Source organism: Pristiophorus japonicus, chromosome 16 (assembly GCF_044704955.1).
Source record: "Pristiophorus japonicus isolate sPriJap1 chromosome 16, sPriJap1.hap1, whole genome shotgun sequence".
NCBI lineage: Eukaryota > Metazoa > Chordata > Chondrichthyes > Pristiophoridae > Pristiophorus > Pristiophorus japonicus.
The window spans coordinates 71138200-71210288 of NC_091992.1; positions in this window are offsets into that span (position 1 = coordinate 71138200).

A 72089-nucleotide genomic window follows, 5' to 3' on the forward strand; every position below is an offset into this window, starting at 1 on the left:
GAATATAGAAGACAAAGTCAGCAAGGGTATCATGATCGCGCAGTTGTGTCACACGATATTTCTGTAAATGATCCTGTATATGCTCTGAACTATGGTCAGGGTTCCAAGTGGACCGCTGGTACTGTCATGGCCAAGGAGGGCAACAGAGTATTTATTGTCAAGCTCAAAAGTAGGCAAACATGCAGGAAACATATGGATCAGATAAAGCTGCGGCACACAGACGAACCGGAACAGTCGGAGGAAGAGACAATCGACGACCAACCAGTCATCAGAGGACGCAGTGGTCATCAGTGAATCGGGTCTTTCAATCCCTGACATGACCATTGCCACTCCCACCAGGTCAGCCACCCAGCCACCAGTCACAACAGACTCTGAACACTCACCCAAGACTGAGACAGTCAACCCGGGAGTGTAAAACAGCGGACCGTCTCAATTTGTAAAAGACTGTTAATATCTCAGAGGGGGGTATTGTCATGTATGTACTTTTGGGATCACTAGCCACCAGATGGCGTCACTGTTAGAGGCCATTGGGCTGCACGCACATGTGTACAGCCCAAGTATAAAAGGCGAGCCATTTTGTATATTAGTCACTTTGGGCCTTAATAAAGCAGAGCCAAGGTCATACCTCTTGGAGTTAAACAGTACTCAGTCTAACAGTTATTGCATTCACATCAGAGAGAGAGGAGAGGCTGGAGGAGAGAGAGAGAGAGAGAGACTGGGCAGAGAGAGAGGGAGACTGGGGGAGAGAGGGAGGAAGAGAGACTGGTGGGGAGAAAGGATGGGACTGAGAGTCTGAGGGGGGGGGAGAGGGAGGGAGAAAGACTGGGGGAGAGAGAGGGAGAGAGATTGGGGGTAGAGACATTGGGGAGAGAGAGAGACTTAGGGGGAAAGAGAGACTGGGGAGAGAGGGGTAGAGAGGGAGGGAGAGGGAGAGACTGGTGGAGAGAGAGAGAGAGAGTGAGACTGAGGGGAGAGAGAGAGAAAGGGGGGAGAGAAGGAGGGAGAGGGAGACTAGGGAGAGAGGGAGGGTGACTGATTGGGGGGGAGAGAGAGACTGGGAGAGAGAGAGACTGGGGGAGAGAGGGAAGGAGACTGGTGGGACAGAGGGAGGAAGAGAGACTAGGGGAGAGAGAGAGTGACTTGGGGAGAGAGGGAGGGAGAGAGACTGGGGGGAGAGAGGAAGAGAGACTGGGGGGAAAGAGGGAGAGAGACTGGGGGTAGAGAGAGAGAGAGAGAGGCTGGGAGAAGGGAGGGAGGGAGAGAGACTGGGGGGGGCGGTGAAAGAATGGGAGGGAGTGTCTGGGGGGTGAAGGAGGGAGAAAGACTGGGGGAGAAGAGGGAGAGAGATTGGGGGTAGAGACACTGGGGAGAGAGGGACGGAGAGAGACTGGGGGGAGAGAGGGAGAGAGAAAGACTGGGGAGAGAGAGAGAGACTGGGGAGAGAGAGAGAGATGTGGAGAGAGAGAGTGAGATTGTGGGGAGAGAGAAAGAGAGAGAGAGACTGGGGAGAGAGAGATAGAGAGAGACTGGGGGGAGAGAGGGAGCGAGAGAGAGACTGGGGAGAGGGAGAGAGACTGGGGAGAGAGAGAGACTGGGGGAGAGAGAGAGAGAGAGAGAGAGAGACTGGGGGGAGAGGGAGAGAGAGAGAGAGAGAGAGATTGGGGGAGAGAGAGAGACTGGAGGAGAGAAAAGGAGAGAGAAAGAGAGAGATTGGGGGGGATAGAGAGACTGGGGAGAGAGAGAGAGAGAGAGAGACTGGGGGAGAGAGGGCGGGAGACTGGTGGGAGAGAGAGACTGGAGAGAGAGAGAGAAAGGTGTTATGTCCTTACACTCTACTGCAAATCAACACGAGGCACATACTGGAGACAAGGTCACTCTGTGACCTGTACTTTTATTCACAGGACCAAGGAGTGCTGACCCTGCGTGGGACCTCCCTTTATATACCTGGATGACCAGGTGAGGAGTGTCTCCCACAAGTTCACCCCGTGGTCAAGGTGTGCATTTCTTAGGTGTATACAGTGTACAGTGTTGTTACATGAAGGTTACAGTTACATGAAGGTTACATACATGACATCACCTCCCCCCCCCAACGTCTTTGGGTCAAAGATTGAGTCTTTCAGGCGGTCGACGCTTTCTCGTGGAGCGCCGCAGTTGGGGCTCTGGTTGTTGACCTTTGCCATGTGTCTCTGTCACCTGAGGTGATTCCGGCCAGTCCGGGCTGGCCGCAGGGACTGTGCATGCTGTTGAATGTTCTTGTTGCTCATTCACTGGTGGTGGTGTGGGCAACATCTCATGATCTTCCTCAGGTTCCTCAGTGTCCATGCTGAACCTTTTTTTTACTTGGTCCAGATGCTTGTGGCATATCTGTCCATTGTTAAGTCTGACCACTATGACCCTATTCCCCTCTTTACTAATTACAGTACCCTCAAGCCACTTGGGCCCCAAAGAGTGATTAAGAAGAAATACAGGGTCATCGATTTCTATACATCTCCCCTTTGAGTTACGATCATGGCACTCATTTTGGGACTGGCGCTTGCCCTCAACAATATCTGACAGGACTGGATGAATGGGAGACAGCGTTTCATGTGTACGTTTCATGAGTAGTTCCGCTGGCGGGACTCCCGTGAGTGAATGCGGTTGGGACCTATAGGCCAGCAGGAGGCGCGATAGGCGGCATTGAAGGGAGGGTCCTTGAATCCGGAGCATGCCTTGTTTTACGATTTGGACCGCATGTTCCACCTGGCCATTGGAAGCCGGCTTGAACGGTGCTGTCCTAAGATGTTTGATGCCATTACCCGACATTAACTCCGGGAATTCATAGCTAGTGAAGCAAGGGCCGTTGTCGCTAACCAGGATGTCTGGCAAGCTGTGGGTCGCAAAGACCGCACGCAGACTCTCCACTGTGGTGGATCTCGTGCAATATGATGTACTCGATCCATTTCGAGTACGCATCAACAACAATGAGGAACATTTTCTCCATGAACGGGCCCGTGTAGTCTACGTGAATATGTGACCATGGCTTGGTGGGCCAGGGCCACGGACTGAGTGGGGCCTCCCTGGGGGCATTGCCCAGCTGGGCACACGTCGTGCACCTGCGAACACAGTGTTCCAGGTCTGCATCAATTCTCGGCCACCATACATGTGACCGGGCAATGGCCTTCATTAGCACAATGCCTGGGTGCTCGCTGTGGAGTTCCCTGATGAATGCTTCCCTTCCCTTCTGGGGCATGACTACCCGGCTACCCCATAGTAGGCAGTCAGCTTGGATGGAGAGCTCATCCATCCGTCTGTGAAATGGTTTGACCTCTTCAGGGCATGCTCCGCGTGCGGGCGCCCAATCCCCAGTCAGGCCACATTTCTTAATCAAGGATTGGAGGGCATCTCTGTTGGTCCAGATTTTGATCTGGCGGGCTGTGTTGGGGGGGGAGCCTGCGCTGTCAAAGGCATCAACAGCAATGAACATCTCAGCGCTTTGCTCCGCTGCCCCCTCAGTGGTGGCCAGTGGAAGCCTGCTGAGCGCGTCAGCGCTATTTTTGGTGCCAGGCTGGTGCCGTATGGTGTAGTCATACACAGCCAGCGTGAGAGCCTATCGCTGTATGTGGGCTGACGCATTGGCATTGACAGTTTTGCTGTCTGACAACAGGGATGTTAACGGCTTGTGGTCCGTTTCTAACTCGAACCTTCTGCCAAAAAGGTAAGGGTGCATCTTTTTCACCCCGTAAACACTTGCAAGTGCTTCCTTTTCAACCATCCCATCTCCCCTTTCTGCTTGGGAGAGCAACCTGGAGGCATAAGCCACAGGTTGGAGCTGACCCTCATCATTACTCTGCTGCAACACGCACCCAACCCCATAGGATGATGCATCACATGTCAAAACCAATTTCTTACAGGGGTTGTACAGGGTCAACAGCTTGTTAGAACAAAGCAGGTTCCGCGCCCGATTGAAAGCCCGTTCCTGACAGTCCCCCCAAAACCAATCGCAACCCTTACGCAGGAGCACGTGTAGCGGCTCCAACAATGTGCTTAAGTTCGGCAGAAAGTTCCCGAAATAGTTCAAGAGTCCCAGAAATGAACGCAACTCCGATGTGTTGCCGGGCCTGGATGCACGACGAATCGCCTCCGTTTTCGATTCGGTAGGCCGGATCCCGTCTGCAGCAACCCTCCTGCCCAAAAACTCGACCTCTGGGGCCAAGAACACACACTTGGACTTCTTTAGTCGCAGGCCTACCCGGTCCAGTCGGCGTAGCATCTCCTCCAGGTTATGGAGGTGTTCCTCGGTGTCTCGACCCGTGATAAGGATGTCGTCCTGAAATACAATTGTTCCAGGGGTGGATTTGAGCAGGCTTTCCATGTTCCTTTGAAAGATAGCGGCCGCTGATCGAATGCCAAACGGACACCTGTTGTAGACAAACAGCCCCTTGTGCGTGGTGATGGTGGTCAGTAGTTTGGATTCTTCGGCCAGTTCTTGGATCATGTAGGCCGAAGTGAGGTCCAACTTGGTGAACAGCTTGCCGCCTGCCAGCGTGGCAAAAAGATCCTCCGCTCTCGGAAGCGGGTATTGGTCCTGTAGTGACACTCGGTTGATGGTGACCTTGTAGTCGCCACAGATCCTGACCAAGCCATCCGTTTTTAGGACAGGGACGATGGGGCTTGCCCAGTCGCTGAATTCAATGGGCGAAATTATGCCCTCTCTTCGCAACCTGTCCAACTCACTCTCAATTTTCTCCCGCATCACATACGGCACAGCTCTGGCTTTGTGGTGCACTGGTCTGGCGTCCGGGGTGATGCGTATAACTACTTTGGTACCTTTGAAAGTCCCGACACCAGGTTGAAATAGTGACTCAAACTTTTGTCGGACCTGTGAGCATGAACTTCGCTCCACAGATGAAATGGCGTGCACATCCCCCCATTTCCAGTTCATCTCTTCTAGCCAGCTCCTCCCCAAAAGTGCGAGACCATTTTCCGGGACAATCCAGAGTGGCAGCCGGTTCTCTGATCCATTATGTGTGACCACCAACATTGCACTGCCTAGCACTGGGATGATCTCTTCGGTGTATGTCCGTAATTGCGTGTCAATGCGTTTTAGTTTGGGTCTGCTAGCTGTGAGTGGTCATAGTTTCTCGAATTGTTGGACACTCATGAGTGACTGGCTGGCTCCTGTGTCCAGTTCCATGCGTACCAGGATGCCGTTTAACAGTACTCTCATCATCATAGGTGGCGTTTTTGTATATGAGCTGTGGATGTTTGCCACATGAACCCGCTGAACTTCAGCATCCATTGCTGTGTCCCAAGCATAACCCTGCCTTGCAGACCCCTCTTGTGGTTCATCCGCTTCATAAACCAGCCTCGCTGCAGGCTTCCTGCACATTCTGGCCAAATGTCCACTGAAGTTACAATTTCTGCTGATAAATTGTTGAAACCTGCAAATTTTCACAGCACGTCTGCCCCTGCACCTCCAGCATGAGCTGAGAATGCTGTCAACAAAAGGGCTGTTACCAGGCATTCCTCTCTGATTGTCTCTTTGATTACTCTTGAGCACTCTGTTCGTGGGTGTCAATGGCCCCATCCCGGGACGTATTGTCCCTTGTGATGGTGTAAATGTCCGTTCAACCTGCCATTGTCTCTGTTGAGGACCCACCCTAGAGTCTGTTACTGCCTGGTTGGTGTCGAATTGCCCTTGCCTGCCTGCGGGGTTCTGAGTCGCGTTTACCGAGTTAACTCCCTGCTCCATCGCCACGTTGGAAGCAGAGTTGCACGCGTATATGATCTTGGTTTCCTCCTCCCCCGCCATGAAGGTTTGAGCCATCAACGCCGCTGCTTCCAAGGTCAAGTCCTTGGTCTCAATTAGCTTCCTAAAAATCCCGGCATGACCAATGCCCTCGATGAAGAAATCCCACAACATCTCCCCCCTGCAGGCGTCTGTGAACTTACAGAGGCTGGCTAAGCGCCGAAGGTCCGCAATGAGGTCCGGTATGCTCTGCCCTTCCCGACGTCGGTGTGTATAGAAACGGTGTCGGGCCATGTGTATACTGCCCGCCGGTTTGAGGTGCTCACCGATCAGTTTGCTGAGCTCCTCAAAGGTATTGTCCGCTGGCTTCTCGGGTGTGAGCAGGTCTTTCATCAGCGCGTTCATCTTAAGTCCACAGCTGGTCAGTAGATGCGCCCTTCGCTTGTCAGCCGCTGCCGCTCCAAGCCAGTCCTTCGTGACAAAACTCTGCTGGAGCATCTCAACGAAATCGTCCCAGTCCTCACCAACACAGTACCGTTCCTCTGTGCTACCGGTGGCAATTCTCGTGAGTCGTTGATTCCCGTTTCTCGTCGCCAAATGTTATGTCCTTACACTCTACAGCAAATCAACACGAGGCACATACTGGAGACAAGGTCACTCTGTGATCTGTACCTTTATTCACAGGACCAAGGAGTGCTGACCCTGCGTGGGACCTCCCTTTATATACCTGGATGACCAGGTGAGGAGTGTCTCCCACAAATTCACCCCCTGTGGTCAAAGTCTGCATTTCTTAGGTGTATACAGTGTACAGTGTTGTTACATGAAGGTTACAGTTACGTGAAGATTACATACATGACAAAAGGGGGGGGGGAGAGTGAGACTGGGGGGAGAGAGAGAGGGAGGGATACTTGGGGGGGGAGAAAGAATGGGAGAGAGAGTCTGGGGTGAGAGAGGGAGGGAGAGAGACTGGGGAGAGAGAGGGGGAGACTGAGGGAGAGGGAGGGAGAATGAGAGGAGAGACAGGGAGAAAGAAAGAGAGAGATTTGGGGGAGAGAGAGAGACTGGGGAGAGATAGAGACTTGGGGGGAAGAGAGAGTGAGACTGTGGGGAGAGAGAGAGAAAGGCTGGGGGGGGGTGAGAGAGAGGGCAAGAGAGAGAGAGAGAGAGAGACTGGGGAGAGAGACTGAGGGGAGAGAGACTGGAGAGAGAGAAACTTTGGGGGGAGAGAGAGAGAGAGAGACTGAGGGCAGAGAGGGAGAGACTGGGGAGGAGAGAGAAAGAGATTGGAGGGGGCGAAAGAGAGACTTGGGGGGAGACAGAGACTGGGGGGGAGAGAGAGACTGGGGGAGAGGGAGGGAGAGAGAGACTGGGGGAGAGGGAGAGAGACTGGGAGAGACTGGGGAGAGAGAGAGTCTCGGGGGAGAGAGACTGGGGGAGAGAGAGAGGGAGAGAGACTGGGGGAGAGAGGGAGAGAGAGAAAGGGGGGGAGAAAGAGTGAGACTGGGGAGGGAGAGGAAGAGAAAGACTGGGGGCTGGGGGAGAGAGAGAGAAATTGGGGCAGAGAGAGAGGGAGGGAGACATAGGGGAGGGAGAGACTGAGGGGAGAGGGAGAGAGAAAGGGGGGGAGAGAGAGAGAGAGAGGCTGGGGGAGAGAGAGTGAGGGACTGGAGAGAGAGAGAGTGAGACTGGGAGGAGAGAGGGAGGGAGGCAGACTGTGGGGGGTGGTGTGGAGAAAGAATGGGAGAGAGAGTCTGGGGGGAGAGAGGGAGGGCGAGAGACTCGGTGGGGGAGAGAGGGAGAGAGACAGGCGAGAGAGACTGGGGGAGAGAGAGAGACAGACTGGGGAGAAAGAGAGAGGGAGACCAGGAGAGAGAGACTGGGGAAGAGAAAGGATGGGAGAGAGCGTCTTGGGGGGAGAGAGACTGGGGGAGAGAGAGGGAGGGAGAGGGAGAGACTGGGGGGGAGGGGGAGAGAGAGAGAGACTGTGGGGAGAGAGAGGGAGACTGGGGGGAGAGAGTGAGAGACTGGGGGAGAGACAGAGAGAGAGATTGGGGGTAGCGAGAGAGACTGGGGGAGAGAGAGGGAGAGAGAAAGACTGGGGAGAGAGACTGGGGAGAGAGAGAGAGGCTGAGGGAGAGAGAGAGACAGACTGGGAGAGACTGGGGAGAGAGAGAGACTCGGGGTGTCATGTATCTTACATGGCCACTGTTGGTACCATATCAAGGTGTGCCACCAGAGGGCACAGCAGTGGGAGACTTGTAGGTTACCTGTACAGGTGTGCCTGGCCTAGTATAAAAGACAGGCCACCAGGTGTGATCCTCACTCTGGAGTTAACTAATAAAGGACTAAGGTCACTACAGTTCAAGTACAACACACTGCCTCGTGGAGTCATTATTAGAGCATCTAAGGACATAACAACTGGCGACAAGAATACAAACTTTCACGTGGAAATGGCTACCCTTGGTACGTTGCAGCAGTTCACCAATGGTGATGATTGGGACGCCTTTGTGGAGAGACTAAAACACTTTTTCACAGCAAATGACCTGGCAGGAGACGACCCGGCTGCACTGGCTGATAAGTGCCACACTATCCTGCTAACCAGTTGTGGGCCCACTGTCTATGGCCTCATCAGGGACTTGCTGGCACCAGCGAAGACAACGACCAAGTCATACAAGGAGCTTGTAACCCTGATCCAGGAGCAACTCAAGCCCAAGGAGAGCATCCTCACAGCCAGACACCGGTTCTATACCCACCGACGGCCCGAAGGCCAGGAAATTACGAACCTCAGGAGGCTGGCGACACCGTGCGAGTTCGGCACCCACCTCACTGAAGCGCTGCGGGACATTTTTGTAATTGGAATCGGCCATGAGGGCCTTCTTCATAAGCTACTGTCGGTGATACCACAGTCACACTGCAGAAGGCCATCTCTGTGAGCCAGTCATTCATGATCTCGACCTGCGGCTTTAAGCAGATGTCTCACCCTCAGGACTCAAATCCGGCAGGTACTGCGCACAGAGTGGCGCCGTTTAGAGGCTGGACTATAGAACGCGAACAGGCCCCCGAGTGCCTTAACTCAGAGTCCGCCGAGAGGGGCTAATCGAATAGCACCATACTGGCGTTGCGGAGGGAATCACAGGGCTCACCAATGCCATTTTAAAGACTATGTTTGGAAAGGCTGCGGCTCAAAGGGCCACCTCCAGCGAATGTGTAAGAGAAATAGGACTCACTGTGTCGATGAGGAGTAGGCAGATGGCCACGAATCCAGCGTGGATTATGAATTGTTAGACAGAGAGGCAGCCCAGTCCCACGGGGAGGTACACAGCATGTTTACCTGAACCAACGAGTGCTCCCTGCTGAAGCTGAAAGTCGAGATAGAGGGAAGTCCAGTCTCCATGGAAGTGGACACGGGGGCGAGCCAGTCAGTGATGAATCAAGGAGCCTTTGAGAAGCTATGGGACAATCCGGCTGAACGACCCGAGGTGGCCCCGGTTCAGGCAAAACTACGCACCTACACCAATGAAACCATCCTAGTCGTTGGTAGTGTGAATGTAAAGGTACTCCATGATGGCGCGGTGCACAAGTTACCTCTGTGGATTGTTGCAGGTGATGAACCAACGCTGTTCGGCAGAAGGTGGATGGAGAAGATCCAGTGGAAGTGGGAAGATTTCACCCCTCCAGCGATCGAAGCCCCCTACTCTCGGAGGCAAAGCAAGCCCTCACCTAAGGGTGGACCCGGCACCAATGAGCTGACCAGCACGGCACTCGAGACACAAACCACCCAGCATGACTGCATGGAGATGATCCAGCTGAGATGACCCGAAAGCACCTTCCAGGCTCCAGTGGCAGGACTCAGGAGGGAGAAAATCGGATCCAGCAGCGACTTCCCAACTGCGGAGGCAGAACTCGGGGAGAAGAGGATCACCGCAGACGACATCATGGACGAAGAAAAGATGGCGCCCAAACCACGAGCTGATGCGCCGAAGACAAAGATGGCCGTGGCCAGACCACGAGGTGCAGCGCTGATGGAGCAACACATGGCACCAAACGGAGAAGCGGATTGGGGCAAAGCAAGCAAGGCTCTCTTAAAGGAGGCCGGTAACCCACTACAATTAAAGGGACAATTCCACACAATTAAGCAATGTAACAAGAATTGTAAGTTAGAGGCTAAAGGTGTAATAGATTATGTAACGTGTGTAACTGATAATCGGAATTGTATACATGCAACCAGCAAGGAAAAGTCGCACGATTATGTACAACGTGTGTTAGTGTGAATGTTTTCTCGGAAGAATCACTCAACACTCAGAGTCGGTTCCAAAGCCAATGCGGCCTTTATTTTCTCTAGCGGGGAGGAAACCTCAGGACTGGATCCAGGCACTTCTCTCCGATGAACAAAGAAACTCATCGATATTTATATGTTTTACAATAGTTCTTTACAGTTACTCAGCCCACTTCGGCTGGACACAATCCAATCATACCGATTATAGATTACATATAGGTTTCTTTAACCCAATAGAATTCTCCTGATATCTCAGGGGCTGTATGTTCGGTTTTTGTCAGCTCGGGCTGATTAATGACCTCGTTATGTGAGGTGGGCCCACCCCCCCCTTTATCTCTGTTCCTCGGGCTCTGCTGTGTGAAGTCCTTAGTCAAAGGACATTCCATATCAGGTACTATAATGGTTCGTTTATAGTTATCTTGTCTGAAGTGAGTGAGCCAAGGCATTCCTGGTAGTGGGCCTCACAGGGTCATTGCTCGGTCATTGCTCGGTCAGCCCCAGTTCATTACTTGACTAACGGAGTTCCCATCATGCTTGGGCAGCCATTTTATATGTGGCCACTTTAAACTTATATGAGTTTAGATATATTCAGCAGGTGCCTAATGCCTAGTGTTTTGATACATTCAGCAGGTGCCTAATGCCTACAACAATTCCCTCCTTTCGGTAAAGGGACGAGTCCTAGTCCCCCTTTAACCGACCGCCCTACTTTTATTAGATTTTGTGCATGGCCCAGTACTCCCTGCTTCAACGTGCTGGCCAGTCACGCGGTTTCAGGAGTCCCGGTTGCTTAAATCAAATTGACAAAGGCCAAATACTCCTGCCCCTTTATTAAACAGGCTTGTTTAGTATTTGGGGACCGGTCATGGGTCCCTCTTCGTTGTGCGTGGTGCCTGCATGCCTGGCAGGCCATTATGCCCCATGTTATTGCTAAGATCAATTGTATCCCAACCAGTATGTGTGAAATTATTTGAATCCAAGGATGGATGTTCACATTTATTCCCCAGTCCCAGACCTTTCTCCACCAACTCTGACTTTGTAAGTCTACATCGATATCGTCTTCCAGTACTTTGATTTTAGTTTGCAGTTGATGGTAGAGCTTTACGGATTGACCCACCCTGAGCCTCAATTCTCGTAATATTTCGGTTAGATGTGGGATAGGGACCTGCTCTGGCTCGTCATAATCCTGCAAATGATCGAGGAGCTGATTGGTTACATCAATTGCTTCGGGTTTCTGGCGCCTAACCTGGGTGATATGCGCTTGCCCGATCGCAACAGGTCGTAGCGGCGCAAAGCAAAAGTTCGGCTGTGGTATCGGGCACTGCAGGTCATTATACTGGTATGAACGCTCTGTGGTAGAGATGCAGTACCTTCCCTTCCCTCCGTAGCCTGCCCTCGCGAAGTGCCTGTGTGCGGGCACTATTTCTACTACACACCCGTCAGTTCGGTTGAACCCGCACTCGTCTAGCTCACCTCGGCCTACCGGGTGAGGACATACTGTGATCTCCCCCTTTGCTTGCATTCTGTGAGGGAAATTCCGGTAAGTATGTTGTTTCGACGAACGGCGGAGGTGGTGGTCAGATAGTAACGTATGGAGACATTTTCCCGTATTACTCCGATATTCTCTAGTTGGTACAGGGGGAAAGGTCCTGAGTCCAGCGTGGCTATAGGGATCATCAGGACTATCCCTACCCCAGTATTCCTACCCATCTGGCAATCTGGAATTGCTGGGTATACTCGGGTCAGTCCCTTCAGAGTACAGTTATCCAGTGTCCCCCTCTGGTTAGCCAACTGAGCTAAATGTGAACTGTCTATCCAATCGGGTACTTCCCCGCGTTGGATCTGGTCGAGATTGTGGCGGATCTGTCCCACCATCCACAGACCATAAGCGTGACAGAGTTGCCCCTGTCTTTGCTTTCCTGTATCTTCTTTTTCTCTATCAATGAGGTGATTGATGGTTTTGGCGTGAGCTTCCAGGACTGAGATGCCATCCAATTGGATTTCGGCACCCTCCTTTCCTAAGTTGGCTTGGTCTTCCTGGTTTTGCTCCATCCGCTCTAATAACCCCTGTATATCTATCGAGTTTACTACGGAGGTCCCTGTATTGAAACCGGTAGCAACATCATTAACTATTCCCCTCTTTATCCTGGGGGCTGACCCCTGTCCTCGGAATCTACTGGCACCCATTGCATCGGCAGCCTGCTGCATTACAACTTTACTTAATACATTGTACATTTTCCTTGACTGTTCTGTACAGTATTCCGGCATCTGGATGCCTGAAATATTGATCAGGACAGGCACAATTTCATGTTTAACATTATCATACAATAATTCCCCTTCGTTGTACATTACGATCCCATTTTCTGGCCCCTTGGTATTTATTGGACAAGGCAGTTCCTCGGGCAATGTAGTGGTTCGTACGGGGCGTGACATCGGCGAAGGTGAGAAGCACACATACAGTGATATTGCAGCCGCCCCCACCTCCTCGTAGTACCCACACAGCCCCACTCCCTTTTTGCGGATGACTGATTGCTGGGACTGCCCCGGAGGCGCGCAAATTATGCCGAAAGTACATTCATCGGGCCCTTTGACATCCCTCCGTTTAATGCAGCTGCTCCTTATACCCGTGGAGCACTGTACACATACTCGGTTCTTGTTAGGATTCACTTGTAACCATGCATTAAAATAAGTCCTGTCCTTGCTCCAATCCTTAGTCGCTGGGACACACACTCCATCTGTTAAATTAAACAAGACTCCATAGTTCATGTAGTTGTTTATTTCCTGAGTGCGCTGCAATCCGTTGGTATCATCCAGTGTTTGCGTGGGTCTTGAGGTACCCAGTATCATGAGTCCCCAGAGTCGAAGTCACCTCTGCGGTCCCATCTTGGTAAGTGTTTTATCTGAAAATTTTAAACAGATAGCCTGGTCGTCACCAGGTGTTAGGTTCTGGTCTACTTGTGTCGCGGTCACTCTGTGGAATCTGTGGAGGTAAGGATTAGGTTAACCATATTCTTTATAGTCGTACCATCTCTATCACTTCATGTCCCTGTCTGGGCTGCCGTCGGTTTTGCGTTTGAGCCTGCTGCGCTCGAGCCTGCACGATGACCCATCTAAATATTATCCAAACTCCAATCAACATCAATGCCACCATTATTCCTCCAAACATCGCTGTCTGCTTTACCGTTAGGTTGGGTTTGTGGACTACACCTACCCACCGTGGGATACATTGGCTCTATTGCCATAGGTGATGGAGCTATGGCTGCGCACTGCACTATCCGTCTAGTCCCGTTTTTTAAAACATCTCTTCCAGCCTGTTTATCTTAGCTTTTAACTCTTGACCAGCTAGTTCCATTTTATTTTTATTTTGAATATCCCACCATTTCCTCTGTCTGTCAGGTAAGTCTTCTTTATTTTATTAAGAAATCCAAATTAATAATGTCCAGTATAAAACAGCTGTCAATGGAAAGAGTTAACTCCTTTACAGGTTTGTAAGAAAGCCTGACGTCATTACGTGACTTCACGTAATCATCCGAAAAATTCTTTTTTTTTCAAGTCTTTGTGCCTTCAAAACTTGCTTAGAAATTAGGAATCCGTTAAAACAGCATAAATCATTAGTAAAGTGGTCATAATAAAAATCTTCTCATCGGGAAAGACAGCATTTTAGATTAGACTCCAATTTTTTCTTAACTTCTAATTCAAGTACTTGCCAAATAATTTTTTTTTTTTAATTGATTTAAAACGAGACCACACATTTTTAATAGCTATTTTGTTTACTGAAATTCAATTTTTTTTTAATTTCTCTCTCAGCACAAAATCTAAACTTCTGTGCCAGTTCCATTTTTTCTTTCTGTGCTGAGTTAGCATAGCTTAGATCTTTTCTTCTCGTTATTTTCATACATTCCAACATTTCGGGGTTTTTTTACGGTCCCATTCACTGGGTAAATCTTGTGTTTTATTTCTCTCTCAGCACAAAATCTAAACATCCGTGCCAGTTCCATTTTCTATAAGAATTTAAAAATTAAGTAAGATTCTCTAATTCCCAGTTTTTTTCTTTCTGTGCTGAGTTCGCATAGCTTAGATCATTTCTCCTCGTTATCTTCAAAACCCTCCTGCTTGTTTAGACTGTTCGGGACTTTTCTTGATAAACACTGTCCATTTTGGAAATCTTTTCAAACTGCATTGAAACTTTCTCATAATTTAAAATCATTATCAATGTAGAGTGTCTTTTACCTCTTCCAAAAAAATGTTTTTCCAATTAAACCAATATCTTTTTCACAGTTGATATCAACTAGTATTTAGTAAGTTATGTCTGTTTCCATCACAAACACCCCCCTTTTTTTTCTTCAACACCTATTTAGTACGTTACATCTTTTTTTTTTCAGATCTCCTTTCTTCAAATTAGGTTTTGTATTTTACACGGAGGGCTCGTGACTCCATAAATTTGTTAATTTAAAATCATTTGTTTACATTCAAAGTGGCATCTTTATCTTTTTCTTTTCTCCATAACTAGAATGGAGTCCAGCAATTAGGCTTTGAGGGCTGCTTTTCATTATCTCAAAATGCTCCAGTTTCAAAGTCATTAAAATGTCTCTTCTAAACTGCTAAAGCTTGCTGTTTTTAACATTTTTCAAAAGTCCCTTTTACACCTTCGCAGATAGCTCGCCACTCACCCAGGAGTTTGACCTGATCCCTGAAGGTATTTCTAGATTGTTTCCAAACCTTTTAGTTTTATATCTCCTTTTTTCTTTAAGAGATCAGATTTAATTTAATAATTTTTTTTTTAATCCACCTCAGTATTTTGCTGTGCCTTCTCTGAATATCTCAAAATCCCAATTCAAACTTTGTAATTTCAATCTTCATTTAAAACATTTTTTTGAGCTAGAAGCTTTTTTTAAAAGGCATTCTTTATCTCATTCTGAGACTAAATTTATGTCTTTCAACCCAATGTAATCAATCATTGCATGTTTTCTTTCGACAAGTAAGTGAGCGTGTCAAATAAATTCTTTTTTTTTTCAACCACCGGGACCATGTATTTTTTATCTTTTACTCAACAAACCTATCCTTTGTGCATTTCCTAGCTCCGTAACTTATCATCCGAATAAATCCACACCTGCGTTTCTAACTTAAAATGTCTTAAAACTTCCCACATACAGGACAACACTACAAAGGGTTAAAAAAAACTTTCACTCTGTTTGGAAAAGTGGGTGGAGCTAAAATAAACAGACAGTTGCATTCCTCTTCCAACCAGGCTTTCGGAAACATGAAAACATAAAAAATGTAATTCCGCAGTCAAAAAATCACACAAGGACTCTCAACGATAGACATTCACAAAAGTCTCCCTTCATTCAACAAAGCTTATTAATTTTTTTTTTGGCCGGCTCTATTCTTGGATCCATATTTCACTTAAGATAATCACTATCAGGTTTTTTTTTAATTTCTTACATATTGATTTACTTCCTCTGTTAGTTTTACTTGGGCTCGCAGTATCAAAACTACTGCCTTTTCCTCTTTGTCTTTCTTTTCCTTCTCCCACCATTCCCTTTGATTCGCTGGCAGGTCCTGAGAATCCCACCCTGCTCTAATCATTTTCTCGATTAGTTTCTTTTGTTTTTCCGCCAGGTGGCGGGTAAGGGACCCTTCTGGTCCCCACTCGAGGTTACTTGCTTTCGTGGCCATTCCTGGATAGGACTAGAACCGTTAGGAATCTACTCTCAGAGGTCCGCTTTCTACGTAGCGTAACTTGTAGTAGACCGTCTCCTGGCTACTGTCAGGTCACAAGTTCTGCTGTTACACAAACTTATACAATTCTTAAAACGCATTTAAGCAATTCCCGCAGTGCTCTACGTATCCTTAACGACTACCTATCACCGCTCTGTCCATTGGTCCGACCCTGTTCACAGGTTTGGATTCCGTTAGCCGCTGTACACCGCTTGGTTCTACCCCGGGGTATATTTCAAATCACACTACTGGGTCCGGAAGATGTCTTTCGGTATCACGATCCCATGGTCCAAGTGTGTTCCCGGCACCTACTTAGTTCCTGGCCGCCACGTGGCACTAAAGTCCTCTTAATTCAGGCTCAGGCTAGGTGTTTGAGATATTGGACCGTCTCCTCGTGTCGATCAACCAGCATCCACCTTCCACACCCGTTATAAAATGTTGTTTAAGGTATACTCACCCGGTTTCTCCAAGAGCGTCAGCAACCCCGAAATCCTGTTTGTGACGCCACTGTTCGCGTGAATGTTTTCTCGGAAGAATCACTCAACACTCAGAGTCGGTTCCAAAGCCAATGCGGCCTTTATTTTCTTTAGCGGGGAGGAAGCCTCAGGACTGGATCCAGGCACTTCTCTCCGATGAACAAAGAAACTCATCGATATTTATATGTTTTACAATAGTTCTTTACAGTTACTCAGCCCACTTCGGCTGGACACAATCCAATCATACCGATTATAGATTACATATAGGTTTCTTTAACCCAATAGAATTCTCCTGATATCTCAGGGGCTGTATGTTCGGTTTTTGTCAGCTCAGGCTGATTAATGACCTTGTTATGTGAGGTGGGCCCCCCCCCCCCTTTATCTCTGTTCCTCGGGCTCTGCTGTGTGAAGTCCTTAGTCAAAGGACATTCCATATCAGGTACTATAATGGTTCGTTTATAGTTATCTTGTCTGAAGTGAGTGAGCCAAGGCATTCCTGGTAGTGGGCCTCACAGGGTCATTGCTCGGTCATTGCTCGGTCAGCCCCAGTTCATTACTTGACTAACGGAGTTCCCATCATGCTTGGGCAGCCATTTTATATGTGGCCACTTTAAACTTATATGAGTTTAGATATATTCAGCAGGTGCCTAATGCCTAGTGTTTTGATATATTCAGCAGGTGCCTAATGCCTACAACAACGTGTAATTGATGATCTGAACTGTGCATATGCAACCAGCGAGGAAAAGTCGCGCGATCGTGATCGGACCCCTAGTGTGTCCATCATAAGCAAGAAAAAGCTGCTAAGCAAGTGAACTCAGCAGGGCAACGGCACCAGTGGTGATACCATGCCCCGGGTCGGCTCCACCTCTCAGGCAACCGATGGCACCAACTGCCACGAGTCTGAAGGAGCAGACTGCACCAAGGCCATACCCCTAGATGTAGGGTCACCCGCCACTGTTTCCCCAGAGGAAACAAGCACCAGTCAGGATTTCAAACCAAGCGACGCCCACACCAGCGAGTCAGCGGTTCCCTGTGCACTGCTAGGAGACAGCTCCTCAGGGAGCAGCTAGGACCCAGGGCATAAAGGAAGGACGGAAGGGGGCGGTCACAGACATCTGTGAACCTGCCTGCCGCTCGGGACCATGGCAACAGCCCCGAGAGCAGGCTATGCGAGCCAACCGGTTTCCCACTGCGGGCACTGAACCACCACAGGACTGCAGGGATACCACCCATCAGCTCTGGAACTAGCTTGTCCTTACGCACTGGTCACCACATTGACATGGCATCTAACGCTCTTGTCGCACCACAGAAACAAAAAAAAACATGCAAAACCCACTTACATGAACTTGTGTGTACATGAATGCCAGGAGCCCCCGCTACACCAACGTGGGAGGGGGGGAGAATGGAGTGGTCAGGAACACACACACACACACACACACACACACAGCACCCACTAGCACGCTACTGCACCAACTATCCACCCAAGGTTGAGCAGGCCCACCAGAGGTCTACCAGACAGAACCCACATAAAGCTAAGCCCAGAGCATAAGTAATGCAGAGGCGATTTGCACTGAGGGCTCAGGGGGGAGTGATGTCATGTATCTTACATGGCCACTGTTGGTACTATCACAAGGTGTGCCACCAGAGGGCACAGCAGTGGGAGACTCGTAGGTTACCTGTACAGGTGTGCCTGGCCTAGTATAAAAGGCAGGCCACCAGGTGTGATCCTCACTCTGGAGTTAGAAAATAAAGGACTAAGGTCACTACAGTTCAAGTGCAACACACTGCCTTGTGGAGTCATTGTTAGAGCATCTAAGGCCACTACACGGAGGAGAGAGACTGGGGAGAGAGAGCGAGGGAGAGAGAAAGGGAGGGGAGAGAGAGTGAGACTGGGGGGTGGGGGAGAGAGAGAGAAAGAGAAAGAGAGAGAGAGATTGGGGAGAGAGAGAGAGACTGGGGGAGAGAGAGAGAGAAAGGGAGGGGAGAGAGAGTGAGACTGCGGGGGGAGAGGGAGAGGAAGAGACTGAGGGGTGGGGGAGAGAGAAAGACTGGGGGAGAGAGAAGGAGAGAGAAAGAGAGAGATTGGGGGGAGAGAGAGAGAGACTGGGGAGAGAGAGAGAGACTGGAGGAAGAGGGCGGGAGACTGGTGGGAGAGAGGGAGGGAGACTGAGGGGAGAGAGAGAGGCTGGGGAGAGAGAGTGAGGTACCGGGGAGAGAGAGAGTGAGGGACTGGGGAGAGAGAGAGTGAGGGACTGGGGAGAGAGAGAGTGAGACTGGGGGGAGAGAGGGAGGGAGTCAGACTGGGTGGAGGAGAGAGGGAGAGAGACTGGGGAGAGAGATGGGGAGACTGGGGGAGAGAGACTGAGGGAGAGAAAGGATGGGAGAGATAATCTGAGGGGGGAAGAGGGAGGGAGAGAGACTGGGGGAGAGAGAGAGGGAGGGAGAGGGAGAGAGACTGTGGGAAGAGAGAGAGACTGTGGAGAGAGAGAGACTGGGGGTGTGGGGGATAAAGGAAGGGAGCGAGAGTCTGGGGAGAGAGAGGGAGCGAGAGAGAGAGACTAGGGAGAGAGAGAGGGTGAGAGACTGGGGAGAGAGACAGACTGGGGAGAGAGAGAGAGAGAGAGAGAGAGAGACCGGGGGAGAGATGGAGGCAGACTGGTGGGAGAGAGGGAGGGAGAGAGACTGAGGGGAGAGAGAGACAGGGGAGAGACAGAGAGAGAGTGACTTGGGGAGATAGGGAGGGAGAGAGACCGGGGGGAAAGAGAGAGGGAGAGGGAGAGACAGAGGGGGAGAGAGACTGGTGATAGAGAGAGAGAGAAAGAGACTGGTGGGAGAGAGAGAGAGAGAGAGACTGTGGAGAGAGAGACTGGGAGAAGAGCGGGAAGGAAAGAGACTGGGGGGAGAAAGGAAGGGAGCGAAAGTCTGGGGGGGAGAGAGGGAGGAAGAGAGACTGTGGGGAGAGAGACTGGGGAGAGAGAGAGAGACTGGGGGAGAGAGGAAAGGAGAGAGACACAGGGGAGAGAGGGAGAGAGAGAGACTGGGGGGAGAGAGGGAGAGACTGGGGGAGAAACGGAGGGAGAGAGACTGGGAGGAAAGTGGGAGGGAGAGGGAGAGACTGGGGGGAGAGAGGGAGAGGGAGAGACTGGAGGGAGAGGAAGAGAGACTGGGGGCACAGAGAGAGAGAGACTGGGAGAGAGAGGGAGGGAGAGAGACGGGCGAGAAAGGAAGGGAGCAAGAGTCTCGGGTGGAGAGGGAGGGAGAACAACTGGGGGAGAGAGGGAGGGAGACTGGTGGGAGAGAGGGAGGTAGAGAGACTGGGGGGAGAGAGAGAGAGAGATAGTGAGATGAGAGAGAGACTGGGGAGAGAGAGAGAGATTGGGGGAGAGAGACTGGGGGGAGAGAGAGAGAAAGGGAAAGAGACTGTTGGCAAGAAAAAGGGAGACTGGTGGGAGAGAGGGAGGGAGACTGTATGGTGTATGAAATGATACAATGAACTCCGTACTGTGAGCCAGTGACTAGATGTGACCCGGTCAGTCTTTAATGGCTTCCAGAAGTGAAGATACAAAGGTGAAGTTCAAGTTATATATCAGGCCCAGCACCAGTGTACCTAGGACATCTGACGGTAGTGCCCTCTGTTGGTGGGCAGACCTTATGTACATACATTACATCATTCCACTCCCCCCACCCCCCCAGTTCTTGCCACAAGTCCATGTTACAAGTTCAGATGGTCCGGAGGCCTTCGCTTCCTGGTTGACCATCTCAGTACAATCCCAGTGTTTTCCACGTCTCTCACGACTTGGGGTTGAGCGTTGACCACAGTGGGTTCTTCTGATGGCTGGACGTGAGTTGGTTGGTCATACAAGCTCGCAGTGTCTTCTTCCAAATGTTCCGGTTCGTCAGTGTGTCTTAGCTTAATTTGATTAATGTGTTTCCTGCATATCTGACCATTCTTAAGCTTAACCATATACACCCGGTTACCCTCCTTATCCGTAACATTGCCCGGGAGCTACTTGGGCCCTTGACCATGGTTAAGTACATACACTGGGTCATTTACAGATATGTCGTGTGACACTGCGGCACGGTATTGATACCACTGCTGGCGTTGACGTCAGGTTTCGACATGATCGTTAAGGTCAGCATGGACTAGAGAGAGCCTGGTTTTGAGGCCTCTCTTCATCAATAGTTCCGCAGGCGGGACCCCGGTGAGCGTGTGTGGCCTTGTCCTGTAACTGAGCAGTGTGCGTGACAGGTGTGTCTGCAAGGAACTGTGAGTTACGCGTTTCAGGCTCTGCTTGATGGTTTGAACTGCCCGCTCCGCTTTACCATTGGACACGGATTTGAACGGGGCTGACCTCACGTGTTTTATGCCGTTGCATTTCATGAACTCTTGAAACTCCAGGCTTGTGAAACACGGTCCGTTTTCGCTGACAACGATGTCTGGCAGACTATGTGTGGCAAACATGGCTCGCAGGTTCTCAATGGTCGCAGTGGAAGTGCTGGATGACATGATCACACATTCTATCTGTTATGTATGTAACCCTTGTAACCTGTATTACACTACCACCAGAGGGCCTACCTGTTGGAGTCCCAAGGGATCCCAGCATCCCTTGGGAGCACAGTATATAAGCAGGCCACCCACAAGGTACCTGCACTCTGGAGTCTTATTAAAGGAGCTAAGGTCACACTTGCTCATTGTACACAGTACTCAGTTTCATCCTTTATTATGAGTGTACCAATTGGCGACGAGGTAACGAACTGCGTGAAAATGCAAAGAACAGTTGGTATCCTGGAGAAGTTCTCAGAAGGGGGATGATTGGGAGGCCTTCATGGAGAGACTTGACAAATACTTTGTGGCCAATGAGCTGGAAGGGGACGTGAACGCTACCAAACGAAGGGCGATCCTCCTAACTGACTGTGGGGCAACAACCTATGGTCTCATGAAGAGTCTCCTAGCTTCGGCAAAACCAACAGAGAAATCCTATGAAGAATTGTGTACGCTGGTATGGGAGCACCTAAATCCTAAGGAAAGCATTTTGATGGCGAGATCTCGGTTCCACGCGTGTCAACGATCGGAGGGCCAGGAAGTTGCGAGCTATGTCGCCGAACTAAGACGCCTCGCAGGACATTGTGAGTTTGAGGGATTCCTAGAACAAATGCTTAGAGACTTGTTTGTACTGGGCATCGGACATGAGACAATCCATCGCAAACTGTTGACTGTAGAAACTCCAAGTCTAATTAAAGCCATAACGATAGCCCAGGCATTTATGTCCACCAGCGACAACACCAAACAGATTTCGCAGAGTAAAGAAGTTTCGGCCAGAACTGTGCATAAAGTAACATTGGTTTCGAGCAGAAATATACATGGCAGAACGTATAAAGACTGGAACGCCATTTATCTCGACTTCCATTATCACTGGAGGACAATCTGTGGTGCAGGTATATATTCCATACACTTCGTCCTGGGACTGAGCTGCCTCTCTAGCCATCTCCTAGTAATCCGCACTGAATTCACAGCCATCTGCTGACTCCTCTTCCACGTGGTGAGTCACAGCTCTTTTGCACATTCGCTGGAGGTGGCCCTTTGTGCTGCAGCCTTTGCACACACAGTCTCTGAACTGACACTGATGAGCCCTGTGATTACCTCCGCAACGCCAGCATGGTGCTACTCGACTTACGTTTGCACCCCTCAGCGGACTCTGAGTTAAAGGACTGTACACTCTGCCCCTGGACAGATTCACGTTCAACAGTTCTGCCTGTGAACGATGCCATTCTATTTGCAGTACTTGCCGGGTTTGAGTCCTGAGAGTGAGTCATCATCTGATTGGAGCTGCAGCTTGAGGTCATGAACGCCTGGCTGATGCTGATGGCCTTCTGCAGAGTGAACGTGGTTTCGGCAGACAGTAACCTGTGAAGAAGGGCCTCATGACCAACGCCAATTATGAAGATGTCCCGCAACGCATCGGCGAGGGATGTGCCGAATTCACACGGTCCTGCCAGCCTCCTGAGGTCGGCAGCGTACGTTATGATTTCCTGGCCCTCGGGGCGGCGGTGTGTATAAAATCGATGCCTGGCTGTGAGGATGCTCTCCTTTGGTTTGAGTTGGTCCCGAATTAGCATTTTCGTATGACTTGGTGCAAGCAAGTCCCTGACAAGGTCCACAACTGGTCAACAGGATAGCTCTGCGCTTATCTGCCAGCATGGCCCTACCAGGTCGTTTGCTACGAAATATTGGTCGAGCCGCTTAGTAAAGGCTTCCCAAACTTCACTCTCTGAGAACTTTTCTAATGCACCAACGTTAGTCATTTTTGCATGAAAGTTCGTAATCTCGTCGCCAGTTGTTACGTCCTTAATACTCTCATTAATGACTCCATGAAGTCTAGTATTGTACATGAGCTGTTGTGACCTTAGCCCCATTTATTGTAACTCCAGAGTGAGGCACAAGCATGGTGGGCAGCCTTTTATACAGGCCCTGCACACCTATGCAGGTGACCCTCAGGTCTCCCACCGCAGTGCCCTCTGGTGGCACACCTTATGTGACTATACAGTTAGTATACATGGTCTAAATACATGACAGGGGGAGAGAGAGAGAGAGATAGTGAGACTGGGGGAGAGAGAGAGACTTGGCGGGGGGGAGGGGGAGAGAGAGTGAGACTGGGTAAGAGAGAGAGATTGGGGGGAGAGAGATAGAGAGAGACTGGGGGAGAGAGGGAGGGAGAGACAATCTGGGCGGGGAGGGGGGAGGGAGGGACAGAGACTGGGAAGATAGAGAGAGGTAAAGAGACTGGGGGGAGAGAGAAAGGGAGAGAGAGAGAGACTGATGGGAGAGAGAGAGATTGTGGGGGAGAGACAGAGAGAGGGAGGCTGGGGAGCGAGAGAGAGAGAGAGAAGCTTGTCGAAATCTCGACCTCCGATAAACAACTCAGACACCTTCAGCTCCGGTGGAAGTTTCTTTAATTTACTTGCTAGCAAGGGAAAGGTCACACTCAGTCAATGGCTAAGTGAACATCTCCGAAATGGTACAGTTTCATGAGATATTTATACAGTAAAACCCAAGTTATGGCCTCTCCCTGTGTATTAGCTCTGTCTCGCAGTCAGTGAATACAGATAAAGAGTTAATTACTATATCCTTGTTCTGACATGGTTTCCAGATATTTCCTTTTGTCAGGGTTATTAGTTGGCCAGCCGGCCATTACTCGATGAGAGTGTGGTAATGAGCTATTACCTGCCTTGCATTGTGTCAGGATTGTCCAGTTTCCTGGTCAGTTATCTTTTTGCATCAAATGGATGAGGTCTCTACAAGAGATAATGGCTGGTGATTTGAGTACTTTGAAAAGGGTGGGGTGGAGTGGAACTGGTGTCGTATAGACAATAGGAGAGCACCATGGGTGGTACTTGTCTTCAGCAGGACTCGTCTCCTAGCTGTCTGGTTGCTATCAGTCATTTCAAGCCAGGTTTAGCTGTTTATGCAAGCCGACTGCTTTATGCAGAAATTTCTGGAAGGACCAGGACTCCATTTTGTTATATATTGCAAAGGGCACAAATATACCGCGTGGTATCAGCTTAGATAAAAATACATTTCCACATTCCCTCATTTTGACTTTCACAAGGACAACTTAATCCATTCTGATCTTGTACAGTCTCTCTATTTCCATTTCCTCACAAGAGCCTTCAGTAGTTGTTGCTACCATAACTCTAGCCCTGGTCTCGATAGGTAACATGGTTTTTCCCACCCTGGCACAGCAACACTTAACCAAGACAAAAAATAGATATAGGGTGAAGACTATCAGCAGGAATATGATCAAACCCTGTACCACAGATCTCCTTAGGGATCCCAACCATCCCGATGCCCAACCCCACAAGGTGATACCATCCTGGCCAACTGTCTGTTTATATTCTATTACCTTTTTCCTAATGTATTCAGCTAGACTGCCAATTTCTTCTGATTTATCTGGGATATACGTACAGCATTCTCCACCTATTAATGCGCATGTTCCTCCTTCCTTGGCTAGGAGATAATCTAAGGCCATACGATTTTGGAGAGCCACTGTTCGATAGCTACCATTTCATCTTTCACCCCTTCAAAGGCTTGGGAAGTCGCGTTGGCTACTGATTTGACTAAGTTAGCCAGTTCCCGTAACTGCCATTCGGTTGATGCTATTCCATAGGGTGGCACCATTACCTTGAATATTCCGTTTAGCCATGTCAAATCCCATTTAAATCTATCACTTCCATAGGCATCCCTTAGAGTCTTTATTGATCTGATAAAGGGTACCACATATCCTAAGTAACAGGACCCTGTCCAGTTGGCTGGTAACCATGGGTAGGCTTTATGGCCACAAATAAAGTAGTTGCAATTATAGGACGTCAGCTCCTGGTCCTTTCGCGCCATCCATATTCGAGTGGTCTCACCTTCCCACCCTTCACCTGAGGCTTTGTTATGGACCGTTGTCCAGCCAACGGTTGCTATCTTTCTCTCAGTGGGATTAGTTGTGGCTTGCCATTTAGTCATTTGGGAACATTTGCTGCGTCCCATTTCTGGTCCTTTAGTCTCATTACTCACTAGGCATGTTATACCTTCAGGATTTCCTATTCTGGGAGTAATGCTTAGGAAGGGAGGCTGACGGTTACTAATATAATTGGGCTGGTACCATCCCTGGAAGGCTGTAAGTTTATACCCTGCTGACCTCCATTCTGTTTGCTCCTTCGTTTCTGACACCTTGGTTAGGTTTGTCCTATTTTGCACTATCAACCTCTCTACCATTTCTGATTTGTTAAAGGGGACAGATCTCAGGGGAATACCCCCTTTGGAGTGGACAGGTACATGGGAACATATCCAACAACTCGACAAGTTTCTTTCTTGAGCATACTTATGACTCAGTGCCATAAATACGTTTACTTGCAGTTCCCTTCGGTGGCGTGTCTTTACCCCTGGTATAATCAATAATGCAAAGTAAAACCCTGTCAAGCCCAGCACCATCAGTCCCCATAGTCCATACAGTTCCTTATTCAGTCTTCCTTTTTCTGTTCCTCTGGTTTCTTCTTCCCTTCCTCCTGGTCGGGTGCCCCTTTTGCAATGGGACGCATGGATCCATGTTGGTCTTTTCTTTACCTTGATTGCAGTATTAGTTGCCAGCAAGACCTGGTATGGTCCTTCAAATCTTGGCTGTAGACTGATTTTTCTTTTAAAGATTTTGATGTAAACGAATTCCCCAGGCTCCAGGTTATGACACTTCCCTTCCGCTGGCTTGACTTGAGCTTCCTTTACCTATGAATGAAAGCAGGTAATACATTTTGTTAGTGCAATACAATAATTCAACATATTTTCCTCCATTTTGTGGATTTCCATTTGTTTTGCAATAAATAGTGCTGTAAAAGCTAGTCGTTGGGGACGTCCCATAACTATCTCATGCGGTGACAGGCCTGTTGTTCTGTTGGTTGCAGATCGCATTACCATCAAAGCTAAGGGCAGCAGTTCTGTCCATTTCAGTTCAGTGTCATTGCATAATTTTGCCAGCTTATTTTTAAGCATTCCATTATATCTTTCAACAAGTCCAGCTGATTGTGGATGATAACTGCAATGAAAACGTTGATTAATCTGTAAAGCTTTACACATTTCTCTTATAACAGTTCCCGTGAAATGTGACCCGTTATCACTAGAAAGCTTAGCAGGGATTCCGAAGTGTGGTATGATTTCTTTTAACAAACATTTAACAACAGTAGTGGCATCGGCCTTTTTACATGGAAAGGCTTCAATCCATCTAGAGAACACATCTACAATAACTAATACATACTCGAATCCCATACACATAGATAATTCAATAAAATCCATTTGTAAATGTACAAAAGGCCCTACTGGATTTGGGTGGGAGGCAGATTCTACTTTTTCCGTCTTACCCAGATTCATGTCTGACAGGTAACACAATTTTCACAGATTTGTTTTCCAATTGCCGAAATACCCAGTGCATACCAAGTTGCCAAAATATAATCTGCCACCCCCCCTTTGCCTGCATGTGTGAATGTATGAACACATCGGGCAATCCATGGAAGTCCGTCATGGTAAACCCATATTCCTTCTGGATTTTTATAACATTGATCCTTCGTCCAGGTCAAACCTCCTCCATACTGACCTGTGTCTGAAAGGCCAGCACGTCATTAATAGTGGGTGGCGGGTCTGAGCAATTATTTTTCCTCAGTGGGAACAATGACACCTGCATCCCCCCTTTTGACAGAGCTGCTGACTTAGCTGCATCATTAGCTCTGGCGTTCCCAAGTGCCACCTCATTCGACTGGCATGTATGTGCTTGGCATTTGATAATGGCAAGTTTCAAGGGGCATTGAATGGCTCGCAGGAGATTTTCCACTTGTTCTGCATTTTTGATAATGGTTCCTGAAGAAGTCAGGTACCCGCGAATCTTCCAAATTTGTCCATAGTCATGTGATACCCCAAAAGCATACCTGGAGTCAGTGTAGATATTAACTGTTTGTCCTTCAGCCAGAATACAAGCTCGAGTTAACGCAAATAATTCGGCTTGTTGGGCTGAAAAGGAGTCTGGAAGAGAGGCTGTTTCGACAACATTAAACTGGGTTACAATTGCATAAGCCGCTCTAGGTTGGCCCCTATCATTTCGTAAGGCTGATCCGTCAACATAGTACACTAGATCAGGGTTACACATTGGTACATCTGTTAGATTGATACATGGTTTAGTCACTAATTCGGTTACCATTTCACATGAATGGGGTTCACCGTCTTCTTCTGTGGGGAGTAGAGTGGCTGGATTTAAGGTAGTATATCTTTTGATGATAAGGTTCGGATTTGATACTTCAACTTCATATTTAGTGGTGACAGGCCTGTTGTTCTGTTGGTTGCAGATCGCATTACCATCTTCAACTTCATATTTAGTGGTTCTTGCGGAGGTTAGGTGTTGGGTGGCACATTTAGTGAGTAAAATCTCGACAGAGTGTGGGATGTGTAGAATGGTCTGATGATTTAGAGTTATTGTCTGAGCCTGTTGCCTTCGATAATAAGCTGCTGCCAGCGAAGGAAGACATCAAGGTAGTCCGCGTGCCACTGGGTCTAGTTGGGTACTGAAATACGCTACCGGTCGCTGCCTGTCCCCATGTAACTGAGTCAAAACAGATTGTGCAAAACCCGACTTGTGATGAACAAATAAGTTGAATGGCTTAGTGTAATCTGGAATCCCAAGGCTGGTGCTGAAGTGAGGGACTGCTTAAGATTCTGGAAAGCATTCCGGGATACTTCATTCCAAATCCTTCTTTAAGCATTGTGAGAATATAGTAGATTCATTCACAGCTCATAGGTCTTGGACAAACCTCCATTTGTCACTATTGGGCTTCTGAACCGGAAGAATCGGTGTGTTACACAGACTTCTCATTTATGCTTATAGTGATTCACAGATCACAGAATGTAAAGTATTTGTTTTATAATTTTATTAAAAGGCTTCCAAACCCAAGATTTTTCCAATACACCCAAAATGTTGATCAAGGAGATCACCTGAAATATCTCAAAATCCCAATTCAACTATTGTACTGCCAGTCTTTATCTAAAAAAACAAATCCTCTTACTGAGCTAGAAGCTTTCGCGTCAAGATTTTATACCAAGGGCAATGGGAGCGTACTCCCCCAGCCTGCACCTCGAGAGACCCACAAAGGCTTTTTTTTAAAAAAAAGGCATTACAACTTCCCTTCCCCGTTATTTATCTCACTCCGAGACTAAATTTATGTCTTTCAACCCCATGTAATCAATGATTGCGTGTCTTCTTTCGACAAGTAAGTGAGCGTGTCAAATAAATTCTCTTTTTTTTTTAACCGGGACCATGTCTCAACAAACCTATCCTTTGTGCATTTCCTAGCTCCGTAACTTCTCATCTGAATAAATCCACACCTGCGTTTCAAACTTAAAATGTCTTAAACTTCCCACATACAGGACAACACTATGAAGGGTTAAAAAAAAACTTCACTCTGTTTGAAAAAGTGGGTGGAGTTAAAACAAAGAGGCAGTTGCACCACCTTTCCAAACAGGCTTCCAGACACATGAGAAAAAACACAGAAGCACTCTCATTCAAAGACAGACATTCACAAAAGTCTCTCTCCATTCAATAAAGCTTTTTTTGTTGGCCAGCTTTATTTTTTTTTGAATCCATAAGTCACTATCAGGTTCTCTTTTTTTTACATATTGATTTACTTCCTCTGTTAATTTTATATGAGCTTGAAGAATCGGAACCCAGGCCTTTTCTATTACTTTCCTTTTTTTTTCTTTACCTCTTCTACCTGGATCGCTGTTTATAAGACACCCCTCTAGACATGTTGTTCTCTGTAAATTAAATGAACGATCGGGTGGAAATGGCCTGTTTTCACCCTTAGTCCACTTTACCCATTTTTTTTTCTTTGGTCAATTGAAGACTGACCACAATTCTGGAGCATGACATAGGCTGGTGTGCCCTTTTGTGGTGTTTTAACTTGCTCCGGCACCCATTCTGAATGATTAAGATTTTCCACAGTTTCTGATCTCACAATCCTTTCGGCCAACGAGTTCTCTACGCCCACTTCTCCTGGCCGTTACGTGGCCTGAAAAGGCTCTTAATTCGGGCTCAGTCTGGGTGTGTGAGATATGTTGGCACGAACCAACCATAGTTAATCAATCAGTTACTGTTTCTTCTCTTAATCAATCCTTGTTTTTCCAAATCACAATTTTTCCCTAGTGACTCTTCCCGTTTCTCTAATTGCAATGTCGCACAAAGGTATTGCACACAACAGTATAACAAGGACAACTAGGACAATCAACATTCACGCGAGTATACAAATCATAACCTTAAACTCTATCTAAACAAATAATCAATTCTCGGTCTGCGTTATACGCCACTACAGACCGAGTCCTTAACTTATCCTAATAAAACTTATAAAACTTATGGTCCCATTACCTTAACTCTTATCACATAAGAACCTTTGATCGATTGCGCTTTTTTTTTCCTACTCTTATCACATAAGAACCGTTTCCTAATTAACTCTTATCACATAAGAACCTTCGATCGATTAGCGCTGTTTTTTTCCCCCTAATCTTATCAAATAAGAACCTTTTTTTCCCCCTAATCTTATCACATAAGAACCTTCGATCGACTAGCGCTGTTTCTACCTTACCTACTGAAAAATTCCCCAGGCTGTTTCGAGATATTTCCAGAACCAGATCTCTTCTGCTTGCGAGCTGAGAAAGAAATGATCATAAAAAATAACTTTAGCTTTTAAATGTCGAGTCTCGTATATTACAGTACCTCCCCTGTGGACAACAGATTACATATGCGATTCAACAGTGAAGAAACCTCTTGTGAGCAAAAGGCTCACCTTGTTTTGGCCACTGAAGCCTTTCACTGGAGAGGCACTATGCCTGTATCCGTTTTACTCACAGGGCAGAGAGTATGCATCTCGGTGGAACCTCCAAGAAGTAACTGTCGAAATCCACACCTCCGATAAACGACTCAGACACCTTCAGCTCCGGCGGAAGTTTCTTTAATTTACTTGCTAACAAGGGAAAGGTCACACTCAGTCAATGGCTAAGTGAACACCTCCGAAATGGTACAGTTTCACGAGATAATTATACAGTAAAACCCAAGTTATGGCCTCTCCCTGTGTATTGGCTCTGTCTCGCAGTCAGTGAATACAGATTAAGAGTTAATTACTACATCCTTGTCCTGACATGGTTTCCAGATATTTCCTTTTGTCAGGGTTATTAGTTGGCCAGCCGGCCATTACTCGATGAGAGTGTGGTAATGAGCTATTACCTGCATTGCATTGTGTCAGGATTGTCCAGTTTCCTGGTCAGTTATCTTTTTGCATCAAATGGATGAGGTCTCTACAAGAGATAATGGCTGGTGGTTTGAGTACTTTGAAAAGGGTGGGGTGGAGTGGAACTGGTGTGGTACTTGTCTTCAGCAGGACTTGTCTCTAGCTGTCTGGTGACTATCAGCCATTTCAAGCCAAGTTTAGCTGTTTATGCAAGCCGACTGCTTTATGCAGAAATTTCTGGAAGGACCAGGACTCCATTTTGTTATATATTGCAAAGGGCACAAAAATACCGCGTGGTATCAGCTTAGATAAAAATACATTTCCACAGGTTGGGGAGAGAGAAAGAGAGACTGGGGGGAGAGAGGGAGGGAGAGAGATGGGGGGAGTAAGGAAGTGAGAGAGAGTGTGGGGTGGGGGGGGGGAGAGGGAGGGAGAGAGACTGGGGAGAGAGAGAGAGGCTGCGGGAGAGAGAGACTGGGGAGAGAGAGAGACTGGGGGAGAGAGGGAGGGAGACTGAGGGGAGAGAAAGAGACTTGGGAGACAGAGAGAGAGAGACTTGGGGGAGAGAGATAGAGTGAGAGAGACTGGGGGGGAGAGAGAGAGAGAGAGAGAGACTGGGGGGAGAGAGACGTGGGGGACAGAGAGAGAAAGAGGAGGGAGAGAGAGAGGCTGGGAGGGGGGGGAGTGTCATGTATGTACTTTTGGGATCACTAGCCACTAGATGGTGTCACTGTTGGAGGCCATTAGGCTGCATGCACGTGTGTACAGCCCAAGTATAAAAGGCCAGCCATTTTGTATATTAATAAAGCAGAGCCAAGGTCATACGTCTTGGAGTTAAACAGTACTCAGTCTAACAGTTATTGCATATGCAATATTTAGCGATAAGTCAACAAGAACCTTTGCATGCAAAAATGAGCACAATAGGATTGTTGGAGCGATTTGTGGAAGGAGAAAATTGGGCAGACTTTGTGAGCCGTTTGAGCCAGTTCTTCATGGCCAACAAAATGGAGGAGGTCGCCTACGAAGATCGGCGCCGGGCGGTGTTCCAAAAATTTATGGTCTGATAAAGAACCTACTCCTGCCTGTGAGTCCAACAGAGCAGACGTACGAAGAATTGTGTACACTGGTACAGGACCACCTTAAGCCAGACGAAGGCGTCATCATCTCGAGATACAGATTTTATACGCACGTTCGCTCAGAGGGCCAGAATGCGGCAGAATTCGTTGCCGACCTGAGACGTCTAGCGGGACAGTGTAAGTTCGGGGCTGTGTTGGCAGACATGCTGCGGGACTGCTTTGTAATCGGCATCAACCACAAGGTGATCCTATGTAAACTACTGCCGGTGGAGACGTTGGACTTGAACAGGGCCATCACGTTCGCTCAGTCATGCATGACGACGGATAGAAGACTAAAGCAGATATCAGTGAAAAATCGACACTCGGCAAGTACTGTAAATGTGATTGATTCGCCGTTCAGCAGAGCGGCACATGGCAGGGCCTACCCGACCGCGTACGCGAAACCTGTGACTGCTCAAAGTCCGCCAGCGCGAATGCATCCGATGGCGTTGTGGGGGAAATCACCGGCACCAGCAGTGCCGATTTAAGCAATATAATTGCAATATAAAGGCTGTCTGAGAGTGGGGCACCTCAGTGCAAAAAACCGCAGATGAGCAAGCGTACTGCGACATACCACGTGGAGGATGATGGTCAGACTAGCGCCGATCCGGATATGCAACCCGAGATACCAGAGGAGGAAATGTATGGAATGTACTCATTCCTAACTAAGAGCAAACCAATAATGATCACCATGCCGGTATCAATGGATTTGGACACGGGGACGAGTCAATCGATAATGAATCATTCGACAAGCTGTGGGATACTAAGGCTGTGAGGCCCAGGCTGAGTCCAGTCAATGCCAAGTTGCGCATTTACACCAAAGAACTAATAACGGTGATTGGCAATGCCACAATGAAAGTGTCGTATGACGGTGCGGTTCACGAGTTACCGCTATGGATTGTCCCAGGCAATGGCCCAACGCTGTTTGGCAGGAACTGGCTTGAAAAAAATCAAATGCGATTGGAACATCATCAAGGTGTTGTGAGCGGAGAAATATACATGTGCCCTAGTACTGAGCAAGTTCCCCTCACTGTTCAAACCAGGTATCAGCAACTTCACTGGAGCTAAGGTGCAGATCCATGTGGAATCGGATGCAAGACCCGTCCATAATAAAGCTCGGGCAGTTCCGTATATGATGAGGGAGAAGGTCGAAATCGAACTGGACAGACTCCAGCGTGAAAGGATCATATCACCGGTTGAATTTAATGAGGATGTAACGAGCAGAGTGGACAAGGGAGAACCAGTGGATGTGGTGTATTTGGACTTTCAAAAGGCTTTTGACAAGGTCCCACAAAAGAGATTAGTGTGCAAAATCAAAGCGCATTATTGAGGGTAATGTACTGACGTGGATAGAGAACTGGTTGGCAGACAAGAAGCAGAGAGTCGGGATAAACGGGTCCTTTTCAGAATGGCAGGCAGTGACTAGTGGAGTGCCGCAGGGCTCAGTGCTGGGACCCCAGCTCTTTACAATATACATTAATGATTTAGATGAAGAAATTGAGTGTAATATCTCCAAGTTTGCAGATGACACTAAACTGGTGGCGTTGTGAGCTGTGAGGAGGACACTAAGAGGCTGCAGGGTGACTTGGACAGGTTAGGTGAGTGGGCAAATACATGACAGATGCAGTATAATGTGGATAAATGTGACGTTATCCATTTTGGGGGCAAAAACACGAAGGCAGAATATTATCTGAATGGTGGCAGATTAGGAAAAGGGGAAGTGCAACGAGACCTGGGTGTCATGGTTCATCAGTCATTGAAAGTTGGCATGCAGGTACAGCAGGCGGTGAAGAAGGCACATGGTATGTTGGTCTTCATAGCTAGGGGATTTGAGTATAGGAGCAGGGAGGTCTTACTGCAGTTGTACAAGGCCTTAGTGAGGCCTCACCTGGAATATTGTGTTCAGTTTTGGTCTCCTAATCTGAGGAAGGACGTTCTTGCTATTGAGGGAGTGCAGCGAAGGTTCACCAGACTGATTCCAGGGATGGCTGGACTGTCATATGAGCAGAGACTGGATCAACTGGGCCTTTATTCACTGGAGTTTAGAAGGATGAGAGGGGATCTCATAGAAACATATAAGATTCTGACGGGACTGGACAGGTTAGATGCGGGAAGAATGTTCCCGATGTTGGGGAAGTCCAGAACCGGGGGACATAGTCTTACGATAAGGGGTAGGCCATTTAGGACTGAGATGAGGAGAAACTTCTTTACTCAGAGAGTTGTTAACCTGTGGAATTCCCTGCTGCTGAGAGTTGTTGATGCCAGTTCATTGGATATATTTAAGAGGGAGTTAGATATGGCCCTTAGGGCTAAGGGGATCAAGGGATATGGAGAGAAAGCAGGAAAGAGGTACTGAGGGAATGATCAGCCATGATCTTATTGAATGGCGGTGCAGGCTCGAAGGGCCAAATGGCCTACTCCTGCACCTAGTTTCTATGTTTCTATAAATGGGCCAGCCCCATTGTTCCTGTGCTGAAAAGTGATGGCACAGTCAGAATCTGTGGAGACTACAAGGCTACGATCAACAGGGTTTCGAAACAGGATCAGTACCGGTTACCGAAGGCTGATGACTTGTTTGCAACGTTAGCCGGGGCGAAGTCGTTCACCAAACTGGAATTGACGTCGGCCTACATGACACAGGAGCTGGTCGAGATGTCGAAGAGACTTACGTGCATTAACACGCATAAAGGACTGTTTAGTTATCACAGGTGCCATTTTGGAATTCGCTCGGTTGCAGCAATATTTCAGAGGAACATGGAGAGTCTACTGAAGTCCATTCCCAGAACCATCGTGTTTCAAGATGACATCCTGATCACAGGTCGTGACTCCGAGGAACATCTGAATAACCTGGAAGAGGTTCTACATCGTCTGGACAAAGTGGTACTCAGATTGAAACGCTTGAAATGCGTCTTAATGGTACCAGAGGTCAAATTGCTGCTGCTGATGACATCAGGCCCATGGATGTGAAAACCAAGGCAATCAAGAATGCACCCAAGCCGCAGAATGTGACAGAGCTGCGTTCGTTCCTGGGTCTACTCAACTACTTTAGTAACTTCCTACCTAAATTGAGCGCCTTATTAGAACCACTGCACATGCTGCTAAGAAAAGACAACAACCGGGTGTGGGGTGCATCTCAAGACAGAGCTTTTGAGAAAGCCACTAATCTGCTTTGCTCTCACAAGATGCTGGTACATTATGACCCATGTAAACTGTTATGTATGTACAATAAATGCACCACGAGGCCTGAGCACTGCAGTTCAAACTGTGTGACCTTTGTCTATTTATTCAGACTCTAGAGTGCCGGAATATTCTGCTGCAAACCCTTTTATATACCTGTGCGCCCTCAGCTGGTGGGCTACACAGTTCACATGTACACATCACTTGAATTCCGACAGTTACGCCCTCTGCTGGTGGGCCTCACAAGTTGCATATACTACATCTTTGCATATACTAAGTCTTTGATTCAAGTGGTTGAGTCCTGCATGTGTGCATTGGTTGGTCTTCGATGTTGCTGTCTTCCTTGCGTGTTCTTGTTGTATGTGCTTCAACCTCTGGTCTGGTCTGTGAGACGGTTTACTTAGAACCACTTTGTCCTTATCATTTTAAGAAACACTTTATCCTTATCACTTTAGTCACTGTATCCTTATCACTTTAATCCTTTGTCCTTATCACTATAAAATGTTCCCAATGTTGGGGAAGTCCAGAACCAGGGTCACAGTCTAAGGATAAGGGGTAAGCCATTTAGGACCGCGATGAGGAGAAACTTCTTCACCCAGAGAGTGGTGAACCTGTGGAATTCTCGACCACAGAAAGTTGTTGAGGCCAATTCACTAAATATATTCAAAAAGGAGTTTGATGAAGTCCTTACTACTAGGGGGATCAAGGGGTATGGCGAGAAAGCAGGAATGGGGTACTGAAGTTGCATGTTCAGCCATGAACTCATTGAATGACGGTGCAGGCTAGAAGGGCCGAATGGCCTATTCCTGCACCTATTTTCTATGTTTCTATGTTTCTATGTAAAATCACTTTATCCTTATCTCCAATCTCTATACCCCCTCTTTGGTCAAAGCCGTGCCAGACGCTGCTTGTTCAGACCGGCATGTGGATCTTATTAAGAATGTGTGATGTCGACATGCGATCGCGGCCCACGTACTTCCAGTTTTGTCGGGTTGCCACGTGGTCGTACGGATCTGGTGAACCAATGAGGTCCTGGTTAGATGGACTCGCTTTATGTTTTGTGCTGCTCGCCACGCAGGACCGTTGGGCTCGGGCTTGCATTGGGCAGACTGGACATGCGTGATGTCATTTAGGGTCTCGGATCCTCTGTGGGCCACTTGCAAGCATTTCCCTGTCTTTGCGTGACAAACTCACACGATTCCACCGTAGGGTGCCCTCCTCTGGGACAGGCAACTTATCTTTGCTTTGTTGAGGCGACTTACTTTCATCTTGCATTTTCTCAGGAATGACCGACCGGTTCCCACGTGGGACACAGCGTTTTACATTGGATAGCACAGGATCCTGGCCGTTCCAGGTTCTCATGTGGTGAGCAACAACGGGTGACCCCTCTATTATGTATCTGTAAAGCATGCACTCCCATGTTCCACCACGAGAGAGCTCGTCCCCTGAAGTCCTAAGGGATCCCAGCATCCCTTGGGAGCACTGTATATAAGCTGGCCCCTAAGGCCTGTTCCTCACTCTGGAGTGTCTTATTAAAGACTGAGGTCACTGTTACTTTAACCTCCCTGTGTGCAGCCTCATCTGTGTTAGGAACACAATAACTGGCGACGAGAATACGAATCCAACACAAAGATGCAGCAAACTGTGGGCATCCTGGAGAAGTTCTCGGACGGTGATGACTGGGAAGCCTATGTCGAACGGCTAGACCAGTACTTTGTAGCCAATGAGCTGGATGGAGAAGGAAGCGCTGCAAAAAGGAGAGCAGTCCTCCTCACGGTCTGCGGGGCACCGACCTACAGCCTCATGAAGAATCTTCTGGCTCCGGTGAAACCCACAGATAGTCGTATGAGGCTGTGTACACTGGTTCATAAGAACATAAAAACATAAGAATTAGGAACAGGAGTAGGCCATCTAGCTCCTCGAGCCTGCTCCGCCATTCAACAAGATCATGGCTGATCTGGCCGTGAACTCAGCTCCACTTACCCACCTGCTCCCCATAACCCTTAATTCCCTTATTGGGTAAAAATCTATCTATCTGTGATTTGAATACATTCAATGAGCTAGCCTCAACTGCTTCCCTGGGCAGAGAATTCCACAGATTCACAACCCTCTGGGAGAAGAAATTCCTTCTCAACTCGGTTTTAAATTGGCTCCCCCGTATTTTGAGGCTGTGCCCCCTAGTTCTAGTCTCCCCGACCAGTGAAAACAATCTCTCTGCCTCGATCTTGTCTATCCCTTTCATTATTTTCAATGTTTCTATAAGATCACCCCTCATCCTTCTGAACTCCAATGAGTAAAGACCCAGTCTACTCAATCTATCATCATAAGGTAACCCCCTCATCTCCGGAATCAGCCTAGTGAATCGTCTCTGTACCCCCTCCAAAGCTAGTATATCCTTCCTTAAGCAAGGTGACCAAAACTGCACGCAGTACTCCAGGTGCGGCCTCACCAATACCCTATACAGTTGCAGCAGGACCTCCCTGCTTTTGTACTCCATCCCTCTCGCAATGAAGGCCAACATTCCATTCACCTTCCTGATTACCTGCTGCACCTGCAAACTAACTTTTTGGGATTCATGCACAAGGACCCCCAGGTCCCTCTGCACCACAACATGTTGTAATTTCTCCCCATTCAAATAATATTCCCTTTTACTCTGTTTTTTCTCCAAGGTGGATGACCTCACATTTTCCGACATTGTATTCCATCTGCCAAAACTTAGCCAATTCGCTTAACCTATCTAAATCTCTTTGCAGCCTCTCTGTGTCCTCTACACAACCCATTGTCCCACTAATCTTTGTGTCATCTGCAAATTTTGTTACACTACATTCTGTCCACTCTTCCAGGTCATCTATGTATATTGTAAACAGTTGTGGTCCCAGCACCGATCCCTGTGGCACACCACTAACCACCGATTTCCAACCCGAAAAGGACCCATTTATCCCGACTCTCTGCTTTCTGTTAGCCAGCCAATTCTCGATCCATGCTAATACATTTCCTCTAACTCCGCGTACCTTTATCTTCTGCAGTAACCTTTTGTGTGGCACCTTATCGAATGCCTTTTGGAAATCTAAATACACCACATCCATCGGTACATCTCTATCCACCATGCTCGTTATATCCTCAAAGAATTCCAGTAAATTAGTTAAACATGATTTCCCCTTCATGAATCCATGTTGCGTCTGCTTGATTGCACTATTCCTATCTAGATGTCCCGCTATTTCTTCCTTAATGATAGCTTCAAGCATTTTCTCCACTACAGATGTTAAACTAACCGGCCTATAGTTACCTGCCTTTTGTCTGCCCCCTTTTTTAAACAGAGGCGTTACATTAGCTGCTTTCCAATCCGCTGGTACCTCCCCAGAGTCCAGAGAATTTTGGTAGATTATAACGAATGCATCTGCTATAACTTCCGCCATCTCTTTTAATACCCTGGGATGCATTTCATCAGGACCAGGGGACTTGTCTACCTTGAGTCCCATTAGCCTGTCCAGCATCACCCCCCTAGTGACAGTGATATGGTTCGGGAACATCTTAACATGAGGGAGAGTGTGCTGATGGCGAGGTATCGGCTCTACACGTGCCAGCGATCTGAAGGTCAGGAAGTGGCGAGCTACGTCGCCGAGCTAAGGCAACTTGCAGGACAATGTGAGTTTGATGGCTACCTGGAGCAGATGCTCAGAGACTTTTTTGTACTGGGCATTGGCCACAAGACCATCTTACGAAAACCTTTGACTGTAGAGACACCGGCCCTCAGTAAGGCCATTGCGATAGCATAGGCATTTATGTCCACCAGTGATAACACCAAACAAATCTCTCAGCACACAAGTGCTAGCAATGTTCATAAATTAACTGGAACTGTGTTTGTGAGCAGAAATGTACAGGGCAGAAACCACGAGTCTGCAACTGCCAGCAGGCCTCAGGTGACCCAGATGACTCAAGAGTCCACAACAAAGGATGAATGCAAGGCAGTTCACACCTTGTTGACGTTGTGGAGGCTTCCAATCAGCCTATTCATGCCGCTTCAAAGGGTATGTTTGCAAGAGCTGTGGAACAATGGGGCACCTCCAACGAGCTTGCAAACGAGCTGCAATCTCTGCAAAACCTGCTAACCACCACATGGCAGAGGAGGATTGGTCCATGGTGGATCAAAGCAATTTCGAGCCTCAGAGAGAGGAGGCAGATGCTGAAGTACACGGGATGCACACATTTTCAACTAAATGTCCACCTAAAATGCTAAACATAAAATTGAATGGCTTACCCATAGCCATGGAACTGGATACTGGCGCCAGCCAATCCATCATGAGTAAAAAGATGTTTGAGAGACTGTGGTACAATAAGGCACCAGCCCTGAGCCCCATCCACACGAAACTGAGAACGTATACCAAAGAGTTTATCGCTGTCCTGGGCAGTGCCATGGTCAAGGTCACCTATGAGGGCACGGTGCACGAACTGCCACTCTGGATTGTCCCGGGGGAGCTGGCTGGGCAAATTCCGCTGGAACTGGGATGACATCCGAGTGCTATCACATGTCGATGAGGCCTCATGTAACAAATTTCCTTCCCTCTTTGAGCCAAGCATTGGAAATTTTTCCAGGGCGAAGGTGCAGATCCACTTGGTCCCAGAGGCACGACCCATTCACCACAAGGCACGAGCGGTACCTCACATTATGAGGGAGAGAGTGGAAATCGAGCTGAACAGGCTGTAACGCGAGGGCATCATCTCCCCAGTGGAATTCAGTGAGTGAGCCAGCCAGATTGTTCCAGTACTCAAAAGTAATGGCACAGTCAGGATTTGCGGCGATTATAAAGTAACTATTAATCGTTTCTCGCTACAGGACCAATACCCGCTACCTAAGGCAGACGACCTATTTGCGACGCTGGCAGGAGGCAAGACGTTCACCAAGCTCGACCTGACTTCGGCCTACATGACGCAGGAGCTAGAGGAATCTTCGAAGGGCCTCATCTGCATCAACAGGCACAAGGGACTGTTCATCTACAACAGATGCCCGTTTGGAAATCGGTCGGCTGTAGCGATCATCCAGAGAAACATGGAGAGCCTACTCAAGTCGGTACCACACACGGTGGTCTTTCAAGACAACATATTGGTCACGGGTCGGTACCCCGCCGAGCACCTACAAAACCTGGAGGAGGTCCTCTAGCAACTGGATCGCGTAGGGCTGCGGTTGAAGAGGTCGAAATGCGTCTTCATGGCAACAGAAGTGGAGTTTTTGGGGAGAAAGATCGCGGCGGACGGCATTTGGCCCACAGACGCCAAGACAGAGGCTATCAGGAACGCGCCCAGGCCACAGGACGTCACGGAGCTGCGGTCGTTCCTGGGACTCCTCAACTATTTTGGTAACTTCCTACCAGGGTTAAGCACCCTTTTAGAGCTCCTACATGTGTTATTGCGCAAAGGTGAGAACTGGGTATGGTGATTGCTTTTGAGAAAGCCAGAAACATTTTATGCTCTAACAAACTGCTTGTATTGTATAACCCGCAGACTTGTCGATCGTCATGGAAGCGTTTGAAAATGATAAATCACCTGTCACGGCCTGCCAGATTAGAACTTGGACCAGCCAAGATCCTCTGCTGTCCCTAGTAAAAAAATTGTGTACTGCATGGGAGCTGGGCCAGCATCCCCGTTGAAATGCAAGAGCCAATCAAACTGTTCCAGTGGCGAAAAGACGAGCTGTCCATTCAGGCAGACTGCCTGTTGTGGGGTAACCGCATAGTGCTACCAAAAAAGGGCAGCGAGACATTCATCTCGGATCTCCACAGCATACACCCGGGTATAGTAATGATGAAACCGATAGCCAGATCCCACGTGTGGTGGCCCGGTATCGACTCTGACTTAAGATCCCTGTGTACGGCAATGCAGCGTGTGTGCTCAGTTGAGCAACGTGCCCAGAGAGGCACCACTAAGTTTGTGGTCCTGGCCCTCCAGACCATGGTCGAGGATCCATGTCGACTATGCAGGCCCATTTCTCGGTAAAATGTTCCTGGTGGTGGTGGATGCTTTTTCAAAATGGATTGAATGTGAAATAATGTCGGGAAGCACCGCCACCGCCACCATTGAAAGCCTGAGGGCAATGTTTGCCACCTACGGCCTGCCTGACATACTGGTCAGTGACAACGGGCCATGTTTCACCAGTGCCGAATTTAAAGAATTCATGACCCACAATGGGATCAAACATGTCACCTTGGCCCCATTTAAACCAGCCTCCAATGGGCAGGCAGAGCGGGCAGTACAAACCATCAAACAGAGCCTTAAACCAGTCACAGAAGGCTCACTCCAAACCCCCGTGTCCCGAGTACTGCTCAGCTACCGCACGAGACCCCACTCGCTTACAGGGGTGCCCCCGGCTGAGCTACTCATGAAAAGGACACTTAAAACCAGACTTTCGCTGGTTCACCCCAACCTGCTTGATCAAGTAGAGAGCAGGCGCCAGCAACAAAATGTAAATGATGGTCGCGCCACTGTGTCACGGAAAATTAATCTGAATAACCCTGTTGATGTGCTAAACAATGGACATGGTCCCAGGTGGATCATGGGCACGGTGATAGCTAAAGAAGGGAATAGGGTGCTTGTAGTCAACCTAGACAATGGACAAATTTGCAGAAAGCACCTGGACCAAATGAGGCTGCGGTTCACAGACTGCCCTTAACTACCCACAGCAGACACCACCTTTTTCGAGCCCACAACACACATCCAAAGGATCAACGACACCACCCCGGACCAGGTAATCAAACCCATCATGCCCAACAGCCCAGCAAGGCCAAGCTTATCTAGCAGCCCTGCAGGGCCAACAACACGCCAGCCCAGCGAGGGCACAGCCAACACACCAGAACAGACATTTGTACCGAGGCGGTCCACCAGGGAAAGAAAGGCTCCCAACCGCCTCACCTTGTAAATAGTTTTCACTTTGACTTTGGAAGGGGAAGTGATGCTGTGTATCTGTAAAGCATGCACACCCATGTTCCGCCACCAGGGAGCTCATCCCCTGAAGTCCCAAGGGATCCCAGCATCATCTGTGTTAGGAACATAATACCCTCGCTCCCAAAACCTTTGACCAGGGACAAGTCAGCGCGCCATTCCAACCCCAGTGGTGGAGGCCTGCTGAACGCATCAGCACCCAAGCCGGTGCCTGGTCTGTGGTGGGTAACTTTGGTGTCTACCCCTTTGCTGTCTAGAGACTGTGACTTGAGCTTCGAGCTCAGACCAGTGTCTGAGAGGATATGGGTACTTTTTCTTGACCGCATCAACGCATGCTGACGCCCTTCCTCGACTCTACGTGGGCTCCTTTGGCCTTACATTTTTTTTCAGATGCTTGTACAACCGGTTGCCTATTACCCGATACAGATACATTTGTTTTCTGTGGCTCGCAGCCAATCCCGTACACTGGTACATTACAATTCAGTACTAAGCATTTGCATGGGTCCTGCAATTGACTTATCAGAACAAAGCCTGTTTCTAGCTTACCCTGCAAACCTCCTTAGCCTAGCAGCATTGGGCCACTGCCTGGAACAATCCACAATGATAGCTCATGCACAGCTCCTTCGTACTTGTAAAGCCCTGACCCTGCAGTACAGACTTGCACGAGGCACATGCTGAACTCAAGGTCACTTTTGACCTGCACCTTTATTTCACAGCTCTCGAGTGCCACACTTGCCTGAGACCTGCCTTTGTACATCTGTGTGGGACAGGTATGCAGTGTCTCCTGCAAGTGCACCCCTGGTGGTAAAGAATGCTTGTGGTCACAGGTCATATCTAGTTACAGTCATGTATAGCATGGTAAGATACAGTTATATACAGTAGTGTGAGATACATGACATCACCCTCCCCAAGGTCTTATTGTCTTTATAGATTCAGTCTCTCAGGTGATCTACGGTCTCGCGTGGAGCGTCTTAGTTGTGGTTCAGTTGTTTGCCTTGGTGCCTGTTTTTCTTCCGGTGTGATTGCTGGTATCTTGCCTGGGCTATCTGTTTTGTTCAGTATGATTGCTGGTGTCTCGCCTGGGCTGTCTGTTGAGACTGCACTTTCCTCAGGTTGTTCCCTCTGTCTGTCCACCAGGTGTGGTGTGAGTTCCACATTGTAGTCTGCCTCTGGTTCTTCAGGGTTGTTGGTGAATCTACTTTTTACTTGGTCTACATGCCTTCGGCAGGTTTGGCCATTGTCCATTTGTACAACCAGTAGCCTGTTTCCTTCCTTGCCTGTTACTGTCCCTGCAAGCCATTTGGGACCCCTGCCATAGTTTAGCACAAATACTTTGTCCCCTATCTCATTCCACCTCCCCCTCGAATTTCTGTCATGGTCCACGGTTAGCTTCCGGCGCTTTGCCTCAACAATTTCATGCATGTCTGGGAGGATTAATGAGAGCCTAGTCTTTAACGTCCATTTCATCAATAGTTGCGTGGGGGGAACCCCAGTCAACGAATGCGGAGGAGATCTGTATGCCAGCAGCAGTCGCGACAGGTGGGACCTTGGATTTTTAGCATGCCTTGTTTAATGATTTGCACTGCTTGCTTCACCTGGCCATTGGAGGCCGGCTTGAACGGTGTCGTCTTAACGTGATTTATGCCGTGGTCAACCATAAAATCTTGAAATTCTGCGCTGGTGAAGCACGGACCATTATCACTGACCAATATATCAGGAATTCCGTGCATTGCAAACATGGTTCTAAGTCTCTCCACAATGGTGGAGGTGGTGCTCGAGTTTAAAATGGTACATTTGATCCACTTTGAAAATGCATCGATAACTACGAGGAACATTTTGCCCATGAATGGGCCCGCATAGTCTACATGCACCCGCGACCACGGTTTGGTGGGCCAGGGCCAGGGGCATAGGGGGGCCTCCCTGGGGGCATTACTGAGTTGGGCACAAATGGTGCAACACCGGATGCAGAGCTCACAGTCCGCATCAATGCCAGGCCACCAGACATGGGATCTGGCTATGGCCTTCATAAGGACGATCCCCGGGTGCTTGCGGTGGAGCTCCCGGACAAATGCCTCTCTGCCTCGCAAGGGCATAACTACTTGGCTGCCCCACATCAGGCAGTCTGCCTGTAGTGATAGTTCATGCATGCGCCTATGGAAAGGTTTGATCTGCTCGGGGCAGGCATCGCGAGCCTCTGCCCAGTCACCAGTTAAAATACATCTTTTGACTAAGGATAACGTGGGGTCGCTGGTCGTCCAGGCTCTGATTTGGCGAGCCGTCATGGGCGAACCTGTGGATTCAAAGGCATTGATTGCCATGACCATCTCACAGTCCTGTTCGTCGGACCCTTCCATGGTCACCAGGGATAGCCTGCTAAGCACGTCGGCACAGTTATCTGTGCCTGGTCTGTGCCTTATTGTGTAGTCTTAAGACGCCAGTATGAATGCCCACCGCTGAATGCGCGCTGAGGCATTGGCGTTTATTGCCTTGCACTCGGATAGCAGGGACGTGAGGGGCTTGTGGTCGGTTTCTAACGCGAACTTGGCCTCGAAAAGGTACTGATGCATCTTTTTGACACTGTACACGCACGCGAGCGCCTCCTTCTCAACCATACCGTACCCGCGCTCCGCCCGTGAAAGTGACCTGGAGGCATAAGCAATGGGTTGTAATTTACCTGCATCATTGACATGCTATAAAACGCACTTGACCCCGTACGCTGACGCATCACATGTAAGAACTAGCTTTTTACCTGGGTCAAAAAAGGCTTAAACACTGTTGGAACATAGGAGGCTGCGTGCCTTATTGAAGACGCATTCTTGTGCGTCCCCCCAAAACCAATCGCACGCCTTTCTGAGTAGCACGTGGAGAGGCTCCAGCAGCGTGCTCAAATTCTGCATAAAGTTCCCAAAGTAATTGAGTAGCCCGAGAAAGGCGTGCAGTTCCAAGATATTCCGGGGCCTGGGTGCCAGATGAATTGCTTCTGTTTTGGATTCTGTTGGACAGATTCCATCAGCGGCAATCCTTCTGCCCAAAAATTCAACCTCAGGCGTGAGAAACAGGCACTTGGATTTCTTAACTCTTAGGCCTACCCGATCCAATCGACTTAGTACTTCCTCCAAATTGCGGAGATGGGAGTCGGTGTCCCTGCCCGTGATGAGTATGTCATCTTGAAACACAACCATCCCTGGGATGGACTTGAGCAGACTCTCCATGTTGCGCTGGAATAAAGCAGCTGCCGACCTGATGCCGAATGGGCATCGATTGTACATAAAAAGGCCTCGATGTGTGTTGATGGTGGTGAGTAGCTTAGACTCTTCGGTCAGTTCTTGCGTCATATGTGAGATCTAGTTTCGAGAAAAGTTTTCCTCCAGCCAACGTGGCAAATAGGTCCTCCGCTCTGGGCAGCGGGTATTGGTCCTGTCGGGAGACTCTGTTTATGGTAGACTTGTAATCCCCACAGATTTGTACGGATCCATCAGGCTTCATGACAGGGACGATGGGACTTGCCCAGTCACTAAATTCCACAGGTGAGATAATGCCTTCCTGCAGAAGCCGGTCCAGTTCGTGTTCAATCTTTTCCCTCATCACATAAAGCACAGCTCTAGCCTTGTGATGGACCGGTCTGGCATCCTGTGTGATGTAGATTTTAACTTTAGCCCCTTTGAAGATGCCCACACCTGGCTGAAAGAGATGTTCAAAACGACTTAGAACTGTTGAGCAGGAGGTCCGTTCCTCCGACGACACGGCGTGAACATCATCCCATTTCCAATTTATTTTTGCCAGCCAGCTTCTCCCCAACAGTGCTGGGAGATCTCCGGGGACAATCCACAGGGGAAGTCGGTTCACCGTTCCTTTGTGTGTGACTGAGAGCATGGCGCTGCCAAGGACTGGGATGATTTCTTTGGTATAGGTCCTTAGTTTGGTGTCGATCCTTGTGAGTTTTGGTCTGTTGCTTTTGTGCGGCCACAGCTGTTCAAATTGTTGGATGCTCATGAGAGATTGACTAGCTCCCATGTCCAGTTCCATGTTGACGGGTATACCAATGAGTAGGACCCTCATCATTATTGGAGGTGGCTTGTTGTAAGAACAGTGGACATTGATCGTGTTGACCCGCTGTACCTCGGCGTCCCGGGCACTGTTCCCACCATCTTCTGGTCCGCTTTCTGACCCTTCCGATTTGTATACCAGCCGAGTTGCTGTTTTCTGCACATGTGAACCAGATGCCCTGTATAGTTGTAGTTTCTGCAAACAGCATGCTGAAATCGACACCCCCTTGTTGAGTGCCTTCCCCCACATCTCCAGCACAGACCGCTTCCATTGTTTCCGAAGGATGAGCTGCATCTGGCTGATCTCTCTTGAGCTTCTCTCAGCCTGTAGTTGATTGCTCGCATTGTGGGTTGATGAGGTGTGAACGGCCGTTCATGTGGCCCTTGGTGGCTTCTGGCGCCACTGCCTGCTGTTGAAGGCCTGCTCTCCTGCCTTTCTCTGTGTGTGATGGTAGCAGCTTGTTTCACGCTGTGAACCCCTTGTTCCGATGTTTCGTTAGTTGTCGTACCCGCATTATAGATCAATCTCGTTTCTTCTTCTCCTGCCAAGAATTGGCTGGTTAACAGAAAGCAGAGAGTCGGGATAAATGGGTCCTTTTTGGGTTGGAAATCAGTGGTTAGTGGTGTGCCACAGGGATCGGTGCTGGGACCACAACTGCTTACAATATACATAGATGACCTGGAAGAGGGGACAAAGTGTAGGATAACAAAATTTGCAGATGACACAAAGATTAGTGGGAAAGCGGGTTGTGTAGAGGACACAGAGAGGCTGCAAAGAGATTGAGATAGGTTAAGCGAATGGGCTAAGGTTTGGCAGATGGAATACAATGTCGGAAAATGTGTGGTCATCCACCTTGGAAAAAAAAACAGTAAAAGGGAATATTATTTGAATGGGGAGAAATTACAACATGCTGCGGTGCAGAGGGACCTGGGGGTCCTTGTGCATGAATCCCAAAAAGTTAGTTTGCAGGTGCAGCAGGTAATCAGGAAGGTGAATGGAATGTTGGCCTTCATTGCGAGAGGGATGGAGTACAAAAGCAGGGAGGTCCTGCTGCAACTGTACAGGGTATTGGTGAGGCCGCACCTGGAGTACTGCGTGCAGTTTTGGTCACCTTACTTAAGGAAGGATATGCTAGCTTTGGAGGGGGTACAGAGACGATTCACTAGGCTGATACCGGAGATGAGGGGGTTACCTTATGATGATAGATTGAGTAGACTGGGTCTTTACTCATTGGAGTTCAGAAGGATGAGGGGTGATCTTATAGAAACATTGAAAATAATGAAAGGGATAGACAAGATCGAGGCAGAGAGGTTGTTTCCACTGGTCGGGGAGACTAGAACTAGGGGGCACAGCCTCAAAATACGGGGGAGCCAATTTAAAACCGAGTTGAGAAGGAATTTCTTCTCCCAGAGGGTTGTGAATCTGTGGAATTCTCTGCCCAAGGAAGCAGTTGAGGCTAGCTCATTGAATGTATTCAAATCACAGATAGATAGATTTTTAACCAATAAGGGAATTAAGGGTTATGGGGAGCAGGCGGGTAAGTGGAGCTGAGTCCACGGCCAGATCAGCCATGATCTTGTTGAATGGCGGAGCAGGCTCGAGGGGCTAGATGGCCTACTCCTGTTCCTAATTCTTATGTTCTTGTGTCTGTGTGACCAGTGCTGCTGCCTCTAGGGTCAAGTTCTTGGTCTCTATAAGCTTTCGGAATATGCCTGCGTGGGCTATTCCTTCAACAAAAAAGTCTCTCAGTACTTCTCTCCTTAGTTCATTGGAGAACTCACATCAACTAGCCAGCCTCCAAAGTTCTGCCACAACGTCGAGTACGCACTGGCCCACACAGCGTCTGCAATTGTAGAACCTGTATCTGGCCATGTGTAGGCTGCTCGCTGGCTTCAGGTGGTCTGTCACCAGTGTGCTCAACTCCTCAAACGACTTGCTTGCTGGTTTCTCGGGTGCCAGCAGGTCCTTCATTAAGGCGTATGTTTTTGAGCCACAGCTGGTCAAGAGATGGGCTCTTCTCTTGTCTGCCGTATCGTCGCCCAACCAGTCTTTGGTTACAAAGCTTTGCTGGAGCCTTTCTATAAAGTCCTCCCAATTGTCACCAGCATTGTATTTCTCATCTGAGCCGTTGGTAGCCATTCTGTGGATTCTGTGATCCTGTAACTCATCGCCACTGTGAAGTCCTGACCCTGTAGTACAGACTTACACGAGGCACATGCTGAACTCAAGGTCACTCTGGACCTGCACCTTTATTTCACAGCTCTCAAGTGCCACACTTGCCTGAGACCTGCCTTTATATACCTGTGTGGGACAGGTATGCAGTGTCTCCTGCAAGTGCACCCCTGGTGGTAAAGTATGTTTGTGGTTACAGGTCATATCTAGTTACAGTCATGTATAGCATGGTAAGATACAGTTATATACAGTAGTGTGAAATACATGACAGTACTCTACCCTCAATTCCACATTCCCTGTCACAGGTATGATTTCTCCGGTGTACGTACATAGCTTTGCATTACTCGGACACAATTTGGGCCTATGTGCCTCATTGTCCCATATTTTCTCAAAAGCCTCTTTGCTCATGACTGACTGACTCGCATCCGTGTCTACCTCCATGGATATGGGAAGTCCGTTCAACTTCACCTCACGTATTAATGGGTTGCTTGTGGTGGTGAAGGTATATAACCCGTACACTTCCTCATCATCACTCTCAGGTTGAGTTGCCTGTATCTCATGGTCCAAGTCGGATCGATCCTCTGCCACGTGGTGTGTCGCAGCACGTCTGCACATCTGCGAGAGGTGCCCCTCTGCTGGCGCAGCCTCTGCACACGTAGTGCTTAAATCGCTAATCCATTGTGCTTTGCACGCGTGGGTTCGAATCCCCTCCTTGTCGTCAATTGTTATGTATGTACAATAAATGCAACACGAGGCCTAAGCATTGCAATTCAAACTGTGTGACCTTTATCTATTTATTCAGACTCCAGCATGCCGGAACATTCTGCTGCAAACCCTTTTATATACCTGTGCGCCCTCAGCTGATGGCCAAGCACATTACATGTATACATCACTTGAACTCCGACAGTTGTGCCCTCTGCTGGTGGGCTACACAAGTTGCATTCATTACATAAACGTTTAGTATTGGCCTGTGATGCTTCGTCATATGGAATTGGTTGCATACTCCAACAAGCTAATGAGTCGGGTAAACTTCAACCAGTCGCATTTGCTTCAAAACGTTTGTCTAAAGCGGAACAAGTCTACAGCTTGGTAGAGAAAGGAGCACTAGCCTGTGTGTATGGGGTTGAAAAGATGCATCAGTACCTAGTTGTTCTTCGGTTTGAACTGGAGCCAGATCACAAGTCGCTCATTTCACTGTTCTCTGAAAACAAAGATATCAATACCAATGCTTCATCCCGCATCAAGGTGGGCGCTGACATTATCCGCTTATGATTATGTCATTCGTCATAGACCTGGCACCAAGAATTGTGCCAATGCTTTGAGCCGTCTGCCGTTGCCCACACCGGAGATGGAAACGCCACAACCGGTGGACCTATTGTTAGTTATGGATGCTTTTGGGAGTGAAGGAACCCCTGTCTAAGGATAAGGGGTAAGCCATTTAGGACTGAGATGAGGAGAAACTTCTTCACTCAGAGAGTTGTTAACCTGTGGAATTACCTACCGCAGAGAGTTGTTGAGGCCAGTTCATTGGATATATTCAAGAGGGAGTTAGATATGGCCCTTACGGCTAAAGGGATCAAAGGGTATGGAGAGAAAGCAGGAAAGGGGTACTGAGGTGAATGATCAGCCATGATCTTATTGAATGGTGGTGCAGACTCGAAGGGCCGAATGACATGTTCTATGTTACACTGCCCAGTGATTGTGATGTGAACCCCAGATTCTGCACCATCACAGCAGACTGATTAATGCTGGAGACAGACCCTGTCCCACTGCCGGATAACAAGGAGACAGACTATGTGGGACACGGGATATTTAATCTCAGCACTATACGGTGAGGTAGTTCAGGTTTTCAACCCCAGCACACACTCGGAGGCCCAATCTGTGGCATTGGATTGTAATTCCAATGGAGCTTCCCTGGAGCAACTCAGACAGAGCCCAGGACCCGTTAACCTCAGCGGTGGTGGGCGGTGGAAGTGCTGTCAGGCTGCTCCAGGCTTCATGTGTGCAGGGCGGGCTGGTCATGTTGGTAGGAAAGCTGCATAGAGCAGCAGGCTGTGTGTCTTTTTCACCTTAACGGATTGGAAAATGCATGTAGTTGCTGCAGGTTCTTAACTCGCCTGTTGCCACAGCATTGCTTCTCTCACAACCTGAGCTCCGGCCGCCACACTGTGAGCTGCGTGTGGCGAGCGCTATTCTGTTCATGAGGGGATACTCAGACATCTCCACCAGTTCCTCGCTGACTCCGGGAAGCCAGCACTCAAACCCCCTCCACCACCCACATGTTTCTTGTTCAGACACGAACATCACCTCTGGCTTGTCAGGATACCAAGAAATAAACGTCACTTTTAATTGGGAACTGTGTCATTCCTTTGTTAAAGACTGAGTAAACCTGCCTGTCTGTGTCCGTGTTATTTCTTAGTTAACTGCAGGTTATTACCATCCCCTGACATGTCGGTGTAAGGTGATCGACATCTTTTATAACATGTGCCACATAGATTGGTTAATGTTAAAATCCAGAAGGTTCATTTAAGAATCTAGTGTATCAAAGCTAGTCGAAATATAGCTAACCGTGTGCAAGGTGAATCCATCCAAGAAACAGGGAATCCAGGAGGGAATGGATATTACATTGACGGGCGGAGGGAGGTTCATCACTCTGACCGTCCCCGGTGGCCAACACCATCAGCCCAGAGCACGGTGTGACTACCAGCTCCACCATGCCGACTCAGAAAGTCCAAGTTGTGTAAGCTTCTGGAATCATTGCTAAAACTGCAAGCATTTCAGTAATTAGACTTCTGATGTGTCGAAAAGACTTGCTATTTCAAGCTGTTAGCTTGTCAGCTATCTGACCATAAACCAATCTTGCCAACTTTGTCAATCTCAATCTTTGAGCTTAATATCAAATTATAATCAGAAAAGCTGGTTAAAGCTTTATTTTTATTATTAATTCCGCCCACTAATGTTTAATACTTTAATGTTTAATACCTACATGCTGCAAATTGTGGACCAAGATGTGAATAAACATAGTGTGTGAGTTCATGTTCTGTTTTTCTCTTTGATGACTTGGCAAGAAGGGGTAAATTCATTGATTCAGTAGTTCATATGTATCCTAATGGGGGTATAAATGTCGATATAATCTAAATTGGTTGATATTAGACCATTTGGCAAGCTAAATTTACGCACCTATTATTTTCCTAGATGTCATCATCATCATCATAGGCAGTCCCTCGAAATCGAGGAAGACTTGCTTCCACTCTAAAAGTGAGTTCTCAGGTGACTGAACAGTCCAATTACAGTCTGTCACAGGTGGGACAGACAGTGGTTGATGGAAAGGGTGGGTGGGGAGTCTGGTTTGCCGCACACTCCTTCCGCTGCCTGCGCTTGTTTTCTGCATGCTCTCGGCGATGGGACTCGAGGTGCTCATAGAAACATAGAAAATAGGTGCAGGAGTAGGCCATTCGGCCCTTCTAGCCTGCACCGCCATTCAATGAGTTCATGGCTGAACATGCAACTTCAGTACCCCATTCCTGCTTTCTCGCCATACCCCTTGATTCCCCTAGTAGTAAGGACTTCATCTAACTCCTTTTTGAATATATTTAGTGAATTGGCCTCAACAACTTTCTGTGGTAGAGAATTCCACAGGTTCACCACTCTCTGGGTGAATAGAGCTCAGCGCCCTCCCGGATGCTCTTCCTCCATTTTGGACGGTCTTGGGCCAGGGACTCCCAGGTGTCAGTGGAGATGTTGCACTTTATCAGGGAGGCTTTGAGGATGTCCTTGAAACATTTCCTCTGCCCACCTGGGGCTCACTTGCCGTGCAGGAGTTCCGTGTCGGGCATGCGAACGATGTGGCCCGCCCAACGGCGCTGGTCGAGCGTAGTCAGTGCTTCAATGTTGGGGATGATGGCCTAATCAAGAACACTGATGTTGGTGCGTCTATCCTCCCAATGGATTTGCAGGATCTTGCGGAGGCAGCATTGGTGGTACTTCTCCAACGCATTGAGATGTCTGCTGTATATGGTCCACATTTCCTAGATGTAGACTGGCAGTAAACCACAGATGGGTTCATGATGAGGCGCTAAGGTGCGAGGGTTAAAGATTGTGGATATGTCACCCGTGGCTCAGTGGGTAGCATCTTTGCTTCTGTGTCAGAAGGTTGTTGGTTCAAGTCCCACTCCAGAGACTTGAGTGCAGAGGTCTAGGCTGGCATTCCGGTGCAATACTGAGGAAGCTGACGGAGATGCCGTCTTTCAGATGAGATGTAGGGCTGGGGCCCCTTTTGCCCTCTCGGATTGATGTGGAGGATCCTGTGGTACTGTTTTGAGGATGAGCGGGGGAGTTGGCCCCGGTGTCCTGGCCAGCATTTATCCCTCAGTCAACATCACTTAAAAGAAAATTTGTCTGGTCTTTGTCACATTGCTGTTGGTGGGATCTTGTGGTGCATCCATTGGCTGCCACATTTCCTACACTGCAGCAGTGTCTGCACTTCAGGGGTGGGTCGTTGGCTGTGGGGCACTTCAGGGCGCCCTGAGGTCGTGAAAGGACCTATAGAAATATAGGGCCCAAGTTTCCACAAGAAAAAAAACGGGCGCCCGTTGTTCGCGCCACAAAGTGCGCCTAAAAAAATTCTCGGTATTCTCCACCTACTTGCAGGTCCTCTGGTCCTCGGCGCAGCCAGCATGAGCTGTGGGGGGGCGGAGCCAGGTCCCTGCGCTGAAAACAGTGCCGGGACCTCTGCACATGCGCGCTACAGTGGGCACGCAAGTGCAATAGCTCCAGGCACCAAACTGTGTGGGAGGGGCCCGAAGCACGCAGCCCCTAGCCCTTGCTGAATGGCCTCTCTGGGGCTGCGTGAATAAGGCTCCTCCCACGGCCAGCTCCTGCTCCCCCCCCCGACCAGACCCGACACTCGCTCCCCGCCCCCCCTGCCTCCCGACCAGACCCGACACTCGCTCCCCGCCCCCCCCCCCCCCCGCCTCCGGACCAGACCCGACACCCGCTCCCCCCCTGCCTCCAGACCAGACCCGACACCCGCTCCCCCCCACCCTGCCTCCGGAACAGACCCGACACCCGCTCCCCCTGCCTCCGGACCAGACCCGACATCCGCACCCCTCCCCCCCGACTGACCCGACCGACCCGCGCTCCTGTTCCCGCTCCCCGCCCCCCCGACTGGACCCAACCCGACCCGCGCTCCCGCCCCCCGACCCGACCCCCCCCCCCACTGGACCCGACCTGACTCCCGCTCCCGGACTGGATCCGACCTGACCTCCCCCCCCCTCTCTCTCTCTCTCTCCCTTCCCCCCCTCTCTCTCTCTCCCTCTCCCCCCCCCCCGACCCGAACCGAACCGAACCGAACCGAACCGAACCGACCCGACCCAACCCAACGCCACCTACCTGTAAATCTGGTGCTGGGGACGAGCCCTGCCTGAAATCTCGGGCCGGCCTGTTCAGCCTTCGGTCCTGAAAGGCCTGCCTGAAGCACTTTCACACAGGTAGGAAGATGGTTTATTTAATCTTTTCTTTGCTTATAAATGTTTATTCAGGTTGGATTTATTTGTATAATATTTGTATAAGTATAAATAAGGATTTATTATAGAATTTAATGATTTCCCTTCCCTCCCCCCACCTCGTTCCGGACGCCTAATTTGTAATCTGCGCCTGATTTTTTAATGTGTAGAACAGGTTTTTTCAGTTCTACAAAAATCTTCACTTGCTCCATTCTACTTTAGTTTGGAGTACGTTTTCACTGTGGAAACTTTCAAATCAGGCGTCAGTGGCCGGACACACCCCCTTTTGAAGAAAAAATTCTGTTCCAAAGTGGAACTGTTCTACCTGACTAGAACTGCAGAAAAAAAAATGTGGAGAATTGCGATTTCTAAGATAGTCCGTTCTCCACCAGTTGCTCCTAAAAATCAGGTGCAAATCATGTGGAAACTTGGGCCCATTGTTTCAATCCAAAACTAGGGTCTTAAATCTAAACAAAGCAAACTATGTAGATATGAGGGGCAAGTTGGCTAAGGTAGATTGGGGAACTACATTAAAAAGTATGACGTTAGACAAACAATGGCTAGCACTTAAAGAATTAATACATAATTAAAATTCCTTTAGGACACAAAAACCTCACAGGAAAAGTGGTCCAACAAAAGAAGTTAAAGATAATATTAGATCAAAGAGGCTTATAATGTTGCTCAAAAGAGCAGTAAGCCTGAGGATTGGGAGGATTACCAAATGAGTACCAAGAAATTGCTAAAGAAAGGGAAAATAGAGAAAATAAGTGAGAGACATAAAAACAGACTGTAAAAGCTCCTATAGGTCTGTAAAAATGAAAAGATTGGAGAAAGTAAATATGTGTCCCTTACAAGTTGAGACAGGAGAAATTATAATGGGATTAAGGAAATGACAGAGAATACTTTTTGTCTGTTTTCACAGAAGACGCAAAAAATCTCCCAGAAAGTGTGGAGAACCAAGGGTCTAGCGAGAATGAGGAACTGAAAGAAATTAGTATTAGTAAAAAAAATAGTACTGGAGAAATTAATGGGACTGAAAGCAAATCAAGTGTGTTGCTTTGTCCTGGATGGTGTCGAGCTTCTTGAGTGTTGTTGGAGCTGCACTCATCCAGGCAAGTGGAGAGTGTTCCATCACAATCCTGACTCCTTCCTGTGGGAGTACCTTCACCACACATGCTGGAGCAGTTCAAGGCGGCGGCTCACCTTCTCAAGGGCAACTAGTGATGGGCAATAAATGCTGGCCTCCTCAGCGACGCCCACATCCCAGGAACCAATAAAAAAAATCACAGAATCATAGAAATTTACAGCACATCATGTCCGTGTCGGCCGACCAAGTGCCCCCACTTTCCAGCTCTAGGTCCGTAGCCTTGTAGGTTACAGAACTTCAAGTGCACATACTTTTTAAATGTGGTGAGGGTTTCTGCCTCTACCATCCTTTCAGACAGTGAGTTCCAGACCCCACCACCCTCTGGGGGAAGAAATTTCCTCTCAAATTCCCCCCTAAACCTCCTAACAATGACTTTAAATCTGTGCTCCCTGGTTGTTGACCCCTCTGCTAAAGGAAATAGGTCTGTCCTATCCGCTCTATCCAGGCCCCTCAAAATTTTATATACCTCAATAAGGTCTCCCCCCAGCCTCCTCTGTTCCAAAGAAAACAAACCCAGCCTAGCCAATCTTACCTCATTGCTAAAATTCTCCAGTCCAGGCAACATCCTCATAAATCTCCTCTGTACCCTTTACAGTGCAGTCACATCTTTCCTGTAATGTGGTGACCAGAACTGCACTCAGTACTCCAGCTGTGGCCTAACTACTGTTTTATACAGTTCAAGCATAACCCCTCCTGCTCATGTATTCCATTCCTCGACTAATAAAGGCAAGTATGCCGTATGCCTTTTTAACCACCTTATCTACCTGGCCTGCTACCTTCAGGGATCTGTGGACCTGCACTCCAAGGTCCCTTTGATCCTCTACACTTTTCAGTGTCCTACCGTTTAATGTGTATTCCCTTGCCTTGTTAGACCTCCACAAATGCATTACTTCACACTTCTCCGGATTGAATTCCAGTTGCCACTGTTCGGCCCACCTGACCAGTTCATTGATATCTTCCTGCAGTCTACAGTTTTCTTCGTCATTGTCAACCACACAGCCGATTTTAGTATCATCTGCAAACTTCTTAATCATGCCCCCGACATTCAAGTGTAAATCATTGATATATACCACAAAAAGCAAGGGACCCAGCACTGAGCCCTACAGAACCCCAATGGAAACAGCCTTCCAGTCACAAAAACATCCATCAACCATTACCTTTTGCTTCCTGCCTCTGAGCCAATTTTGGATCCAACTTGCCACTTAGCCCTGGATCCCATGGGCTTTACCTTTTGTGACCAGTCTGCCATGTGGGACCTTATCAAAAGCCTTGTTAAAATCCATATACACTACATCAAATTGCTGTTACACATACACTACCGAGTACAGAGCTCACGACCGCATCTGTTACCTGGAGCTCATTCTCCTCCACTCCCTCCAGTTGTCTGATGGCTGATGGCAAGTTGGCACCAATGTGCCTTTTAGTGAGACAAGTTTCTTACATGGGTCATATAGCGTTAACAGATTGTTGGAACATAACAAATTGCGTGCTCTATTAAAAGCCCTTTCCTGGCTGTCCCCCCAGACCCATTCGCGACCTTTGCGTAGGAGCACGTGTAGCGGCTCTAGCAGGGTGCTCAATTTGAGAAGAAAGTTACCAAAATAGTTCAGGAGCCCCAGGAACGAACGCAGCTCCGTCGTGTTACGGGGTCTGAGTGTTCTCTGGATCGCTTCCGTCTTGGACGCAGTAGGGCTGATCCCGTCTGCTGCTACCCTCATCCCCAGGAATTCTACCTCTGGAGCTAGGAAGACGCACTTCGCCTTTTTCAGTCGCAGACCTACCCAGTCCAGTCTGCGTAGCACCTCCTCCAGGTTGTGGAGGTGTTCTTCAGTATCATAACCTGTAATGAGGATATCGTCCTGAAAAACCACCGTCCCTGGAATCGACTTGAGGAGGCTTTCCATATTTCGTTGGAAGATCGCGGCGGCCGAGCGAATCCCGAACGGACATCTGTTGTACTCAAACAACCCCTTGTGTGTTGTGATGGTGGTCAGCTTCTTCGACTCACTCGCCAGCTCCTAGGTCATGTAAGCTGAGGTCAGGTCCAATTTTGAAAAAAGTTTGCCACCGGATAGCGTCGCAAAGAGGTCCTCCGCTCTCGGTATCGGGTACTGGTCTTGGAGTGACACCCGATTGAGGTGGCCTTGTAATCACCACATATCCTGACCGACCCATCCGCCTTGAGCACCGGCACAATCGGGCTCGCCCAGTCACTGAATTCGACTGGCGAGATGATGCCTTCCCTCAGCAGGCGGTCCAATTGGCCTTCTATCTTTTCCCGCATCACGAATGGCACCGCTCTGGCCTTGTGGTGTACTGGCCTGGCGTCTGGGTTTATGTGAATCACTACCTTGGCCCCCATGAAAGTGCCAATGCCGGGTTGAAATAATGAGTCAAATTTGTCCAGGATCTGTGAGCATGATACTCGCTCCACAGAGGAAATTGCATTGACATCGCCCCATTTCCAGTTCATGACAGCAAGCCAACTCCTCCCCAGTAGTGCGGGACCGTCCCCTGGGACAATCCAGAGTGGCAACCTGTTCTCCGAATCTTTGTGGGTCACGACTACCGTGGCACTGCCTAACACCGGAATGATCTGCTTTGTGTAAGTCCGTAGCTGTGCGTCAATCGGCGATAATTTTGGCCTCCTGGCCTTGGATGCCCACAACTTTTCGAACTGTTTGATACCCATCAGGGACTGGCTGGCACCCGTGTCTAACTCCATTGATACTGGGATGCCATTGAGGAGCACTTTCATCATTATCGGTGGCGTCCTGGTGTATGAACTGTATACGTGCTCCACATGAACTCGCTGAACTTCAGTTTCCAGCGATTTCCCCCAGTGTCCATTTCTGCAATTTCTGCAGGTATTTTGCTCATCTCTGCAAACTCCAGCTGAGTGTGTGCCTCCACGCCTCCAGCATGAGTTGCGGTTTGAAACAAAAGGTCCCTTGCCAGTCGATCGTCCCTGACTGCCCCGTTATTGTCCTTGAGTGCACCATTAACAGGTGTTGATGGCCCCATTACTGGCCGCATTGTCCCTTGCAATGGCGTGAATCGTTGTTCAGCTTGCCATTGTCTCTGTCGAACTCCCCCTCTGGGTTCGACTACATGTTGGGGCATGCCTGACTGCCCTTGTCTGTCTGGAGAACTGTGTGCTGCTTTAACAATGTTGACTCTCTGTCCCAACCATTCCTTAACACAGTACCTCTCATCTGTTCTGCTAGTAGCCATGCTCGCGTGGTTTAAATCCCAGTTTCTTGTCGCCATTGATACGTCCTTACTACACAGTATAAATGCACACGAGGCCCATGCTTGAGAGAAGGTCAGTCTGTGACCTGTCCTTTATTCCTTAGCACTCAAGTGATGAAGGTGGGTGGAGCTTCCCCTTTTATACCTGAAGGTCCAGGTTAGGAGTGTCTCCCACCTAGTGGTCAGTATTCTCACGGTGTACAACTTAGGTCAGTTTATAAATGCTGGTTGAATACATGACAGGACAGACAGTGGTTGAGGGATAGGGTGGTTGGGGAGTCTGGTTTGCCGCTCGCTCCTTCCGCTGCCTGCGCTTGGTTTCTGCATGCTCTCGGCGATGAGTCTTGAGGTGCTCTTCCTCCACTTAGGGCGGTCTTGGGCCAGGGACTCCCAGGTGTCAGTGGGGATGTTGCATTTTATCAAGGAGGCTTTGAGGGTGTCCTTGTAACGTTTCCTCTGCCCACCTGGGGCTCGCTTGCCATGTAGGAGTTCCAAGTCAGAATTCCTTAAATGCATCTACACTAGTCACCTCAACCACTCCCTGTGGCAGCGAGTTCCACATTCTCACCACTTTCTGGGTAAAGATATTTCTCCTGAATTCCCCATTGGACTTATTAGTGACTAGCCTGTATTTATGACCCCTAGTTTTGGTTCCCTCACAACGGGAAACATCTTCTCTACACCTAACCTATGAAACCCTTTCATAATCTTAAAGACCTCTATCAGATCACTTTTGGAGAGAAAAGAGCCCCAGCCTATTCAATCTTTCCTGTTATGTATAACCTCTCAGTTCTACCATCATACCATGTGAAATATCAGCATCTCCCTGACAACGGAGGCAGCTCGAGCCTGGAGCAGCTGGTGAGAGTTTGAAACATCAGTGTCTCCCTGACAGCGGAGGCAGCTCGAGCCTGGAGCAGCTGAAGATTGAAACATAAGCATCTCCCTGACAACAGAGGCAGCTCGAGCCTGGAGCTATTACATGTCCTATCAAGAGGACAAAATGAGAAATAAAAAGTAATAAAATTATGACATCACAAGGATGGAGGACAGTGATTGGTTCTTCCAGATTACTTGAATCACTGGACCGGGAATGAATCTTAACGACAGCTAATAACTGATTTAATTTGCTTCAATTGCTGATTTTCTCATTTTAACTTAATTTATAATTATGGTATATATTATTTAATTTTGTTTAATTATAATTAATCTTTATTATACTGATTTTACTTTTGTATATTCCTTGTTGTGCTATTTACAATGTAATTTGATTTTATTTTAGTTTTTTCACCTATCTGCGTGCACATTTGGCTGCCGCTTCGGACCCGAGCCTTTTACCTCTTTTTACACTTCCTTCTCCCGCTTTTTCTCTCTTTCCTTCAATGGTCAATATCTAACGTGTCGTAAAATTCTTGTGAAGTGACTTGGGTCGTTTTACTACATTAAAGGCGCTATATAAATAAAAATTATCATCCTTGCAAATCCTTTTTGCACCCCCTCCAGTGCCTCAATATCCTGTTTATAATATGGAGACAGGAACTGTACACAGTGCTCCAAGTGTGGTCTAACCAAGGTTCCATGGGTTGGAAATGCGGTGTGCAGCACCTGTGTTAGTGCCCGGGAAGGCGGTAATGTGTGTCGAATTGCTTACTGCCCGGGCGCACAGCTTGCAGCGACCCCTGGGAAATTTGGTGCCAGTTTTGAGGCGGGGCAAAACGCTACCACCTCGCTCGGTACTTTCATTCAGATCATGACCTCAGTCGTCCTGCAACGTCTCGCTAGCACCCCGGTTCAAAATTAGGTGGATCCGCCTCTTTTAGCACCCACCCCTAACCAGGCAGTTCCACATTCCGTTGGTGCTATCTGTAGCCTATTTAAAGGGAGGGAGGAGGAGCATAAATCGGAGGTCACACTGAGCACAACGTTTCCGTACAGCACGCTGCGTGAACCTCTGAGTTTAAATCTGAAGAATGATCGGCCATTACAGGGTCCTTACAGCTTGAGGGAAATGTAATGGGTGCATTGCTAGTTCGCCAGCGTCGCCTACTCCATGTTCTGCTTAGGCTGTGTGAAGATACAAGGGCTGTTGGCCATGTAGGGCCACGAATGAGGAGAGGCCGCTGATGTCTGGACAGGAGGCCTTACCCCCACCCCACGAGTTTACAGGCAGCAACGCTCAGACCACCACCTCTCTGCGGAGCAGTGTGTGAGAGGGACGCGCTTCCGAGAGGCAGTGCTGAGAGAGATATGCCGTCTCCTGCAGGCAGACCTGCAGCCTCAGATCAGGAGGAGGAGAATGAGGAACAGGAGCTCGAATGGCCAGCCACACCAGGAGGAGCACCATCCACAATGGAGGGAGCGTAGCAATGCTGCCAGTGTAAGTGCCACACGTCAGCAGCTCATAATGCATCGGGGGTCTTCAATGGAGGAAGCTGAGGGATGCAGCGAATACTGACGATGCAACATGCCATGATAAAGGTATATCTCCGTTAAAGTCCGCAATCAAAAACAGGGCGCCAATGCAAAACGGTGAAAGTAAAATGATATTGACGACACAAATGTTATAGTCGCCTCAAACACCACAACCAAACCCTCCCCAGCAAGTGACAGAACAAAACACAACGTCCCGTTAAAAGAGCATCAAACACAATGAAGTTAAACAAAGTCTGGACAAATGCCCCACAGAAGCATCCATGTGACACACACTCACAACAATAGGTTGCGTCAAACAATGCAACAACATATTTAGAGCCACTATTTACACGATGAGGACACCTGTCCATGGTCCTCACTCAGTTTTGCAGTCACATTTGTTACCCCTCACCTTTACCGCACTCCCACACCTAGTGCTTCACCTCAATGTGGCTCAGTGCCTACAGCAAGGCTGCCTGAGGGCTGTGGGGCAGACAGTACAGATAGCCTAGCAGGGTGTCCTGGACCAGCTCTGGACCTGGAAGGCCCGGCTGTGACTCCACCACCTCAGCATCGGCGGCAGCAGAACCCCCCGCTCCGACCCAGACACCCCTCCCGACCCAGACACCCACCAGGCCCAGACACCCCCCAGACCCAGACACCCCCTAGACCCTAACACCCCCCAGACCCAGAACCCCACCCCCCCCGACCTAGACACCCTCAGACCCAGAACCCCATGACTCTGACACCGCCCCCAGACCCAGAGACCTCCTAGACCCAGACGCCCCCCAGAACCAGAACCCCCCGAACCAGACAACTCCCAGACACAGACACCCCCTAGACCCAGACACCACCCCCCCAGACCCAGAACTCCCCGCCCCACACCCCCACCCCTGACCCAGAACTCCCCGATCCGGAGCCCACCCGACCCAGACAACTCCCAGACCCAGAATCCCCTGACACAGAATCCCCTCAGACCCAGAAACCCCCACCGACCCAGACACCCCCCAGACCCAGACACCCCCTAGACCCGGACCCCCCCAGACCCAGACACCCCCTGGACCCAGACACCCCCAGACCCAGAACTCCCCCAGACCCAGAAGCCCCCACCCCCGACCCAGAACTCCCCGATCCGGAGCCCACCCGACCCAGACAACTCCCAGATCCAGAATCCCCCGACACAGAATCCCCCAGACCCAGAACCCCCCCCCGACCCAGACACCCCCCAGACCCAGAATCACCCCAGACCCAGAACCCCCACCCACCCCGACCCAGTCACCCCCCAGACCCAGAACTCCCCCAGACCCAGAACCGCCCCCCCACCCCTGACCCAGAACGCCCCGATCCGGAGCCCACCCGACCCAGACAACTCCCAGACCCAGAATCACCCCCGACCCAGACACCCCCCAGACCCAGACACCCGCTAGACCCAGACACCACCCGACCCAGAACACCCCCAGACCCAGACACACCCTGATCCAGACAACCCCCCGACCCAGACACCTTCCAGACCAAACACCTCCCAGAACCAAAACCCCCAAACCCAGGCCCCCCTCCAGGCCCAGACACTCCCCCAGATCCAGACCCCTCCCCAACCCAGACACCCTCCCCAACGCAGACACCCCCCTCCCGACCCAGACACCTCCTAGACCCAGACAACCTCCAGACCCAGACACCCCCAGACCCAGAACCCCCTGACCCAGAACCACCCCAGACCCTGACACCCCCAGACCCAGACACCCCCAGACCCAGAACCCCGAGACCCAGACACCCGCCGACCCAAACACTCCCCCAGACCCAGACACTCTCAGAGCCAGACACCCACCAGACCCAGACACGCCCCAGACCCAGACATCCCCAGACCCCACCGACCCACACACCCTCCGACCCAGAACCCACCGACCCAGACACCCCCTATACCCAGATACCCCCCCGACCCAGAGACCCCCCCCGACCCAAACACCTCCTAGACCCAAACACTCCCCCAGACATAGAAACATAGAACAGAGAAACATAGAAAATAGGTGCAGGAGTAGGCCATTCGGCCCTTCTAGCCTGCACCGCCATTCAATGAGTTCATGGCTGAACATGCAACTTCAGTACCCCATTCCTGCTTTCTCGCCATACCCCTTGATCCCCCTAGTAGTAAGGACTACATCTAACTCCTTTTTGAATATATTTAGTGAATTGGCCTCAACAACTTTCTGTGGTAGAGAATTCCACAGGTTCACCAATCTCTGGGTGAAGAAGTTTCTCATCATCTCGGTCCTAAATGGCTTACCCCTTATCCTTTGACTGTGACCCCTGGTTCTGGACTTCCCCAACATTGGGAACATTCTTCCTGCATCTAACCTGTCTAAACCCGTCAGAATTTTAAACCTTTCTATGAGGTCCCCTCTCATTCTTCTGAACTCCAGTGAATACAAGCCCAGTTGATCCAGTCTTTCTTGATATGTCAGTCCCACCATCCCGGTGAACCTTCGCTGCACTCCCTCAATAGCAAGAATGTCCTTCCTCAGGTCAGGGCAAGAATGTCCTTCCTCAGGTTAGACACTCTCAGAGCCAGACACGCACCAGACCCAGACACCCACCCGACCCAGAGACCCCCCCGACCCAAACACCTCCTAGACCCAGACAACTCCCAGACCCAGACAACTCACAGACCCAGACAACCCCCAGACCCAGACACCCCCCCGACCCAGACACACCCTTGACCAAGCCACACCCCCCCGATCCAGAACACCCCAGACCCAGACACCCCACTCCACCGACCCAGACACCCCGTCGACCCAGACAACCCCCAGACCCAGAAACCCTCCCTGTCCCAGACACCCCAGTCCCAGACACCCCCCGACCTTGAAACCACCCAGACCCAGAAACCCCCCCCCCCAATCCACACACCCTCCAGACCTAGACACCCCCAGACCCAGAACCCCCAGACCCAGACACCCCCAGACCCAGAAACCCCCCTGACCCAGACATCCCTCCCGACCCAGACACCCCTCAGACCCAGACAGCCCCCAGACCCAGACACCCCCTAGACCCTAACACCCCCCAGACCCAGAACCCCCCCGACCCAGACACTCCCCCCAGACCCAGAACCCCACCCCCCCCCGACCTAGACACCCCCCAGACCCAGAACCCCATGACTCTGACACCCCCCCCAGACCCAGAGACCCCCTAGACCCAGACGCCCCCCAGAATCAGAACCCTCCGACCCAGACAACTCCCAGACCCAGACACCTCCTAGACCCAGACACCCCCTCTCCCCGACCCAGAACTCCTCCTAGACCCAGACACCACCCCCCAAGACCCAGGACCCCCCAGACCCAGACACCCCCTGGACCCAGACACCCCCAGACCCAGAACTGCCCCAGACCCAGAACCCCCCGCCCCACACCCCCACCCCTGACCCAGAACTCCCCGATCCGGAGCCCACCCGACCCAGACAACTCCCAAACTCAGAATCCCCTTACACAGAATCCCCCCCAGACCCAGAAACCCCCCCCGACCCAGACACCCCTCAGACCCAGACACCCCCTAGACCCAGACACCCCCAGACACCCCCCCAGACCCAGGACCCCCCCAGACCCAGACACCCCCTGGACCCAGACACCCCCAGACCCAGAACCCCCCACCCAACCACCCCCGACCCAGAACTCCCCGATCCGGAGCCCACCCGACCCAGACAACTCCCAGATCCAGAATCCCCCGACACAGAATCCCCCAGACCCAGAACCCCCCCCCTCCCGGAACCAGACACCCCCCAGACCCAGAATCAACCCAGACCCAGAACCCCCCCCACCGACCCAGACACCCCCCAGACCCAGAACTCCCCCAGACCCAGGACCGCCCCCCTCCACCCCTGACCCAGAACGCCCCGGTCTGGAGCCCACCCGACCCAGACAACTCCCAGACCCAGAATCACCCCCGACCCAGACACCCCCCAGACCCAGACACCCGCTAGACCCAGACACCACCCGACCCAGAACACCCCCAGACCCAGACACACCCTGACCCAGACAACCACCCGACCCAGACACCCCCCCGACCCAGACACACCCTTGACCCAGCCACCCCCCCCCCCCCGATCCAGAAGCCCCCAGACCTAGACACCCCACCCCACCGACCCAGACACCCCATCGACCCAGACAACCCCCAGACCCAGAAACCCCCCCTGTCCCAGACACCCCAGTCCCAGACACCCCCCGACCTTGAAACCACCCGGACCCAGAAACCCCCCCCCCAATCCACACACCCTCCAGACCTAGACACCCCCAGACCCAGAACCCCCAGACCCAGACACCCCCAGACTCAGAAACCCCCCTGACCCAGACATCCCCCAGTCCCAGACACCCCCGACCCAGAAACCACCCAGTCCCAGACACCCCCCCGATCCAGAACCCCCCAGACCCAGAAATCCCACTGTCCCAGACAACTTCTAGACCCAGAAACCCCCGTCCTGGACACCCTCTAGACCCAGACACCCCTCAATCCACACACCCTCCAGACCCAGACACCCCCAGACCCAGAAGAACAAGACCCACCCCCGACCCAGACACCCCCAGACCCAGACACCCACCAGACCCAGACACCCCCCAGACCCAGAATCCCCAGAAAACCCCAGATCCAGACACCTCCCCCAGACCCAGCAATCCCCCCGACACAGACACCTCCCAGACCCAGATGACTCAGACCCATCCCCAGACCCAGACCCTCCAGATCCCACCCGCCCGACCCAGATACCCCCTAGACCCAGACACCCCCTAGACCCAGACACCCCCAGACCCAGACACCCCCTAGAGCCAGTAATCCCCTGACCCAGACACCTCCCAGACCCAGATGACCCAGACCCAGACACCCCAGATCCCCCCCCACCGACCCAGACACCTCCGAGACGCAGACAACTCCCAGACCCAGACACCCCCCCCAGACCCAGACAGCCCCCAGATCCAGAAACCCCCCCTGACCCAGACACCCCCCAGTCCCAGACACCCCCCGACCCAGAAACCACACAGACCCAGACACCCACCCTGATCCAGAACCCCCCCTGACCCAGACAACCCCCAGTCCCAGACACCCCCCCAGACCCAGAAACCCCCCCTGACCCAGACACCCCCCCAGTCCCAGACACCCCCCGACCCAGAAACCACTCAGACCCAGACACCCGCCCCCCGCCGATCCAGAACCCCCCGTGACACAGACAATCCCCAGCCCCAGACACCCCCCAGTCCCAGGCACCCCCGACCCAGAAACCACCCAGACACCCCACACCGATCCAGACACCCCCACTGACCCAGACAGCTCCAGACCCAGAATCCCCAGAAAACCCCAGACCAAGACACCTCCCCAGACCCAGCCACCCCCGAGATGCAGTCACCTCCCCCAGACCCAGAAATACCCCAGACCCAGACCCCCCAGATCCCCTCCCCAGACCCAGACACCCCCCAGATCCAGACACCCCCCCGACCCAGACACCTCCTAGACCCAGACAACTCCCAGACCCAGGCACCCTCCCAGACCCAGAACCCCCCCTGACCCAGACACCCTCCAGTCCCAGACACCCGCAGACCCAGAACCCCCCTTGACCCAGGCACCCCCCCAGACCCAGAACCCCCCCTGACCCAGCAACCACCCAGTCCCAGACACCCCCGATCCAGAACCCCGCTGACCCAGACATCCCCCCAGTCCCAGACACGCCCCAGACCCAGACACCCACCCTGACCCAGATACCCCCCCAGACCCAGTCACCCCCCATGACCCAGACACCCCCAGACCGACACCCCCCCAGACCCAGAATCCCCAGAAAACCCCAGATCCAGACACCTCCCCCAGACCCAGAAATCCCCCCCGACACAGACACCTCCCAGACCCAGATGACTCAGACCCCTCCCCAGACCCAGACCCTCCAGACACCCCCCCCCGACCCAGGCACCTCCTAGACCCAGACACCTCCCAGACTCAGACACCCCCAGACCCAGACACCCCCCTGATCCAGAACCCCCCTGACCCAGACACCCCCCCAGTCCCAGACACGCCACACACCCAGACACACCCCCCTGACCCAGACACCCCCCCAGTCCCAGACACGCCACACACCCAGACACACCCTCCTGACCCAGACACCCCCCTGACCCAGAAACCCCCCCCAGACGCAGACACTCTCAGACCCAGACACCCCCCCAGACCCAGACACCCCCCAGACCCAGACACCCCGCGATCCAGACACCCCCAGACCCAGAACCCACCGACCCAGAACCCCCCGACCCAGACACCTCCCAGACCCAGACACCCCCACCGACCCAGACACCCCCAAGATCCAGATACCCCCAGGCCCAGAACGTCCCCGACCCAGAAACCCCAGACCCAGAACGCCCCCAGACCCAGAAACCCCAGACCCAAACATCCCCCCGACCCAGGTACTCCCCCAACCCACACCCCCCCGACCCAGAATTCCCCGACCTAGACACAGCCACCCCCCCGACCGAGAACCCCCCAGACCCAGAACGCCCCCCTGACCCAGAACCCCCAGACCCAGACACCCCCTCCCCGACCCAGGCACTCCCTAGACCCAGAAACCCCCCAACCCAGACAGCCCACAGACCCAAACCCAGACACCCCCCCCTCGACTCAGACAACCCTCCGACCCAGACACCCACCCAGTCCCAACAACGCCCCAGACCCAGACACCCCTCCCCCCCCCGACCCAGACAACCCCCAGACCCAGACACCCCCCCCGACCCAGACACCGCCCCCCCCCCCCCAGACCCAGACACCCCTCCGACCCAGACACTCTCAGACCCAGACACCCCCAAGGCCCAGACACCCTCCCGGCCCAGACTCCCCCAGATCCAGACACCCCCAGACCCAGACACCCCAGACCCAGAACGCCCCCGACCCAGAAACCACAGACCCAAACACCCCCCCGACCCAGACACCCCCCCAACCCACACCCCACCGCAGACCCAGAACCCACCTCTGACCCAGACACAGCCACTCCCCCGACCCAGAACCCCCCCAGACCCAGAATGCCCACCCAACCCAGAACCCCCATACCCAGACACCCCCTCCCCAACCCAGACATCTCCTAGACCCAGAACACCCCCCCCCGACCCAGGCACCCCCTAGACCCAAACCCAGACACCCCCCCCGACCCAGAACCACCCTGACCCAGCCACCACTGCCGACCCAGAACCCCCCGGACCCAGACACCCTCCCCAACCTAGACACCCCCTAGACCCAGACACCCCCCCCCAACCCGACACACCCCCGGCCCAGTCACCACCCCAGACCCAGACACTCCCCCCACCGACCCAGACAACCCCTAGACCCAGAACACCCCAGACCCAGACACACCCCAGACGCAGACAACCCCCAGACCCAGAAACCCCCCCTGTCTCAGACACCCCCCAGTCCCAGAAACGCCCCGACCCAGAAACCACCCAGACCAAGACACCCCCCCAATCCACACACCCTCCAGACCCAGATACCCCCAGACCCAGATACCCCTAGACCCAGGACCCCCAGACCCAGACACCCCCAGACCCAGACATCCCCAGACCCAGAACCCCCCCCGACCCAGACACCCACCAATCCCAGAAAACCTCTGACCCAGACACCCCAGACCAAGACACCCCCCCCAACCCAGACATCCCCAGACCCAGACATCCCCCAGACCCAGAAATCCCCCCGACACAGACACCTCACAGACCCAGATGACCCAAACACCCCCCAGATCCCCCCCGCCCGACCCATATACCCCCAGACCCAGACACCCCCTAGAACCAGATATTCCCCTGATCCAGACACCTCCCAGAACCAGATGACCCAGACGCAGACGCCCCAGATCCCCCCCACCAGACCCAGACACCCCCCCGACCCAGACACCTCCTAGACGCAAACAACTCCCAGACCCGGCCCCCCCCCAGACCCAGAACCCCCCCTGACCCAGACACCCCCCCAGTCCCAGTCAACCCCCGACCCAGAAATCACCCAGTCCCAGACACCCCCGATCGAGAACCCCCCTGACCCAGACATCCCCCCAGTCCCAGACACGCCCCAGACCCAGACACCCCCCCCTGACCCAGACACCCCCCAGACCCAGTCACCCCTCCTGACCGAGACACCCCCCAGACCCAGACACCCCCCTGACCCAGAATCCCCAGAAAACCCCAGATCCAGACACCTCCCCCAGACCCAGAAATCCTCCCGACACAGACACCTCCCAGACCCAGATGACCCAGACGCCACCCCAGACCCAGACCCCCAGATACCCCCTAGACCCAGACACCCCCTAGACCCAGACACCCCCAGACCCAGACACCCCCGAGACCCAGTAATCCCCCGACCCAGACACCTCCCAGACCCAGATGCCCCAGATCCCCGCCCCGAGACCCAGACACCCCCCCCCGACCCAGACACGTCTGAGACGCAGACAACTCCCAGACCCAGACACCCCCCCAGACGCAGAAACCCCCCCTGACCCGGACATCCCCCAGTCCCAGACACCCCCCCGACCCAGAAACCACCCAGACCCAGACAACCCCCCCCCGATCCAGAACCTCCCTGACCCAGACACCCCCAGACCCAGGATCCCCAGAAAACCCCAGACCCAGCCACCTCCCAGATCCAGACACCTCCCCCAGACCCAGACACCTCCTAGACCCAGATGACCCAGACCTCCCCCCGCAGACCCAGACACCCCGGGTCCACCCCCCCAGACCCAGACACCCCCGGCGAGGGGTAGTCAGCGAGGAGGGGATCAGTGAGGGGGGCTCAGCGAGGGGGGGATCGGCGGGGGAGCGGGGGAGGGGGGATTGGAGAGGGGGGGATCGGCGGGGGAGTGGGATCGGCAAGGGGGGGATCGGCGGGGGAGGTGGGATCGGCGAGGGGGGGATCGGCAGGGGAGGGGAGATCGGTGAGGGAGGGATCGGCAGCAGAGGGGAGGATCGGCGAGGGGGGGATCAACGTGGGAGGGGGGATCAGTGAGGGGGGGATCGGCGGGGGAGGGGGGATCAGCGAGGGGGGGGTCAGCGGGGGGATCGGCGGGGGAGCAGGGTCTTCGGGGGAGGGGGATATACACAGTTTTCAAAGAGAAAAATCAAGGGTGACATCACAGGGCAGCAGGTAGGTGATTGGTTAGTGAGAACTAGTTTTTTTGTCTCTAGGCTAAATAAGAAACTGTAAATTGCTGTAACTTTATTAAATTAGTAACTAAACTAGATAAACTAATTTAGTAAGAAACCTAAAATAATTAATAAAAAATAATTAATTAACTAATCAAATAAATAAAGAGTAGATAGACAAGTCCGGGCAGATGGTGTGCCTTAACTGCAGCATGTGGGAGTTTGTGGAGAGCATCGTGATTCCGAACTACCACATCTCGAGGAACTGCGGCTCAGAGTTGTTGAGCTGGAATACGAGGTGCAGACATTGCGGGGCATCAGGGAGACAGAGAGTTACCTGGACACTTTGTTCCAGGAGGCATGAGAACATAAGAACATAATTGGAGCAGGAGTAGGCCATTTGGCCCCTTGAGCCTGCTCCACCATTCAATAAGATCATGGCTGATCTGATCATGGACACTTCCCAGCCCGCTCCCCTTATCGCTCAAATATCTGTCTATCTCCGCCTTAAATGTATTCGATGGCCCAGTCGCCACAGCTCTCTGGCGCAGCGAATTCCACAGATTCACATCCCTCTGAGAGAAGAAATTCCTCCTCATCTCAGTTTTAAATGGGCGGTCCCTTATTCTGAAACTATGCTCACTAGTTTTAGATTCCCCTATGAGTGGAAATATCCTCCCTGCATCCACCTTGTCGAGCCCCCTCATTATTTTATATGTTTCAATAAGATCACCTCTCATTCTTCTGAACTCCAATGAGTAGAGGCCCAATCTACTCAACCTTTCTTCATAAGTCAACCCCCTCATCTCCGGAATCAACCTAGTGAACCTTCTCTGAACAGCCTCCAATGCAAGTATATCCTTCCTTAAAAAAGACCAAAACTGTACGCAGTACTCCAGGTGTGGCCTCACCATTGCCCTGTACAGTTGTAGCAGGACTTCTCTGCTTTTATACTCTATTCCCCTTGCAATAAAGGCCAACATTCCATTGGCCTTCCTGATCACTTGCTGTACCTGCATACTAACTTTGTGTTTCATGCACAAGGACCCCCAGGTCCCTCTGTACTGCAGCATTTTGCAATTTTTTCTCCATTTAAATTATAATTTGCTTTTCTATTTTTTCTGCCAAAGTGGGTAACCTCACACTTTCCCACATTATACTCCATCTGCCAAATTTTTGCCCACTTACTTAGCCTGTCTGTATCTCTTTCCAGATTTTTTGTGTCCTTCTCACAACTTGCTTTCCCACCCATCTTTGTATCATCAGCAAACTTGGCTACATCCCTTCATCCAAGTCATTAATATAGATTGTAAATAGTTGAGGCCCCAGCACCGATCCCTGCTAGTTACTGTTTGCCAACCAGAAAATGACCCATTTATCCCGACTCTCTCTGGTTTCTGTTAGCTAGTCAATCCTCTATCCATGCTAATATATTACCACAGGCAGTCACACCCCTTCAGTTAAGTAGTACTTTAGAGTTCGGAAATGGTCAGGAACAGGAGGGTGTGACCCTGAGTGAGGCAGGTATGGGGACCCCGGATGTAGTGTTAGAGGAGCCTCAGCCCTTGACCTTGTCCAACAGGTATGAAGTACTTGCTGCCTTTGTGGATGAGAAAAAGGACTGCAGGGAGGATGGGCAAACTGACCACAGCGTCGTGGTACAGGGGGGCATCGAAGTGGGGAGAGTAAAAGGGAATGTGGTAGTGGTAAGGGACAGTATAGTCAGGGGGATAGATGCTGTTCTCTGCAGCTGTGACCAGGAGTTCTGGAGGTTGTATTCCTTGTCCGGTGCCAGGGTTAACAATATCTCCTCGCGGCTGGAGAACTTGGAGTGGGAGGGGGAGGATCTAGTGGTCATGGTCCACGTAGGAACCAACGACATTGGTAGAACTAGGAATGAGGTTCTGCTGAGAAAGTTTGAGCAGCGAGGACCGAAATTAAAAAGCAAAACCTCGAAGGTAATAATCGCTGGATTGTTACCTGAGCTACGCGCAAATTGGTATAGGGACAAACAGATTAGAGTTAAACGCATGGTGGTGTGGCAGGCTGGGGTCTCAGTTCATGGGGCACTGGCACCAGTACTAGGGAAAGAGGGAGCTGTTCCTGGCGAATCGAATAACGTGGGCTGTAGATGAGGCTTTAAATTAAAAAAGTGGGGGTTGAGGTCAGGTGTGGGGAAATTTAGAAATCTAGAGAAAGGTCAAGGCAATAGAGCAGTAGCGATTTGGGTAAAAATAAACAGCGTGTGACAGAAAGGGGCAGAGAGTTTAACGGTAGCAGTGCAGCAGAGAATAAGGACAAAGCAGGGAATTAGATGAATTAGATTAGGGAATAGTGGCACAAATAGAGATAAATGGGTTTAAAGTAATAGCCATTGCAGAGATGTAGTTGCAAGGTGACCAAGGTTGGGAACTAAATGTTCCAGAGTACTTGACGTTTTGAAAAGACAGGCAGAATGGTAAAGGAGGGGGTGGGGGGTAGCCCTGATAATAAAGGATGATATAAGGACAGTAGTGAGAAAGGATCTCGGCTCGGAAGATCAGGAAGTAGAATCAGTATGGGTGGAGATAAGGAATAACAAGGCGAAAAAACACCGGTGGGACTAGTATATAGCCCCCCACACAGTAGCTATACTGTTGGGCAGAATATTAATCGAGAAATAGTAGGAGCTTGTAACAAAGGTAATGCAATAATCATGGGGGACATTAATCTTCATATAGACTGGTCAAATCAAATTGGCAAAGGTAGTCTGGAGGACGAGTTCATGGAATGCATGCGGGACAGTTTCCTAGAACAATACATCATGGACCCAACCAGGGAACAGGCTGTTTTAGATCTTGTATCATGCTGTGGCTCAGTTGGTAGCACACTCGCCTCAGAATCAGAAGGTTGTGGGTTCAAGGCCTACTCCAGGGAGTTAAGCACATAAATCTAGGCTGATACTCCAGTGCAGTGCTGGGGGTGTGCTGCACTGTCAGAGGTGCTGTCTTTCAGATGAGATGTTGAACCAAGGCCCCGTGATCCCATGGCACTTTTTCGAAGAAGAGCATGGGAGTTATCCCCGGTGTCCTAGCCAATATTTATCCCTCAATCAACATAACAAAAAAGTTTATCTGGTTATTATCACATTGCTATTTGTGGGAACTTGGAAAATTGGCTGCTGCATTTCCCATATTACAACAGTGACTACACATCAACAAGTGCTTGATCGGC